The sequence below is a fragment of the Lepidothrix coronata genome, unplaced genomic scaffold, assembly GCF_001604755.1.
Source record: "Lepidothrix coronata isolate B3197 unplaced genomic scaffold, Lepidothrix_coronata-1.0 Scaffold17, whole genome shotgun sequence".
NCBI classification, from domain to species: domain Eukaryota; kingdom Metazoa; phylum Chordata; class Aves; order Passeriformes; family Pipridae; genus Lepidothrix; species Lepidothrix coronata.
The window spans coordinates 9,715,652-9,785,464 of record NW_016690197.1 but is presented as its reverse complement, the minus strand read 5'-3'; the positions used below and the strand labels follow the sequence as shown (position 1 = coordinate 9,785,464).

At 45.9% G+C, this 69,813-nt stretch overlaps 4 protein-coding genes across 8 annotated transcripts in view; 2 read left to right on the top strand and 2 right to left on the bottom strand.

Moving 5' to 3' along the window:
• Positions 1-13,364: 13,364 nt before the first annotated feature.
• On the top strand, positions 13,365-19,187 carry WNT8B (Wnt family member 8B). The gene is made up of 5 exons (XM_017806868.1): positions 13,365-13,415; positions 14,387-14,525; positions 15,897-16,022; positions 18,096-18,238; positions 18,630-19,187. The coding sequence occupies exons 1-5, from the start codon at positions 13,401-13,403 to the stop codon at positions 19,185-19,187; spliced, it is 981 nt and encodes a 326-aa protein (XP_017662357.1). The 5' UTR covers positions 13,365-13,400.
• Positions 19,188-24,163: 4,976 nt separating this feature from the next.
• On the bottom strand, positions 24,164-60,037 carry SEC31B (SEC31 homolog B, COPII coat complex component). 5 transcript variants are annotated; one of them, XM_017807075.1, is made up of 27 exons: positions 59,944-60,037; positions 55,384-55,472; positions 52,646-52,769; positions 51,681-51,876; positions 50,794-50,889; positions 49,587-49,727; positions 48,946-49,088; positions 48,593-48,692; positions 46,433-46,594; positions 44,150-44,302; positions 43,215-43,445; positions 41,852-41,926; positions 41,205-41,288; positions 40,163-40,271; positions 39,591-39,769; positions 38,796-38,922; positions 37,533-37,678; positions 36,352-36,525; positions 35,547-35,735; positions 34,640-34,853; positions 33,926-34,249; positions 32,834-32,872; positions 29,928-29,983; positions 28,542-28,688; positions 28,023-28,139; positions 26,568-26,639; positions 24,164-26,026 (listed from the first exon to the last, which is right to left on the bottom strand). In XM_017807075.1, the coding sequence occupies exons 2-27, from the start codon at positions 55,460-55,462 to the stop codon at positions 25,847-25,849; spliced, it is 3,657 nt and encodes a 1,218-aa protein (XP_017662564.1). In that variant the 5' UTR covers positions 55,463-55,472; positions 59,944-60,037; the 3' UTR covers positions 24,164-25,846. The 5 variants fall into 5 exon arrangements, with proteins under 5 accessions (XP_017662564.1, XP_017662566.1, XP_017662565.1 ...); XM_017807077.1 differs by lacking the exon at positions 59,944-60,037 and adding an exon at positions 58,795-58,878; XM_017807076.1 differs by lacking the exon at positions 59,944-60,037 and adding an exon at positions 57,256-57,522.
• A 1,973-nt stretch (positions 60,038-62,010) lies between these two features.
• Positions 62,011-65,726, bottom strand: NDUFB8 (NADH:ubiquinone oxidoreductase subunit B8). The gene is made up of 5 exons (XM_017807074.1): positions 65,615-65,726; positions 65,318-65,444; positions 64,658-64,757; positions 62,931-63,086; positions 62,011-62,239 (listed from the first exon to the last, which is right to left on the bottom strand). Exons 1-5 carry the CDS (start codon positions 65,712-65,714, stop codon positions 62,147-62,149), a joined length of 576 nt encoding a protein of 191 aa, XP_017662563.1. The 5' UTR covers positions 65,715-65,726; the 3' UTR covers positions 62,011-62,146.
• A 2,122-nt stretch (positions 65,727-67,848) lies between these two features.
• HIF1AN (hypoxia inducible factor 1 alpha subunit inhibitor) overlaps positions 67,849-69,813 on the top strand; it is a 9,345-nt gene continuing 7,380 nt past the window's right edge. Inside the window, exons 1-2 of the mRNA XM_017807073.1 lie at positions 67,849-68,136; positions 69,064-69,314. Of these exons, the coding sequence (XP_017662562.1) occupies positions 67,885-68,136; positions 69,064-69,314 (503 nt within the window). The 5' untranslated portion in view covers positions 67,849-67,884. The remainder of the gene's footprint in view (positions 68,137-69,063; positions 69,315-69,813) is intronic.

Genomic DNA, 69,813 nt, shown 5'->3' with positions numbered 1-69,813 from the left:
TTGTGGTGGACCTCATCAGTGATGAAACCTTGTCCTGACTGGCAGAATGAAAGGCAAGGGGCTTGTCCCCAACAGGCCAACAAAAGTGATGCTTTATTATTTATGCTTGTTTCTTGGGCACTTATAAAGAGGTCAGGGTTGGCCAACAACTGTGTGCCTGCAATATTTTTCCAACAGCCGTTGATAAAAGTGCTTCACACTTAAGATTTTGACAGAAAGCTGGGTAGTGGCCCTGACAACAATGGCATTTACATGATAGATTTTGTGATGCCAGTTTATCCTGACTATCTTGGAGCTTTCTTCATCTTGGCCATCATTCAGCCTCCAAGCTCATCATCACCACCATTTATTGGGACTATCTGACTATTCTGGCAAAAGAGATGGTCCGAGTCAGTGCACATGACACTGGGGAATGCTGGAGCTGGAGCCAGATCCTGCACCCTGGGTTTTATTGGGAAATTATTCAGCTTTCCTTACAGTTCGCTGGGGGCCACCACACCCCATGGGCTGATCTGGTGCTCACCACTAAAATGCAGCCACTCCCGAAGTGAGGAGTAGCAACAAGTATTACACTGAAGGCCAAGAGAAGTTCTTGGCCAAGGACAGAGCAAAAAAGATCCCATATTTTAATGTACAAACACTGAACATCTGAGTTCTCTCAGGCAAACAGCCAGGACTCACACTCAGCAAGTCTTGGTCAACACAGAGAGGTTCTACGTGCCTGCTCGGCCTCGCTACCTCCTGTAATTTCTGGCAAGCCTTTTGACAATTGGGTGTTCATTGGAAAGCCTAGTTGTTCAGAGCCCAAGACTGTCAGCTTGCCTTTTATGAGCGAGAACACCATGTTCCCAGCCCTGCCATTTCCAGAGGAAACAAGCCCCAAGAGTACCTTAAAGGCTTGGACACAAATAGCTCGCGCTGTGTATTATTTTCAAGCCAGTCTAATGATTTTGCAGGTCTGACTCATTGCAGGTAAATGCAGAAAGTTAGTCATGATAGTCATCTGTAGGCAAAGAGGAAGGACCTCACTGGACTCATCCCAGAGCAGTTTTTATTGCTGTTGTAGGGCAAAGAGCTGAGACAGATTTGTGCATCCCAGACCTTGGCGTTTGTCTGAGGACTTGCGAAAAAGTGTGGATACAGACTGTTCATACTGTTGATGGCTTTACATCCATCTTCCTGCTGAGAGTTGATGAGCATCTGATCCTTCCTGAGCTAAGGCCAGATATTGGTAGAGGACTCATCAGCTGCCATGGTGCTGGTCTGTGGGAAGTGTGCATACCAGTGTGGCTGCCCTGTGGCACTCTGCAGCAGAGAACTCACACCAGGGTGCTGCTGTCCTCCACCCATGGGCACAGCCACTAGCAGCTCCACACCACTACTGTGAACACAGCCAGTCAGAATAATTTTTGGACTTTACGCATGCTGAGGCCTCGAGATACTTGGTCTTGATAAGCAGAGAGGAGGAAAGGAGAACTTTTAAGCTTGGATCCCCTACAGATCCTGTTGTCTGCCCTGGACATGTTCATGTCCAGCACAGAAGTATTTCCCTGAACCCCTGCGATCCGAGGATGCTCTTCTGCAGCAGCACTGAGCCTCAGCCCGGCTGCAGGCCAAGCTGGGAGCACCATCTGCTGGCTTTGACGCGGCGGGCTGGCTCGTCAGAGGGACAATCACAGGGTAATTCAGGGCTCCGGGTGCCGCGGCACGGTCATTAGACTGCATAGCAAATTAGAGATGGAAAAGATCACAGGGTTGCGTAAATCCCTCGGTTAAACCTCCTCCTGTCAGCTTCACAAAAAGGACTCCAAACCAGTTAGTCTCTCTGCACTAGAGCTGGGCAAACTGACCTGGGTGAAGGAGATCCAGTTGTAAATCGGCTGGAGCTCTTTATGGCTTCTTCAGAGCTTGTGAAAGATTTCAACTGAAGAAGTTCAAAGCATGTCACGGGGAAGCCTTCTTAGTGTTTAATTCTTACAGTTTGAAATGCAGTTTTGTTTACAAATATTTCTGATAATAATAATAATAATATTGAGGGGAGTGCCGGGACCCTGAAAGGGAAACAAAATGTGTGTCTCGGGTGCAACAATGCAACATTTAAGCAGAGCTCCACATATCTCTTAAATCCATAGCCCTTCTCCCTTTTTTAAGGTTTTGCCATGCCCCAAATATTCACATGAAGGGGCTAAGGGCCAAGCACAATTCCCTCTTGAGAGGTAGAGCCCTTGTGGGTGCTGAAGGGAGGCTCGTTTTACAGATCCACCTACATTGATGCCTGTGACATGTATACCCCATGGCTCTGATCTTGTCTGTGGTGGCCTGAGCAAAGCTCTTTGAAGGATGTTGTCCATGTCCAGGATGAGCAGTAGCACATGGCCTGGGATACGGGTTCCCAAAGGGCCATGCTGGAGAGCTCTGTGGGTGCCACTCCACGTGGGAATCAGGCTTTTCTGCGGGGTGCATGGCGACAGGAGCGAGATGTGGCTGGAAAGTGGCCGGGGTATGTTGCTAGACCTGGGAGCTCAGTATGGTCCCTGTCACCTCCAGGGGTTATCTCACCAACTGCCAGCCAGCCAGGAATGTGCTTTGACTTGCTCAGTCCTGCTCATCCTAATTACACCTTCCTGGAGTGCTATACATAATTTCCCTCCCACCGTCACTGTCCTTTTTCTCCAAGCTGATCCTGCTTGTCTTTTAATGGCACACCACCTCCTCACTTTGATTTTCATCCCCAGACACCCACCTCTCAGTACTCCTGCCCCTTTCCCTCTCACAGCCCTCAATTGCCTGGTTTGTGAGTGCTGGACAAAGATGCCCTGGACCCATCTTTGCTTTCTGAACTCTCAAAAGGAACACCTTTTTTTGGTCAACACAGCATGAGCCTGTGCAAGTAATTTCCACAACAAGACCATTTCTCCAGTACTGTAACTGACAATATGTGACAAAGGAATCATTGTAGCCTACACTAAGGATCAACAAGAGCTTTTGAAGTGTTCTAAGTTTACTTGTTACAGGACACAGACAACTTCTACGTACCACGACTAAAGAGGGTGTTTCCCTAAAGATCCTTGCCTTTCCCTTGAAACTGGCTGCCTTAAACATCAGACTAGTCAGAGGGAGGCTGGGGCCAGCCTAGGACGCAGGATCTATCTCCAAACCACCGCCTGGCTCACTCCAAGCCTCAGTTTTACATGCTGTAAAATGAGAAAAGTGGGAGAGCTGTTTCACTGAGGCACTTAGAGAGCTAGAGGTGGAAAATGTTTTGTAGGTGTTCATGCCTTGAACCCTGAACCAAACCTCTATAGCCATTGCAACATTTCTGACCCTTTTGATGTGAAATAATTTTCTTGATTTCTTGTGCACAACTTAAGCTTTTCTCCAGCAACTGAAGAACAGCCTAAACGTTTGACCCTTCTGCCTTCTCCATAGCTGGGCAGAAGTCACTTTCTATCAGATGTGTGATGGATGTGTCCAGTCCCACACTTCACTGCAGTGGACAAGGATCCTTTGAGCTGTCCCTGCATGAACTGTAAGGAGAACCTTTGAATGGCAGGGTACATTCAATAATGGTAAAGTACAAGAAGACCTTGCAGGAGGCTGCTTAGTGTGCGTCACCCATGCAGAGAGCAGCATTAGGGAACATAAAGGTTACAAAATCAAGCCAACAGCAAAGAGGTCATGCAGCCATTTGCGTGTCCTGGTGTGTCAATACTGTCTTTAATGGCACAATCTCCGACTGATATAGCTAAGCACAAAAATAAACAGAGAGGCTTCTGGGCACACCAGCACCTTTCCTACACTTTCAGAGACAAAATGCTAAAACATCCCATGTTTGCTTTCATTGCATGTCAGTTGATCTCATGAAAGCCTTTATTTGGCTTTGTTTCTGGAGACACTTGACTATAGAAGCAGAATAGCACAGGGCATGTTCAGTGCAGGATTGCAAGCAACACACTTTCTTGGGGTGCTAGTGGATGTTTTGAAAGTCTTTAGGCACTTCTGAAGCTGTATTTAGCTGGTGCAAAAGGCAAAACTGCAATCAAGTCAGTTGAAATCTGCTTACTGCACTGGAAATTGGACCTTCCTAAGACTATTCCAGCTTTTTTGGGGTTGAATTCTGTGTGCTACCTAGACAAAATTCATTCCTTTTGATTTCATACCTTTTGCATATCTTTTAACATAGGCGACTGAATTCTTTCTTGGCCTTTTTAAGGGACATTTTGTTTTAAAAAACCTGTCCTTTGGGCACTTTGCATTGACACCAAGAATCTTCTGAGATATCTGTCAGCCAGACTTGGAATTATTACCTCCACTTCTTAACCTCTTTTTTATATCCATTAGTTGTATTGCTACCAGGGTGGAAGGTAGCAAGAACATTAAAGGCCTTATTTTTTTACTTTTTCTACGATTACTCACACAAGTTCTTTTAGGACAGTTCAGATTTTCTCTGTACTCTGGAAATTAAACATAGATATATTATATTAATATTGTGGTTTGTTATTTATAACAAGCTGGAAGCAATTATGACAGGTGGTGATTGGTTCTCTGTCTCTTGTTGTCCTCAAGCCCTGCCTGCTGTTCTGGGAGATGAGCAAATAGTCAAACACACATTACAGCACTTAGTGCAAAGGTCAGAAGAGATCTGTATTGGCCAGGGGGTCAGGTGGGGTAACCTACCAGTCCTCACCATAAAATATATTTTAATGCTCTTCTGGGTCCATTTTAGTAAATTTACAGAGCTTTTGTCAGAAACAATAACAAAATTTGAAGAACATTATAAAACAACATTGCATCCCGTTTCTTTAGAGAGCACTTCACAGAGTCTTTTAAACAGCTTTTGAGGGCTGTAATTAAACATTTTGAAACATGTTTGGGACAGTTTTGTTTCAGGCTTTGCCTCCAGCTTCTTTAGTTTGACAAACATGATTGTTTCCAGGAAAGTGACTGTTACACTTAATAGGAATTAGAAGTTGGCAGGGGAGGCTGCTGTTTCCAAAGCTGCTGATGCTTCTGTGAGCTTGGAAAAAGGTCTGGCTGTCTCTTGTAACAGTTAATAAAAAAATTAATTCCACCTTTTTTCTTGGATCACCTATGATTAATTTTTTCCTATTTTTTGCAATCTTCTTACTTCATTTGCCTTGGAGTAACAAAAACAGCACACCCCACTGAACTCAATGATGTCCTTCCTTTCCAGTTGGTCAAGATATGTCTAGAGTGTTGCACGATTCCAAAATGCTGATGCTGCCAGACCTGAGAAATGTGAAAACTTGGGTTCAAAGTCCTGAAACAGGCAGCTGGAGACTTACAAGAAACAACTGGAAATTCTTCCCCTTCCTATCACTGGAAATAGATGCCAAGTACAGAGTGGTGGCATCCCCTGCATCCCACCAGTGCTGTCCCGGTGGGACTGAGCCCCTCGGCAGCCCCTCAGCTCCCCTGGGGCAGCATCAGCTTCTGCAGCTGCTCCCTTCAGCAGGTCCAGGACAGCCACCCCTACTATTTGAATTAGACCACCAAAGCCATTATACTCTGCTAAACATCACAGCATCGAAATTTTCTTTCAATATAATTAATAATAAAAAATTAATTTTAAAATAAATAAAGGGCATATTTCCCTCACCTTTCACTTTCTGGGGTTTTATCTTCTACTAGACAAATTTTCAAGCTTTCTCTCAGCATACATAGCACCTTCGATTTTAAAATGCCCATGGCTCCAGGAGCTGGGGCTTTAATGAGTGCAAATACCATCAGCCTTGGTGTAATAGGACACAGCTGGGTGGCACAGCTGGCCCTGGGGTCAATTTTTAGCAGCTGCATTTTCTCCTTTCCTAGGTACCCACAAACTGTCCAGCCACTCCTGGGCTGGGGTGCTGCCCTGCCTGGGTGAGCAGCACTCCAGACAAAGGCAGTGTTTTGCCAGCAGTGTTCTACATGCAGTGCCCAGGTCATGCCTGGCCAGAGCTTCCTGACCTGGGCATATCTGAGCTCGTTGTGAAGTCCATCGGAGAGCAAATCTTAGCTGGGCACGTTTCCCTCCCTTAGGCTGTGTGACCTGGGAGGGACTTCCATCTGCCTGAGGTGTCCCCAAGCAAAGCTCAGCCTCCAGCCAGCCCTGCCTCATGGCTCAGCCACAGGGGCTCGGTCCTCTTCAAATCCTGCCCGAGTCCAACCCTTCTGCCTGGCAGCTGCACTCCAGATGAAATGAATTTGACTGGTCTCAGACCATGTTTTGGCTGATCATATCCACAGCATAAAATTTGGTTTAGCGTTGTGGAGAAGATCCTCCTATGGCTTTGGGACACAGTGGTGCAGCTGATCAGGTTGATCTGGGGCCAGTCAGGGTGTCTGTGGTGGGTGCTGTGACAGTACTGGGATGTCAAACATGGCCAGCAGGCACAGGCTGGATGCACTTCTAAGTAGTTCTAGCAGCTGTTGGCTGCTAGACTGAGGGATAAGCCCTCAGGGAGAGACCACTAACTCTCCTATGGAGTTTATAAGAAACCCCAAAAGCAAAAAATTAAGGGGCAATGGGAAGGTTTAGTCAGAGGCTTTTCTCCTGGGGTGAGAATGGCATGATGCAAACAGGAGGTGGGAAGAAAAAGCAGGTCACCAGGATGAAGGAGAAGCACATGGAGGTAAGAACTGGCCCTGATCTCCCTTTAACTCCTAGGGGAGACTGAGGCAGAGACAATGTTCACTTATCTCTGGCCCAAGCAGCAGACACAGACAGCCTGAACCCAAGCCCCCATCCCAGAGCACCCAGCACCCCAGCCTCGGCAGTGTCTCCAGGACAGGAGGAGGTGAGGGCACTCCAAAAGCAGCCCTTCCAGTTGCCTTTGCAGGGAATGGAGAGCCAGGACAGTGCTGGTGGAGGTTGAATCAAGTGATTACTTTAGGGGATTTGCTGTCTGTTTCTTTATCCCTCTCTCTCTCTCTTTTTTTTTTTTTTTTTTTTTGTTTTCCCTTTTCCCTCCCTCTTATCCCTTTCGTGGTGCATTTGTCTTCGAGGAACCTGGGGTGTTCTTTTCATCAGTTCAATCTCTCTCTGGCACTTGAGTCCTGATTGGCTGAAGGACTTAGGGGAAAAAAAATCTTTAATTAAGTAGATAATCTCTTCTTAGGAAGTTCTGCGGCTCCATTTCACCAACCCCCTTTAGCTCTTTAGGATTGGTTACCCTTTGCAGAAGTTGGGATTCAGGAGGCATACGCCTCTTCATCACACCAGGACTGCCGGGTGGAAAATAACTCCATCTCTTCCCTTATTTAGTTGTGCTTCTTTTTTTTTTTTTTCTTCTCTGGTGGTGGTACCCAAGCTGGTTTTTTTATAGGATCTCCTCTCTCCATCTTCATTTGGATTTTATATTTCACATGGAACCTTATCTGGCCATCTTCTTCCTCACTCCCTTCTTCCAATCCTGCTGTGCCTGGTGAGTATCGAGAGCACCTCAGTCTGTGTCACAGGCAGGTGCTTTTCCCAGATATCTGAAGGAAATTCCTCTTCACCTTCCTGAATGTCCCCTCCTTCCCATTTAGCTCGGTTCTGTCTTTAATGGAACCAGATATTTAACTAAGTCCCAACACACTCACTGGCAGAGGTTAGATCTGTGAAGTCCCCCTTTTTCCCTGTGCCTCCCAAAAATAACTATGGGCCAAATCCTGAGCTGGGGTAAAATAGAGGAGAGTGGATGCTGAGGACCTAGCCCCTTGCTTCCAACTGGGAAGATAACCCAACGGAAGAGCCAGGGACAAAGGCTCACAGTCAGCTTGTCTTTTGTCTTAATCAATCAAATGGGGCTTCTCTCACACTCCCCAAAGAAGAAAGCCCCTGATTAAGAGCTCAGAGCCAGCAGTGGTGAGTTAGATCCATAGGATTGTCACTCTGCGTGAGTAGCCTGAGATCCAGGCTCCTTGGCAGACACAGGGTCAGAATTACATGTCTGAAATTCATGTATTAGGAATTCCTGGGGAGAAGCTTTTGGTACGGAGATTGCTACAGCTTGGTTTCCAATCACCTGAGTCCCGTCAGACCAGTTTCACTGTGCACAAATCTGTGGCCATCTCCTGTGGACTTGCTCTGTCCTAACAGCAGTTTTATATTTATTTCCAGGGAAGTTCTATAAAGATTAATAGAAAGAGATTATACTTGCATCATCTCATATCATTCCTTGCAGAGTATATCAGTCCCATGCCCAACCAGAGCATGGCTCCGTAGGTATTTTTTCCTATGTGATTTTTATCCATTGTTGTGATGCCCTGGGGAATCTGCAAAGTGGGTTACAGACTTATCTCTAATGGCAAGGAAAGTCTTTTTCCATTGAATGACTAAAATCCCCTGCCTTCCCCAAAGCAGAACTTTAGCGTTATTACCATGGATGGACAAGTCAAAATTACAGAAGGAGAAATTACAAAATAAATGGGAACTCATTTCTGCTATCTGAGAGTGAAATTTATGTTCTTTCAGAGATTTTCTACTTCCTTCATTAAAAGAATGTGCAACAATTTGTATATGCCTAAATACTATAAAGCAGCAAACTCAAGATAAATCTCCCTTCTGGAACAAGGGGAATATATGTCTTCTGCAGAAAGGCTAGGCAAGAGCTCATGTTGATTTTACTGTTTTCTGCCCTTCCTATGTATGTGTCTTGCTTTCCTCAATAAAAACAGGTTTAAAATACATTAAAGAAAAAAAAATCAACATTTTGAAGAAATAGCTGCAAAGGAAAGAAATTTCAGTGCACAAAGTAGACTTAAATTTGGAAATCTGAAGCATTTTCAATCCAAAGTTGGATGTTTAAATTCTGTGTCTGCTTTTCAGAAGTTTTTATCTAAGAGAAAAGCTTATAGATCAAGATAACCCTGCTTCTCTCCACATGTTGCTCATAGGTCATGAGTTCCTGAGAGAAAGAGAAATTGAAACCTTTATTTGAAATTATCATTTTACAGACACCATCCCTTAACTCTTGAGGAGAAAAAAAAGCAAAGTTTGTGGGAATCATGAAATAATTCTGCTTGAAATTTGTGCTGGTTTTCTTTATCTGATCCGACAGCTTAAAACACAAGTTAATTTTCTCCTGTGATTTAATGACAAGAATTGGGAGTAGGTGGGGGGGCAATATAGAACAACAGAAATTATTTTTTATATATTTATATGGCCACTTCCCTTCTCTGAGCATGGATTACATTCTACCATTTAATTGACCATCCAACCACTGTATTTCTAGGTGATCAAAAGGTCAGGGTTGCACTGAGGAACTAAAAACTCCAAAATAAAGATAACAAAATAAAGAGAAATGAAGAAAAAAAAAAGTAAAGTTCCAAATGTTATTGAGTTTCTGCCCAGTCTCCTATCCTGTGGGAATAATGTAACAAAATCTAATGCAGCAATTTGTTTCTAAACAGCTTTTTTATACACTTCAGCTGTGGGACTGCCTTTAGTTTCCAGCCTCCCATGTTTTCTAATAACCTTGGGGAGTTCATATTTGAGAATGAAACTCAGATCCAAAGTGAAATTCTACCCATTTTCTGTATTTACAATAATGACAGTAAAGATCTAAATACAGCTTTATAATTTTCTAAAGAGCTGAACCAGCAGCACAGTAGTCTGAGTGGGTGATAAGATATCAAACAAATATTTTAATGGGAGATTAGATAAGGCTCTTAGGGCATATTAAACTGAGGAGAGGGGTGCTGTCATTGGTTAAAGTCATAACTGAGATGGAATTATCAGAGGCTTGTTAGTATTTGATATGTGTAAAATATAGTGGGACAGCTGCTTGGCAGGGTTCTTTGCTTTCAGATTCAATAGCCTGTGATAGAGAACTCCTGCTATAGATACTAATTAGCTTTGAGATAATTTCCTAATATCGGATACAATGAAAATCTCTTGCCCTAGATTTGCTTTTTACCTGGAGACATAGAGTTGCAGTGAGTGAAGCAGTGTACTCTGGTCAGGGCCCTGCACAGGCTGGGGAGGGGCATGAGGAACTTGGTGGGTCTCCTCTCTCTACCTGCTGAGGTTTGAGTCTGTGTAATACTGTCCTAGAGTTTGAAGGTGGAGGGAAAGGGGTTTACGTAGCTAGAAACCTTGTGAGCTTTCTCAGAGAAGAGGAATGACTTCAAGTATTTCTTTTTATGTGTGTGATTTTAAAAAGTCACCAAAGTCTTGGGAATTTGGCTGGTTAACATCCACTGTAGATGCAGCTAGCTAATTATTAAGAATTACATTGTGCTTTCCCTTACAATGCTATGAAAATTTAGTAGAAATAAATAAATATTTTTGTTAAAAAAATCACACTACACAGAAAACAAATGAAGAGAGATTCATTTTGTAGTGACTCCTGTTTGCAGCACAGAGATGATTCTAGTGGCATGGTCAATATTGCACTACATCTGTGAAACTTGTGGCTTAATTGCTCTCTGCCCTCACTGGAGACTATACAGAACGGAGACATATTTTTCTTAGCTAAATCATAGGAGCAAAAATAAAACACACAGATTCTGTCTCCATTATTATCTTTCCTTCCCTCTCAGCAATAAATAAGAAAAATTTCAGCTAGCCTCCAGCCACATGACAGTCCCAGCTCCCTTCTCCTGAATCCACTTGCAGCAGCAAGAGTTAAATATTAGGGTGTCAAATGCACCAAGTCCAAATGAATCCTTTAGTTGTCTAAGCCCTACAAACCCGCCCAGCAGCATGCCTGCCTGTTGATCCAAGAGCTCAGGGAAAATGCCTTCTGTCTCTACGACTGCTTAAAAATGTTTAGAATATCCTGCTGGGAAATTGCTACTGTATCATTTGTTCAGTTGCAGATGGTGAATTGGCGGATCCTGAACTTGGCCTTTTTGTGAACTTGAGATTTATCCTGGGAGGAACAGATCCTCTGCTTCAATGCAGTTATGTCAATTTGCTCCTGCTAACGGGCTGGTTTGCTGTAAACCCTGAATTTGTGGATTACTATCCTCCCCCTAAAGCCACCCTTGCAACTGCTCAGATGTTCCTAATCCAAGGTGATGCCAGTACGGGTTTGAAGCAAATCTGTCTTGTACACTGTGAATTTGGGTTTTCCTACACACATAGGAAGCAATGCCGATGGGATGTATCTCTTGTTTTGGCCACAAAAGCAAGATAAGAGAGGACTTGCAATTTTCTAGTTCTTGCCTACAAAGGGGCACTTTACCAGAGGTTTTTTCACAGCTGCTACCAGAGGCTCAGATTCACACTGACACCATCCTGAGTGTGGTCCCCATAGCAAAGCACTTAAGGTCAAGGCAAAGGACAGGAGGGAAACCAGATGGAAAAATGACTTGTTCATGCTGCTACCCAGTTGCATTAGGATGGGGACCCATGGAGCTTACACAGTCTGATTAGCTCCAGGTTCATGGCCCTGTGTGATTCAGGTCACCCGATGCTCTAATCACTCAGCTACAGATGCCGCCTCTCCAAGTCCCAGGAAATATTTAATTAGCTGTACAATGCAGAAGCAGCTTCCAAAGGAAAATTCCTCTGCAAAACAACCATCGACTTCGTGCTAAAGTACCCATGAGCTGGAGCACGGCCGGGTCTGATTCCCAAGCCTGGAACAAAGGGAAAGGATCTCCTTCTCTTGCACAGCCCACTCGCATTTTGAATCTTTCCCAAAGCAAGCTTTCATCAATATGGACACATTTTCACCAAAAACCCTGACAAAAAACCAAAACCAACCAACCAACCAAATTAAAAAAAAAAAAAAAATTAGGCTTGCCAGAGTGAAATGTTGCAAACTCATTCTCTCAACTCTTTCTAAACCGTAACAGCAAGGATCAAATTTCTTGTGATTTTGGGCAAAATAAAGTAACGAGACCTCCTTTTTGTCATGTACCTTGGAGAGGATCTCCATGAGGGCAGTTCTAGTGGAGATAAAACAGGTTCACTAACTCCAGGAGCAGTTTTCCAGGGGCAGGGCAACATCCTCTCTCAATCTGTCACGTCTGATGTCTGGGCACCAGTCCTGCCTCCCTGTCTGCCTCTGTGTCTATGGCAGGGCTGCACTTAGTCCCACAGCTTGGGACAGCAGTGCCTGCTTCTGCCTGTGGATGCTTCCACACTCTGCTGCACTTGTAGCATAAAAAGAAGGTACCTTTCTCTCCCTTACCAGGGAGATACCTGTGGCTCATTTGAAGCAAAACATCACCTCGAGGAGAAGCAGAGGGGCCCAGTTTCTATCAGTACATGCTCTATCATTTCCCCTGATCACTCACTCACCGCAAGCTCTCAATCCACTCATGACACCTCTCTGGCCTCAGTGTGCTCCCCAGGGGACAACAGCACTCACCCATTTCTCTGGGGTGCCAGCAGGGGAGGTGCTCCAGAGACAGTGATGAGAGTTATTTTGCAAAGCTAGAGAGGCTGGAATTAGGTGTTTGTAGGAGAGATTTCTCTTTTCTCACTTCCTTTCTGACTAGGGATATGTGGAGTTGGCTCTTGGGCCTTTTCAAAGTGTCAGTCCTTTCTGCCATGATGTGGCTAAGCACGATTCACTCAGACATCCTCCAGATTCCATATGGTGGTCACTGCACCATATGGAATCCTAATGCTGACTGACCATTTGCACTGAAAGTCTTTCCTGCTGAAGAAAGACTCAGACTGGACAGCATTGGTTCAGCAAGTTCCTGGGGACAGTGTTGGAGACCAGACACACTGCCAGACCCTTGGAGGTGATCCCTCCACACCTTCAGTGGGAACACTAGAAAGTTTAATTTTGGCTAGGCCTCCCTCCATCCCAAACCCCCAGGGCTCCCTGCAGTGTCCAACAGGATAGGGAGGACATGTGTACTTGTGTTCAGCCATCACTATAACTTGACCAAGAGGAGAGTGTGGGCAGCCAGAGCTGGCACTGCAGGAAACAAGGGACTGTGATCTGGAGGGATGCAGCTGGGACACACTGCAAAGGAGCAGCAGTGTGACCTCCTCCTTCCCTCAGCATGGTCCAACAGGGAGAATGGCACTGGCACACGGTCCAGCTCCCGGGGCTGGGGGAAATGCTACTCCAAGTTAAGTTGAGCAACAGTTTGGTAAAAAGCAAGGCTAGAGGAAGAGAATAATATTAAAATAATGGGGGGATTGCTATAAAGGGCAGCTGAGCAGAGGAAAGCAAAAGGAGGGAGCAGTGAGGGGGTTGCAGCCCAGTACAGCCTGGTTGAGGGGAGCAGGGTGGGGGGAAGGAGATGGCACCATCCTGTCTCTCAGGGAGCAGCAAGGGGAGATGAAGGAAAGACCAAAGGTGCCTGCAGCCAGGAGACAGGCAGACTTCAGGGGAGTGAGAGAAGGGCTCTGGGATGCCTGGCATTCCCCAGGCCCCTCCACCATCACCCCCTCCCTGCTGACACTGTCTCTGTCTTCCAGGTCAGTGAATAATTTCCTGATGACGGGCCCCAAGGTAAGAGAAATCCCTTTGATCTCTGTCCCTGATTCCACTAAACCCAGGGAGGGAGAGAGAGAGACAGGGGCTCCTCCTTACCCCTCCTCTCCACCCAGCCTTGGCCAGAGCTCCCCTCACACCCAGGTTTCCAGCAACAAGGCAGAGAGGGACCAGAAGGACCTGCTACAACTCCTTGAACTACATCAGGCCTAAGCAATACTGACCTGGGGTTCTTTTAAGCTAGTTGGGGCCAGATTCTGGAGATTTGTCTATTGATGCCAGCTGAAGCTCTTGGCTGTCATCTATTGCTTCCTGATGATCAGGTTGGCATTGGAACCCGCATTGATCCAGCTGGAAAGTACTTTCTGTAGGCCCTGTAAAACATACTTCCTCAAGGAGCACAATTAGAATTGCCAGGACTTTATTCAGTATTTTTGACCCCCCACATCCTTGCTCTCCTCTTTCAGAGGCTTTTTTTCCTAAACAGGACCAGTTGTAAAATTTACGCAGTTTTTGTTCTGGCTATTCCCCAGGAACACCTCCAGGCCCATCTAGCACTTTCTACAGCTCTCAATGCACTGGTGGAGCAACCCTGCCCCAAAGCACTGCTGTCTCCCCAGGGCTGTGGTGAAGAAGGAGGCAGGCTGAGGTACCTGCTGGCCTGGAGTTTCCTGATCTCTGAGCAGAAGGCTCTGCCTCCTCTCATGCTGGAGAGATAAGGGTTTTCCCATGGCAGAGGCTTGCTGGCACAACTCCCAGTGCGGTTAACAGCCAGGAGCTCAGCCTTCTTCCCCTGGGAGGCTCAGGCTCCAACCCAGCACAGCAGGAAATACCTTTGCTGATGCTGCTGGTGAGCTTCGCTTCCCAAGGAAGCCAAGCCTGGGAGACCTCCTCAGCTCTGTGTGTCTTGTCTCTGTAAGATGACATGCAGGTTATTTTCAGTTGAAAATACACATCATCCTTGTGCTGACCCACTGCTCTGCTCCCAGGCCTACCTCATCTACTCCAGCAGCGTGGCGGCCGGGGCGCAGAGTGGCATCGAGGAGTGCAAGTTCCAGTTTGCCTGGGACCGCTGGAACTGCCCTGAGAGGGCATTGCAGCTCTCCAGCCACGGTGGGCTGCGCAGCGGTAAGGAAAGCATTGGATACCACTACTGGGACCCCCTTACTACAGGTTAGAGCCCATGGCCCCCTCCTCTCTTCCCAAGTGCCTCCTTTACTTTCCCATTCCCATCTGGCACATGCCTCTCCCAGGAATCCCTCAGAGGGATCTTTCCAGAAGATCCCTTCACCCATCAGCTCCCACACACAGTGGGATCTAGCCTCAACACAAGGCAGCCTTTCAATGTCAGCATCACCTCCGGACCTGCCAAACCCCAGCTTGAGCAGGACAACTTGCACAAGGATGCCTTCCCACAAGGATGCACCGTCATGAGCTCCACATGGGCTGCTGGACACGCCATGCCTAGATGGTGTCCCAGGGTATCCCATGGAGGCTGAGAACTAGCACAGGCTAGTGGTGTGCCAAGCAGAGGGGTATGGCTAAAGAGAGTAGGAAAGAGTTCATCAGTGGTTGTGCTCTGGCCAAGAGACAAGAGAAAAGTCCTCTCACAGCTTCCAGATATCAGAATCCCCCTGGGCAGAATTCCAGCATCCTTGTCCTGGGCCACTGCAGGGCATGGGGCTGTGGTCATTGTCACTGTATCCCATTCCTTACCTGTTTGCAGGTCCCAGGAAATATTTCAGTGCATATCTGGCCCTCCAGACCTACATATGATGCTAGGCTGAGCTCATACCTGCCCTGTAGAGGCAAGACCTGGGTGTGGAAGGGAGCCTCAGGCCTCTGGAAAGACTGGTAGCAGATAAGGGACCAGGGCCCCAGGCAGAGGTGGACAGAGGTTTCAAAGTGGGGCCTTGAGGAGAGAATTGCAGGTCAAGTCCCACTCTGGGACCCAGAACAGGTCCCTGAATCATTCTTGTCAAGGCTATTTGCTCAGATCCACACCTTGCTGGTATTAAATGAAAGCCAAAGGCTCGGCGAAGTCAGCTGATGATCTCCACACTGATCCTGGTGGGTAGGTATGGTCACTGCTCAGAGCCCTTCCAGCAGAAGGTAAGGCTCGAGAAGGCTGTGGGGAAGGAGCTCTTTGACCCTTGGAGAGGGCCCATTCCCTCCAGTATTGGTGAAAACTGGGGGACATTTGGCCATCTGTGCTATATTGCCATTGCTGAGGTCCCAAAGGACAGCCACGTGCTATCTCATCCACACCCTTTGAAATGGCATGAGTCAGCCTGGATCAAATTTGAGACCTTCTGTCTTCATGCAGTTCAAGCCCAAACTAAGCTAATCTGACATGTAGGGCCTTCTTTCCACCCCACAAAGCCCTCCCCAAGCGGATCTCTTCCTACACAGACTCCTGCATGGCAGGAGTAATTTCTAACAGTGGTCTTGCTGTGAAATCCTTAGCACATCTGCTCTCTTTGTGTTCCCACTTGACAGCGAACAGAGAAACTGCCTTTGTCCATGCCATCAGCTCTGCAGGCGTCATGTACACACTGACCCGGAACTGCAGCCTCGGGGATTTTGACAACTGTGGCTGTGATGACTCCCGCAATGGACAACTGGGTAAGGAGAGACGAGCTGCTGCCCCTCACTCACGTACTAGGCAGCAGGAGAAGCTCTTCTCTCCACTGCTGAGGCATGCAGAAACACCTCCCCTTCCTGGTCCCCACACCTGGAAATAATGCCCAGAGCAGAGCTTTGCCTGGTTCAAACCAAAGTAACTCTGAGGAATTTGGAAGTAAGCAAACCAAAGTACCTCTGTGGAAGCTAACTGAGGCACCTCCAATTTACACCAGCTGAGGCCAAGCCCTTGATGCTTTCCATTACTTTCTAAATGACCAGGAAAGTAGAAGGGGTTGCAGTTTCCCTGGTTCAAATCAAGAACTCTATTCAAGCTGCTGGAGACAATGACAGTATCATATGGGCAGAGGAACGGATCCGATGCCATGCTTCTATGTGGCCGGTGTTGTTAGAGCAGTGCTGATCAGGGACCTCGAGGCTCCCAGACTCTGCAGGACCAGGGTGGCCCCAGAGCAGAATGACCAGGAGGGAAAGCAGGGTGGCACTCATAAACCTCTACAGTGTTTCTCAGCGTGGTAGGCACACAGGAGCACAACCAGGAGAACCACTGTGGCAGCACACAGCCTTCACACTGTTCATGTCACAGTGGTACCCAGGTCCTCGGCCACAAAGCACCCCTGAGTGTGGAACCCCAGGCTGCACCGCTCTAGCTCTCCACTCATCTTTCACAGAAAACACTGACATTTAGGTTTTTTGTTTTGAATGAAAAGAGGACAAATTCCAAATTATCAAAATCTTTTAAAAGCCATGCCCTGCCCAGCCAGTCAGTCAGTATATATTAGTTTATGACAACTCCTCTGGAGTGTCCAGTATTTAGTAATTTACTTTACTGGCTAATAGTTTTGAAAACAGCCACTGCTGCTTAGGTGTCCAAGGTTTGGGAATGCCTAACTCTAGCAGAGAAAGACTTTTGGGCAATGACGCACCAAATTTTATCTTCTCTGGAAAACCAAGTTAGCCATGCTGCATTTCCTTTCCCCCAAACATATCTGTTTTTCATGAAAATTTTCCATTGTGAATTAAAAGCTTGTAAGGCATAGGAAACTTTTCGGCTTGACCAAAACAGTGTGATTCAATTCAGCCGTTGCACTGAATCCAATTCGGTGAAAGGTTTCCATTCTCCCTTCAGTCCCAACTCTTGATTTGGACTTCGTCATCCACTGCAATTACCCGCCTCCCACGAAACACTCCTGCCTTTCCCTGGGAGAGGGGATGCCCTGGGGAAATCCGGGCAATGGCCAGGCCTTTCAAGAGAGGCACAAGGCCATTAAACCACAACTCCCAAGATGTACCGCTAAGGCATGTTAGGGTCAGAATGTTCCAGATTTCAAATCTTCATAAATAACTTGGCATTTTTCTCTAGGAGTAAAAGAAGCAAACCATGTGACGTTTTTCCAGTCAGCTGAGCTAAGTTATCAAGCTCCCACTCAGTTAGGAAAAGTACCCTCCACATATTTTTGTGCAGCTTTACAGTTCTGTACTGACTCCTTTGTTTCTTTATGATAACTGGAAAATCAGACCCTCCTAAGATGCCAAACATCATCCCAGAACTCTGGGTGTGCCAAAAAGAGTGCCTTCTCAATACATGTACGCCAGGCTTAGGCTGTTTCAGACAGAGGGGAATCTGTTCCCTCTGACCAGGATGCCTCTACCAGTTTGCTAATCCAAGTTAGCAAGGTGCTGTCCCTGCGAATCAGACTGAAGGAGCTCAAGTCAGGGTTTGAGAGAAGGTGATTAAAGACCCAAAGGCTTATCTGTATGGCTGCATGATAATTGACAGCTTCTGAATCCTGCTCTATAGAAAGCCTGGAGACCCCTGCATTTGTTGTACAGGACATAGCCCTTCCCTGCCTGCCTGCCTGAGCCACATACTATCCAGGCCTCAGTAGAAATGCTATGAGCTCAAGGGGAGGGAATCTGGGAGTATTGTGAGGTTAAAGACTGAATTTGCCCCACAGCCTCCATTCCCTCCCATCACTTCTGATATCACAGATCAAAAGCCAGGCAGGCAAGGGGCTGGTTCTCTGACAGCAAACATCTCATCTCCTCTCTTAGGGGGGCAAGGCTGGCTGTGGGGAGGCTGCAGCGATAACGTAGGCTTTGGGGAAGCCATTTCCAAGCAGTTTGTGGATGCCTTGGAGACCGGACAAGATGCTAGAGCTGCTATGAACCTGCATAACAATGAGGCGGGTAGAAAGGTGAGTTCTTCTCTCCCTCCAGACCTGACAGTGCATACCAGATTGGCTCTGGCCATCCACCTTGAAGAATTACAATTTGCTGTAGCTAAAAACACATGTCCAGAAGAAACAGCTTCTGGGAGGATGGCAGCAGTACAATGTGATGTGTGGTGTTTGCTCTAAGGTAGCAAAGCTTTGTGATTACAGCGATAATGGTTTCCCGCAGTCCTCTTTCTCCCAGTTCAAGGAGGAGAGTACTGTGAAGCAAATCTATGAGCTTCAGGGCTATGGCGCAGGGAGGGTTGATGGCAAACTCCTCCACAGGCCTGGAGCCATGTTTCTGCATGCATTGCAATATAGAAACAACCCTCTGGGCTTTTTCTTGAATTCCCTCTCTCTGCTCACTCCATAGGCAGTGAAAGGGACCATGAAGCGGACTTGCAAGTGCCACGGTGTGTCAGGGAGCTGCACCACCCAGACCTGCTGGCTGCAGTTGCCCGAGTTTCGGGAGGTGGGAACTTACCTCAAGGAGAGGTACCACAAAGCCCTGAAGGTAGACTTGCTGCAGGGGGCAGGGAACAGCGCTGCCAGCCGGGGTGCCATCGCTGAGACCTTCAGCTCCATCTCCAAGAAGGAACTAGTCCATTTAGAAGACTCTCCTGACTACTGTCTGGAGAACAAGACACTGGGGCTGCTGGGCACAGAGGGCAGGGAGTGCCTGAAGAGGGGCAAGGCACTCAGCAAGTGGGAGAAGCGGAGTTGCCGGCGGCTGTGTGGGGACTGCGGGCTGGCAGTGGAGGAGAGACGAGCTGAGATGGTGTCCAGCTGCAACTGCAAGTTCCACTGGTGCTGCGCTGTGCGGTGTGAGCAGTGCCGCAAACGGGTCACCAAGTACTTCTGTGTCCGCAAGGAGAAGCGGGAGCGGAGCGGAGGTGGCGGGGCCAGCCGCAAGCTCAAGAGAAAGCTCTGACTTGCTTCCACGGTCCTGTCTGCCCCTCTCCTCTCCTGCCCTCCCCATCAGCCCCCGGCACCACTTCTGTTTGGCATAGTTTTGTCTCATTCTCACTGCTGCCTCATGGGGGATTGGGCAAGGATAAAGAGCATTGTATGAATCCCCAGGTCTTGACCACACAGGGCATTAGTGCAGTGGGTGATGACTTCTGGGGATACCTTCAAGTGTTGAAAAAAACGAGGTGAGATTTGGTCTCTTCAACTCAGAGTCACTCTATCCAGTGTTTCTATCTGGTTTTATCTCTGAAAACACAGCGGGTGTCTTGGTGGTTCCTATGCTTTTGAGTTTGTTTGTTTGTTCCCCAAACAAGCACCAACTTTGGGCTTTTGAGTGAGATCAGCACTTAGGAAAGTACGAGGAAATTGACATGACACCAACGGAGTTGGGCAACTCGGAGCAGTTATCCCTAAATGAGAAGAGGCTTTTAGTACCCTAAAAAAATAAAGGTACTAAAATAAAGTTGTTATTGCCTAAGCCCTACACTATGAGGGAATAGAAAAGGCATGCAACTCCTTCTTGCAGAAAGCCAGCATCAAAGAGGCCCACAGCATCACTTCCCATCCTTTGACAGGTATCTCTCTAGTGCTTTACTTTGCATTTGAAATGGCAGCAGCAAGATTGAAGCTACTGCTTGGCCTGCCCATTAAACAGCTGTTCAAAAAAGGGGTCCCATCCCTCAGCTTTTACATGCCTTCTCTGTGTCTTCCAAGCCTTCAGATCTGGTCTCCCTTTTCACTCCAGCATTCCTGCCAAAGCCCCTGATTGATGCCACAAAGATGCCCTCACACTTATTTTTCCTGTCCCTTTTGCCTCCCAAATCTCTCCCAGAGGAGCTGCCAGCTGAGCCCGTTCCCCATCTCCTGGTGTACTTGCCAAGTACTCTTACCCTGTCAGCTAACTAACTAAATACTTCCTTGTAGTCTGAGAAAATAATGTCAGTTACTATTTAATGGTGGTGTAAATAGGAAAGTGAAGCACTTTGAAGTTTAATTTATTGCACAGTTACTGTGATGTACACATAACAGTTTTTCCTCTACTACTTATTGTATATATTCAATAGGCTAAGCAAGCAGCAGGAAGATTTGGTTGATGCGTCTCTGCTCCCTTGCTGTGGTTGGGATAGGGAGGTAAGAAGCTGCCAGCTGCAGCACCTGGGGAAGCTCACTGCACCATCACAGCGATCTTCCTGGGGCTGCGATGTTATGTCTTTGCTGTTTGAAGCATCCTTTAGCCATATGAGAAGCCAGCAGAGCTAAGTTACTGGCCGTTAGATCTGTCTTGTAGCCAATATTTGTAAACCAATAGCCAATGCAATAAATCAGTAGCCAAGTGCTTGCAAAATGCTTGTGTCTAAGTAGTTGGGTGTTCTTTCATCCCATTGCATCTGTGGGTGTTTGTAGTTTCAGTCCTGGAGACTAAAACCCATCTGCTTACCCATCTGTTGAGTCCAGGAAAACCTGATCAGTCCACTTCATGCAGCACAACCTTAGGTCCTACCAGGAGGGGAAAGGACATGCTCTCTTCTCGATCTTTCTTGAGGGTGCATCCAACTGTAATGCAGCTGCCAGAAGGAAATGGGATGGGAGGGGGCAGGCAGGAGCCCAGTTGCCCACTTCATAGCTCAGATATTAGAGACACTCAGTCTGTATGTGTCTCTTTGTTATCAAATAGCCCCTCCCTTCATTATCAAATACTTCATCGAGAGTGGGAATTTGGACCTAGGGCAAGCTGAGGTCTCACCAGAACAAGAGCATTCATGTCAACCAAGAATTTGGTCCTTCAAAAATTGCAAGAAACAATCTTGGCCCACTTTCAGGGAAAACCGAAACACTTCCACTTCACACACAAACCACCAGCTGCTTCTGCAGAGGTTTTTATTAATACAGCGACCCTGCCCTAGGTCTCTGTTGTATCTCCGTCAGCAGTTCCTCCATCTCCCCGTGGTAGAATTGCATCCTTGGGCAGGGGAGCAAAGAGAGGGCAAAAACCTCTTGCCCAGCAGGGAAAGCTCCAACACTGGCTGGCTCGAGGACTATGGTGAGGCAGAGAGAACAAAGGCAAGGCAGAGGAACAACTTCTACCCTCTTTTCCTTCTGTTCCTCCCTCCCATCCGTTCCACGGCCAGCTGGAAACACAGGAAAAGAAGACGTGGAAGCCGTTTCCCTTTTCCTCCCGCTCCTACCCTGTCTCTCCCCTGCTGACACTGCTGCCCCACACAGTTGCCCCGCGAGGGCCGTAGCACAGCCCGGGATGTGCCCGCTGGGCACAGTGAGGGCTGTTGGCGAGGGGGACATGCGGGGCACGGCCCGTGCCAGCCCCATCGCCACACGCTGCTTCCGCTGGGGGAAAACGGCGGCACCGCAGCTGCAAAATGTGCTGACCTCAGCAGCGGGTCCCCCCTCCCCGCGCAGGGAGCCCTCAGTGGTAAAGGCCCTGCTGCCATTGTGGGCAGGATTGGATGCTTCCATGTATTCATTTCGGTTTAATGAAGGCGCATTCCTCAGAGGAGAAATATTTACATTCAGCTTCCCAGGTGGTCACCTTCGCCCAGATGACACACAAACAGGCAGCCCCCCGCTCCCTTTTCCAATCCAAACCTCTTTAGAGGGCTCGGGAGGAGGGGAGAGAGGGGAGGGGGGCTGCTGGGGGAGCAGAATAGAGCAGGGAACAAAATGCTAATAAATCAGCCAGCCAGCCCTTTTCCCCTCCCCTCTGTGGAGTCAATGGAAAGTGTCATTTCACATGCTAATCCCCCTCCGATCTCTTTACAACACCTTTTCCGAAAAGTGTTTGGGAAAAGTCCTTGTGGCCCGTTTACAGCTCCCCGCCGCTTCAGATTCCTTCTTGTCTAAGGCCGCGGCCCCCGTGTGGGTCTCTCCCTCCAGCAGGGCTCCTTACAAAAAACATCTCAACAAAGACTTTGGAGTTCATCAGCCTCCCACTGAAATTCACAGCTGCTGAACAAACTAATCCCCTCTCTTGGCCTTTCTTCCTTTCAATGGGTTCTTGGCTTCAAAGACACTTTGGGAAAGGACTTTGTGGGGACTCACACTGCTCCCTCAATAGAAGTTAGTGCAAGCATTATCTTCAGAGCAAGTGGCTTTACAAACAAATACTGCCTAACAATCTCTGCCCCTCCAGCTCCCCCAAACACACACAAGCCTAGCCTGCAGACATGATGTTATCTGCGACAGGATTAGAGCTCTGTTCTCTGTGCCTAGGGATTCTTTCCTACTGCCTCCCACCGCCTGCCCCCCCAAATTCTTTGCCAACCCAAAAGCCTTCTCACCCAGCTGAAAATGGTTTCTCTAGTGCAGGGGTGCCCACATGGGAGGGGGCAAAGCAGAGGGGCCGCTGCCCATAGATCAAAAGCTGTTACCAGCCAGCAGAGATAGTGCTACAAATGGAGGAGCACTTTCCAGCAGGGTATGTGTAACATACCACACCAGGGCCACAGAAGCAGGGCTTCTCCCAGAAGCCTCTCCAACACTTTCAAGCCGGTCATCTCACTTCCCCTGCCTATTTCCCCTACCAAGAGCTTCAGGGATGGTGCTTGTAGTGGTAAACCTGAGCAAAAGTGAGCAACAGTGGGACAAAGGGGCAGGTGGGAAGGACTTGCAGCAAAGGCAGGATAAACAGCCAGTGTCTGCACAAGTCCTGGGTAGCAGGAGCCGTGCGTGCTGGAGGGAACTAAAATCAAATGCATCTGAGAAATACATGGAAAAATCTGTGCTTATTTCTCAGTGGTAGAAATGGCCTGAGTTAAAAAGAGCAAGGGGCTGGACTGCACAGGGTACTACAACTGGATCAAGAAAGGCAGAATTTAAGAAATGCCAGGCTTGTTAAATGATCTCAGAAGGCCAGGATTTTCCTTATATACTCATTAAGCAAATGTATGCCACCTGGGCTACCTGTGTTATGACCCCTTCTGATGCTGCACAAGTGTAGCCTTTGAAAAATCAGCTTGCATCTCCCTGGTGGGGGACAGTTCTTAGGCCAGGCTGCAAAAGCTCTTCAAGATTCCTTCACACCTCGTGTTTGCCTCTGCCAGCAGCAGAATTACAAAAGGCTGGTTGTCCTTGAATGCTGTGTCCCTGACTCTCATAAATCCCGGTCCCTTCCCAGCAACAAATCTTCGCCATCCAGTCTTTCTGAGCCTTTGCTTTCTCCTAAGTCGTCCAACCTCAGGCCAGGTAATATAGTCCTGCATATTTCAGAGTTTCATGTGTGCTGTCTGGCAGGCCTGTATATATACGAGCTAGCTGACAGCAAAAACAAAACAAAAAAATTGAGATTACATCAGAATTACTTTCTTTTATCAGAAGCTAGTTTGATTCCCCCTGACTTTATCTCAGTTCCAATGTTTCACTTCAGCCTTCTCACCTCCTTAAAAGCTTAAATGAAATCAGCTAATAGATTTGTAAGTTATTAACTAATGGTAAGAACTGACAATTCAATGGTATAAATTTCCTCACAGGTCCAATACTCATCCTTGTTTAAGCTGCATGGCTTCAGTGGTGTAACATTTATTTCCAGCAGGAGAGAATCTCATCAAGGGCTCTCTTTATTTACTGACATACTTCCAACTCTTGGTGTCAAGTGTGAAATCCCCAACGCTGCTGTGATTCCCCAAGAGAACATCAGCCAGTCTGGGGGCCTTCTTGTGTTTGATGCAGATGAACAGTCACGCTTGAGGCAGGGGATCTGGAGAAGATCAGTTCTCTGACCTTGCAGTCTTAGGGAGTAAGTAAGACCTGAGGTCTCACCACAACAGGATGGATGCTGCCCACATCAGCAGAGCCCAGAATCTGGTTTGCCCCCACACAGTTCTCAACTTCCCCTTCACCAAAGCTGAGAACTCAGCTCTCAGTGGGTGGCATGCAGACTGAGGAAGTCCCCTGCAGCCAGAGGTGACAAGTTTAAGAAAAAAAGCATCACAAAACACAGCTTTTATTTCACTGTTCTGTAATCTCTCAGTGCATCAAACCGCAGCAATAGAAACAACACAGCAGCAACAAGGAGGCACTTTGACCTGGGAAGGAGAGAATGAGACATGTCCTCTTCCTCCTTTCTCTGATTCTCCTCCTTCCTAAGTCTCATGGTAGAGTAGGTTGATTCGTGTACTGAACCACAGGCCCATGATAGCATTATCACTCAAGCAGCAAGAAGAGGAAGCAGGGGCTGGCTGCATCCCAATGTCGGGAAGAAGCCTTGCTCCCAGCTAGGGCTCAAGGATTATGCTGCCTGGTTAGTAAGGAGGAGGTTGAGACAGAGGAAGGCAAGGAAGGAGGAAGAGAGGGAAATATACACACACAGAGATGTGCCCTGAAATCCCATCTGCCTTCCCAGACTTCTTCCCCAGGACAGATATGCTTCATTCATCTATTTTACCCCAGAGGAAATGCCACAGTGATGAAAAGTCTCAGCACAATCCATATCTTCGAGTCCTCCCAGCATCATCTCCTGCAGCATATTCTTACTACCACAGTGCCAAGGGGTCTTTGAGAACCACCTTTGCATGTATCTATTACTGTAGACAGAATGAATGCACCACACCTGGAGCAATGAGCTGTCTCTCCCTGCTCAAGTCTGGGCTGGTCAGGGTAGCTCAAGGGAAATCTTTATGAGACTTAAACAATTCCTGCTGCTCTTAAAGTCCCTAGGCCATCTGAAAAGCCTCAAGTAGGAAGCGTTCAGATAACACCAGTGGGTAAAAGTCCAGCTGTGCTAACATAAAAGAAGTGAAAAAGGCCAGGAGCCAGAAAGGGCAGCTTTTAGCCCCAAAACAGGATGTGACTGGTTCTGGGGAGAAGTGCACAGAGCAGTCCAACCTGCACACATTCCTGAATGGGAGAGTCCCAGGAATTGAAAGCGGGAATCATCCCTGGACCTGAAACATAATGGGCTTGAGCCTGCAGCTTATGGGGGAAAAAATATAAAGGAGGGTGGACAGTGGGTGAACGGGAGGCTTGACTTAAAAAGAGAGGACTGGGCAAAGAAAAGAGAACCAAAGCTGGCCAGAGCAAACTAGTAGTTAGCCCTAGTTGTAGCAGGATATGGGTGCTGTGGAGTGAAAGAGTGAGTCAAGGATGAGAATGAAGAGAAAGAAGGAATGAGGAGAGATCTTTGCTGCAGCCCAGCAGAGTGGGGACACCCCACCTTAGGTCCCAAGGGAGCCCAGCTACCACTCAGGCAGGTTTACACTACAGCAGGGAATAGAGCCTGAGGCTCTTCTGTGGTGGTGCTGCAGGTGCCAGCCCTGTTTATCTCCTGAAAAAAAAAGCAATGTCGGCCTGGGAGGGAAGGAGGTTCCACTTTTGTGCCAGGGATAGGGAAGAAGGATCTATGTGCAACCTGGACAGCCTGAAACTGAGATTCCTGGGCTTGAAAGCAGCCTCAGACTAGTAAGAAAGAAGAGAGAGAAAGAACAGTCTCCAGGAGTTGCAGGCACCAGTCTGGAGAGTGGATGGGGCCAGGTGTGCTGGCCTAGAACCGTTCCAGGCACTGGCACCGACCTATTTCTCCAGAGTCAGAAGTAGAGTCCACAACCTGCACCACATCAACCAGTGAGGCAGTCCACCAGCTCTTGGTGTGTACTGTTCCTGCTGCTCCACTCTTTACACATTCAGCTTGCCTGCAATGGTCATGAGGACTTTCAGGATGGGCATAAAACCAGACACCTCACTGAAACTGCTGCTGCTCACTACTTGGGTGTGAACCAGGAGACCTTGTGGGTAGTTCTTAGCCTCAATGCATCGGGCAATTTCATGGAGACCCATAAGGATGGTTGGAGAAAGCTGTGGAGAGGGAGAAGAAACGAGTTTGCATGTTCAGCAGTGTAACACAGACCTCTCTCCCTCCATACCCTTCCCTACTGTTCTCCACTTCACCAAACAGCATCTACACAGTCAAGCACTGGCAGGAAGGATAGTCTGCTTCTTCCCTTGGTTTCCCAGACTACAATAACTGCCAGCTGGCATGAGCAATTGGCATCAGCAGCTTCAGTTTTCTAAGTCAGAGGTAACACTGTGTTCACATTTAACTACCCCCTATTGCTCCTTCCCATCTGGATTCTATGTGCCAGTACCCTTCTTGGGTGGTAAAAACACCCTGCAAATACCTCCCCAGCTTTTCCTTACACTATGTCTGGGCCAAAGTTAAGGAAGAAGATATATAAGGCTGGGTGGATCCATGGTCTTTACAAGGTTTGGCACTCCCCTAGTTTTCCCAAGAGAATACATGCTGGTTACACTGGTACAGACACCAAGACCCACAACCCAGAGCAAAGGTGGGATCAGGAACCCAGCTGGACCACAAGGACTGGTGGCATCTACTTACCGCCTGCTCGCGGAGTTTGTCGTACAAACACTCCAGCCGCTGCAGTGCATCCTCCAGCTTCCTTCGGGTTTTCTGAAGCGAAACAGGTATTGCTAGCTCTGCCAGAGCTTCCAAGCCACCTCTCCAGAACCAAGGTGCTCTCACTCAGTCCTTCCCCCCTGTTCTTTCCACAGCAACCTTACAATACAGCTGCCTCTCAGCCTCTGGCAGCCAGGGACTGTGATACAAGCCAGCCATGCCCTCTGTGCATGCGTACATGCGCGTATACGCACACATTTTCTGCCCAGGACAGGAAGCTGGATTGCCCTTTTTCCCATCTCCCAGCCTAGGCGTTCCTCCCTTCTGCCAGTGCTTGCAGACCACAGGAGAGAGTGAGTACTTCCAAAGTGTGAGAAATATCCACTACTTGGCCCATGGGACAATTAGACAGCCTCACCCTGACTGACCTAAGAAACAGTTTCTTCCTGGTCTTCTTGAGATAAAAAGGGAATATCCTTCCCAGTCTAGGTAATCACCAAGGAAAGGGCCTGAGTCCTGAAGGTGTGACTGACCTATTAACCCCATCTTGAATAATCTAGATAAATTATTCCATGGATAACTGGGCTCTGGGCACTGCTGGGACAGGCCTGGCAGCCATGGGAGTTCAGGTGCATTGCACTGCTGTACCAGTCCAGCCATTTAACTGACACTTAAGTCAAGTGCTTAAGCCCAAACCAACAGGCCTTTCTGTCCATAGAGGGAACCTTTAGGTCTCCAGAAATTGCTGTGTTGCACTCTCAGAAAGCACAGAGCAAACACGCTGAAGATGCTGCTCAAGTTGCCTGACTCTGGGACAGCAGTTTGGGCTCAGTGCTTATCCGAATACCTATCAAGCAGAAGTATTCTAAAAGGCTTCATAGTGCCCCCAAGCTCTGGGAAGACTTAGCAATGTAGCACAATGTGCAAACATGACAGTCTGGCCTGAAACATTCACGCAATGTGACATGTATGCCAACAGCCTTCCAGGAACCAGGGTGCAGAAATTACAGTGACTCGGGCACAAAAGATTGTTTGGCTTTCTCTTCCAGCCAGGATATCTCATCTTTTCCCTCTAAGCTCTGAGAATAGTTGGTAATACCAGCTCTGTAGGAACTATCTGAACTATCTGCAGATCAAGCCAGTGAAACAGTAAGCTGAATTAGCTGAGTAAATTCTTCTACTTTTCTTAAAAGAAAGACCCAGGAGGACAGAACCATTGCTTCAGAAAGGCAATAAGAAACAGTGGATAAATGCTGGAGAATTCATCTCAGTTCCCAAAGATGAACAAGCCTATACCCTAAAGGAAGGAGGCAGATGGAGATTAACTTGGCTATAGGGACAAGACTCTTCATCTCTTTACCCAAACAAAAGAAGGAAGCACCAGTCAAACATCTATGAGGGAAAAAAAGTCAAAAGATCAAGGAAGGCAGGACTTACTGGATCAGTGGCGACAGCAGAGCAGCGTTGCACCAACCCTTCAAATGTGGCCTTCAATGCTTGGTGCTCAGGGGGCAGCTCCTTCTTCTCAACACTCTCCACGGGTAGCTGGTGATACTGTCAGAGAGAAATGAACAAAACAGAAACATGAAAGGCTAGAGCAGGTAGATTCCCCTCCTGAAATTACACAACAGAAGGAATTTCACCCCTTCACAAACCCAGAGAATATATGGAAGCACAGCGTCTTCAGACTGTAATATACCTTCAAGTCTCTGTGGATTTCCAACTTCAAGCAGGCTGACAGCCTGCCTGGCCTCCCTCCCTCTCTCACAGCCATACCCAGGTGTCATTTTTCCAACCTGGCAACTCCTCTAACACTCAGGCAGAGATGTCTTGTAAGGGCTAGGGAGTAACATAAGCCCTTTGTAGCTGCCAAGTAATAAGAAGCTCAAAAGCTGAGTTGTTTTTCTACTTGACAAGGTGCTGGTGGCTGGGGAATGCCCCACTTCCCCTGGGTACCTGCAGGCTGCCTTCCCTGGGTGCTCCTGGGGGTGACTGGCCAGATTCTTGCAACCTGGATAGCTGAGGATGGATCGCCTGGGGCTCAGTAGGCAGGCCCATTACTGGAGCTGTGATGGGGGCTGGAGGAGTAAATTTCTCAGGCAACTGTCAGCAAGAAGAAAGGAAAGAAAGAAAAAAAAAATCAAGAAAACCAAGTCCAATGAAGAAAGGTTGGTTACACTTTCCACAGACAAATTCAACTTCCTTTCTAACTTGAACAGTGTCCAGTTCTCAAGATGATGTGTAACACATCCCTGTTCTTTCAGCCCCCTTAGAGAATGGGGCCCTTCCTCTTGCATCTGAGATGAACAGTCAAAGCGACAACAAGAAAACTCCTCTGGAATCGTTCAATCAAACAGATCCGTTACCCCTGAAAGCACTGGTCCTCAGAAAGCTGCCTTGGCTCTGCAACGGCACGAGTCCTGAATGTAGAGATTAGCAGCAGTAAAGTGTCCAACTGAGCAAGTGTTGGGGAAAATCCCACGGCATGGGGGGAGATTCCTCTTGCAAACACTTCATCCTGCCCCTGCTAAGCCTGAGAGTCATGACAGATTCACTCCAACAGGGCTAGATCAAAAGGAGATGGCTTTAACAAGAGGCTAATCCTGTTGTAGTGAGCACAGCCTGAAGCAGGTTCCCAGCTATGCTGCCAGAAAAAAGGGCGAGAAGTCTGTTCCAAGCTAAAGAAGAGGAGTGGGGGCTGGGAATGGTGCCAAAGAAGCTTCTCGCCACACCTGCCAACAGGCAGCAGTGATAGAAATGGGGTACTGAGAGCATTTGTTGCAAAAGAGCTCAGCTCACAGGTCCTCCAGGGCAATCATGACAAGGCAGAGAGCCGCAGGACCAACACAGCAGGCAGCTCTCAGCTACAGCTGTCTCAGCTTCATTCAGCAGAAGTGCCTTATCAGTTGGTAACAGCATCTGAGGAAAATCACTGTGGGTCTCACTGTGCTGAGGGGAAATGCTGCCCCCAGCTGTCAGGTGTGAAGGGAGCGTGACCTCAGCTGCTATCAAAATAGTTGAGTAGGCAAGGGCATAAGATTAAATCTGTATTTCTAATAACAAACAACTGTAGACAGCACGGGAAGTACTGACAGAAGATGCAACATCAGAGCTGATAACAATGTTACAAAACAGCCACCCTGGAGAACAGCATGTGACTTTGGATGGCAAAGAGTCAAGATGACTTAAGACTCCAGTCCTAGCTATGCATGAAGTGCAGAAGTAGGCAGACCAACACATATAGAGACCTGCTGAGTTTGTCAAGGAGCATTTATAGGAATGTATTTGCTACATGGAGCTCCCTGGCTAAAAGAGAACCAACACACGTAGCTGAAAGCTTACCTTTTTCTTTTGAAGGCCTCCTCTTCCAGTAGAGGGATCACTCCAAGATTCCTGAGCTGCCAGAACAGAGAACAAGACACAAAGCTCAGACTTTAAGAAGGTGGCCACAGCACAATTCATGGTTGCTTGCATGGTTTAGAACTTCCTTCAGGAAAAGGGTCCTTGGTTCCTATTCCTCCATTATTACACCTTTAGACTGTTTTAGTCAAGGAATTTCAGACCCAGCTCACAGGCCCATGAACTGTTCTTGCTTCCCTTTCTCTTTCTTAACTGCATTCTTAGCATCTGAGAACATGCACAGCCTTCATGAGGTGATGTCTGATCAGACTGAACTGGCACACACCCAGTCACACACAGGAAAATTTTTTGCAACTACATGAAGCCTTCCAGATTCTGCACAAGCTGCAGAAGTCAGCCTCAGTCAGGCCTGAACCTTGGTCAGGACCTGCATGTGTGTTCAGGGGGTTCCTGGGGTTCCCCAGAGAATCAGGCAGTGTGGTACCACAGTGAGAGCCATGCTACAGGTGACAGGGCTTCTCACCAGGACTCACAGGAATGCCTCACAGTGGCAGCCCACAGCAAGGCAGGCTGCTCTGATAAAGGGGGAAAGATTTGAAGTGAGTTGAAATTTTGCCCTTCTAAAATCCTGATCAGAACCAAAGCTTAGCAAAATTTGCTTAGCAAAATTTGCAAAATTCCCCAACTAGAAGGGAATAGACTTAACCAGTAAATGCCTTGGGAGCAGAGGAGTGTCTCAGCAGATTCTTCTGTGGTACCTTGCCTCTAACCTCACTTCAGGTAATTAAAAATCCATCAGACAACATGACATGAAAAGACTTCCACACTTCATTCTGCAAAGGTCAAATTGGAACTACCTTGTCTGTTGCTGTCCTGAAAAGGTATCTGCATCTTTAGACAAAACCCCAGTATTATTAACCTCAAGCCCATGAGATAGGAATAATTTGTGAGAAAACAGAATAATTCTAAGGGACAATATCAGAATTGCTGGAGCTCAGTGCCACACTTAATGAGCCACTGATCCTGAACTGAGCTTTAAAAATCACAGGGGAAAGATGCAAAAGGTGCTTCATTACTTTAATTACCTTTATTATTAAAATTCTGGCAGCCTCTTTTTGCCCTCCCTTTTCCCATGATTTCAAGACTCAGTCTCTGATGAGTTTGGATCAGTAGTTTAATTAAGTTGGCACTTCTTTTTATTTTGGGGATTCTGTGCCCTAGAACTCTGCTGGCCCCCACTGAGCCTGTGGCCTAGCAGTCCTTGGCACTATTCCAACCCAGTGGCACTCTGTATCCTCACAGGAAACAGCTATTCAAATTATAGTTTGTAAGCCAGGCACTTAATCATCAGCCATGAGACAACAGGACATTTTGCTGCAGTGAAATGCTATCTTGCCTATGCTACTTGTGAAATAGGATTTCTCACTATCCCTGAAAGACATGCCCCATGGCAGCAATTTCCAGCAATGTCTGTCCTAGAAAAAACAAGACCATTACAGGCTGGAGTCAGGGATTATCCTGGCCAGAAAGGAGATGAGCCAACATGTTGCTGTCCTTCACCCTGTCCCTGACACTCCCCAGGAGCATGGGATTTCTCTAAGTGGAGATCTCTCTTCACTGCACTAGTGATAATATTTACAGAAATTTCTGAAGTGAGAAATTTTGGCCAGTCAGACTGAGTGATTTTACAGTCCCTTTTCAGATTAAGAAAAGTACCAGTCAAAACCAGAACAAAAACAGCAAGCAAGAAAGCACTGTCAAGGAAGCCAATTTGCACTGCTAAACTGGGCACGCCCTACATTGCCATTAAAACTGGGAGCAAGTACTGCCAAGGAGAAGGGAATTTCACAGCAGTGAATTCCCAAAGTGTATCTTCAGCTTGAGGAAGTGCTTGAAATCTTTGCCATGGAATCATCTTTCCTTTGACAAAGAAAAATTGGGATATTTTGTTTCTCTGCCGAACAGACAACTCCCTTTCCAGAGTTTCACTCCACACAGATAGATTTGGTTGGTGGTGTTAGTGCCTATCAAGTACTTGGATTTCGTAAGTAAAGCTGAGAGTTTTGTGCCTGGCAGATGGTCTCTGCAATGAGCAGCAGTCACTGTGCAGTGACAGGCCACTAAGACATTAAGCCTTACCCCACTGACGATGTAGACTAGAAGATAACTACTCTCAACATCAGTGAATACCAAGGAGAGAAATAAGGACAAAGTATCAGTCAGAAAACCACTACAGTCCAAATTCTCCCCAACAGATGAACTAAGATTCAAAGCCAAACCTCCTCCTTTAACTAAAGCCAAAAGCTTTCCAGTTCCCCTCGGAACAGAGCCCCCAAATTCTGCTTGAGAAGCTCTATTCCACCACTGCTCCTGCTGGCACTCACCTCCTCCAAACCACACGGGGAAAGCACAAGTGCAAGTAAAGCCATGCACAAGGCTGAGAGCGTAATAGGGAGAAAATGAGAGATGAGTTACAACCACTGGCCTGTTCCTTGCCTAGAGAACCAAGAAAGGAAAACTGGTTGCTTCCCCATCCTGCTGGCCTGGGAACTACCTGAAAAGACAGAGACTGAGAATGGTCTAATTCCTCCAGAACTGGAGGAAAGTAAAGAAGGAAGAAGATGAAGATCCTGTTTTCTGTACCCAAACTCATGATTAAGAGCACAGAGCTTTCATTTCACTTCCAACATCCTCAGCTGTCACTTACTAGTCCTCAGAATAGGTATGTTCCCTACCCCCAGCTGTAGAGGTCCCCAGGCATGCAAGGAAACAATAGCAACGAGCATGCACGCATGCACACACATCAAAAAGTGCACACACCCCCCACAGTTCACTGTAAGCAGCAACATTGCCTCCCCCACAGGTCTGGAGGCTTCTCTGGGTACTACCTGCATGATCCATGTGGGGATCTAGCCAAGGGAAGAAACCTGAAAATCAAGGCAGGGTGGAAAAATCATCATCACCAACAGCTTTTACTCAGTGAGTAATGTCTCTGGACTACTGTCCTAAACAGCTTTTCAGGAAGGAATTTGTCCAGCTGTAGCTCTGTCTTAAAAATGTAGTCCCCACAGGCTTCACACAGTGGGATTTGCTATCCTTGGTTAAACACAGTTCAGCAAATGATTCCAGGTAGAGGCAAACCTCAGCCTCAGTTCCTTCACTGTCAGAATATGTGTGGCTTGGAGAAACATCTGCTCAAAAATTTGTGGATTGTCAGTGTTGTTGTTAGGGATCTCCACAGCCTGGCTAAACCCGTTCCCTGAGAGAGCAAAGAATTAACAAACACCAGATGTGGTGATACTGTGGGAAATAGAAAGAAGCAAGGCCCATCCACTGGGAGCTAGGTCCAACAACACATCTTTTCTTCATAATGCTAGCAAAGACTTCACAGCACTTGCATGCTGGGCTGGATTCAAACTATAGGTGCAGAGTGGTCTAAAGCACTGCACAGAGGAATCCAGAAGTGATTCTCAGACAAGCACTTTATGACAACAGGAAAAGAATGGAAGAACTAGAGCACAGCAGACAGAGGAATTTAATCCTGAAGCTAAGCAAGGCATATCTCATGGACAGACAAGCTGCTCTCCCGGCATTTCAAATGCACTTCTTGTGTAAGTTGCATAAGAAAGGGTGAGATCAGCCAAGCCTTCCACAGGCATTCCATGGGAACCATCACCCTTTCTGTCAGAGCAAATGCCTCTGGAGTGGATGACTACTCAGGGTGCACTGAGGATCTGAAGAGACATCTTGCAAACACAACCTGGGAGACACAACAGCTTAACAGGCTGAATGAGACTGACATTATTGTTGTGTTTCACCACCACAGCAAGACTCAAGACCATGTGCCTGTAAGGTTTGCCTCAGCACCGTATCCAGCCTTTACAGTGACAGACCAGATCTCAGAAGATCCATGTCCATTCTGTACTGTAAACCCCATCTGGGCTTGTCCTGGACACACCAGTCACACAAGCCATACTTACCTGTGGGAGGAGGAGGAATGGCTGCCGGCAGGGGTTTAGTAGATGGAGCTCCAGGACCTCCCTGAGGGTAACCCATGTTCAGGGGGCTGTTGAAAGGTGCTGAAGAGAAATCTAGAGGAGATTGACTTGCCACAGGGAGAGGACAAGCTGCAGGAAGCTGAGATGATGGGACTGAGGCTGGAGTGAAGAGGGCAGGCCTGGGTGGTGGAACACCAGGAGATGTCATGGGCATGGACTGTCCTGGCAGAGGAGGCTGGCTGGGGAAGGGAGCAGGACCAGCAGGTCTGACTCCCACTGGTCCAAATGGCTGAGACTGTGACACAGCTAGAGACAAGAAAGAGAGTGTATCAGCATCACTTGTTTCATGTGCAAACTACTCTTGATGCTCTCTTTCATACTAGTAAGTCTTCCCTTCTTCAAGCCATACCCTAGAATATCCATGCCAGGCATATCTTGCCACAACCCTAGCTGAAACAGTCAAACTGCCACTAAGTTAACTGTGGCTTCTCCACCCCTACATATGCTTAGTATCAGTGGATGTGTAGCAACAATTACTAGAACTAGATGTGTCAGAAGCTCTGAAAAGCCTCTCAGCTGACTTTCTCTTTGCCAGTACAATAGGTCTCTGAGGAAGAAAGTAGAGCAGCCATCCATGTTGAAGACTTTAGTCTCAGAAAACTTGGGAAATGGACACAACTATCAGACAATGCTTACCTGGCCCTGAGACAGTTGCTGGATTCAAGCCCAAGTTGTATTGTGGGTATGGGTGCCCTCTGGAATAAACACTTGTTTGTGGACCCGTGCTGGCCTGGGGAGTGGCAATGTGGTGAGGTGTCACAGACATGGCTGGCACCGGCTGAGGCGTGAAGAGGGAAGGCACTGAAGGCTGAGATGGTGCTGAAGGGGCAAATGATGACTGATAGTTGGGCTGCAATTAAAAAACAAGGAACTTGCAAATGGCCAACAGAGGCATGTGCATACACACACACGGAGATGCACTTTTATCCCTGTCACTTCTTAGGCAAGAGAAGGTGCTGCTGCTGCCAGTGCCCTGGATGAACAGGATCAAAGGCCTTTCCCACCACATAACTTGCTCAACAAGATGAGCATCCCAGTCTTCAGAGTATTCTCTGGCTCTCAAAAGGATTAGTCCTCAGGAGCCAGTTCCCATAGAGTGACCTCCTGGAAACACAACTAGAGGAAATAATGAAGGAACAATAATGAAGTAATAGAGGACAGAAGCAAAACTTCCTGAACAGTCTTCCTGTGCAGGAACTGAGATGAAACCCTACTACACTAATTTTACTAAGATATGAGGGTAAGATGGACATAGGAGAGTGAACCACAGCCCCTTTACCCTCAGATTTGAGATCTCAGTGGATCACTACACTTGTAACAGCCTTCTCCAGGGACTGCATGTAGGACAGGGCTTTCTGAAAAGATGACAAACAGCATGCTTTTGGATTATCACAGAGGTTGTGTTTGTTCCAGTGAAGGACATCACTGATGAGTTCCTCAGTGTCTGCAATCTGTGTCATCTCATATTACTTCATATGCCTTCCACAACCCAGTAGCCTTCCTCCCCCTCCCCAGGCCATAAACACCTGAGCTTAAGGCCTACCTTCTCTGGATGTCTGGGACCTGTTTTGTGGGCTGCTCCTTCAAGGGCAGAACCACCCTTGGCTGCTGGAGACGAGTGTTTAATGACCCCTACATTGACACGAGTGTAGGGAAAAGGGGGTGGCTGCTGATTGCCCACATTCTCCCCTTGAGCATGAAAAAGCCGGTCTCGGAGCTGTTCAATCAGGAGCTGAAACAAACTGTGCTTTAGAAGAAGCGCTTTGAGAGCGCCAGATGGAATATGCTGGGGAGGCATTTAAAGCAGACTCTGACCTAAAGCACTGTGAATCAATCTGCAAAACTAACCATTTCCCCAACAGCCACCAGGAAAAAAACCACAACAAATAGTAAATGACAATCTGGGACATCACCTGCCATATTCCCAGGCAGATGAAGTCTCACTGATCCCCCAGTCTTTATAGAGTATTCCCTCCCCAATCTCTCCCCACATTTGGGCACTAGAGAGATTTGTTTCAAACTGCAAGGTGACCACCCCTTCCTCTACCATCTAGTTTCAGGAACAAAGGCAGCTTCTCCAGACAGCTGCTTTCCAGTGTTGTTCTCCATCAACCATTTTACAGTTCTATAGCTCCTTTCCTTTTCCCCGAATAAAAGGCACTACAAAGACAAAGCAAATGAAGACAAAAGCCATATTCTGGAACCCTCTCACATACCTCTATTCTCAAATTACTATAATGAAAGTGAAACTTTAAGTCCTGATATATGCCAAAACCCAAGCTCTCTCTCATACAAAGTACCATTTTCCCCCATATAGTACTCTTTTCTACAACCTGCTTCTCACTCACCTCTTTAGAAGTGCTGGGTAGGTAATTCATTGCAGCTGCCAAGCATCCTTGTGATGCCAGGAGATTGGCATATTGGGTGATTCGTTCTGCCAAGACAGGGCCTGGTGCTGGTCCTGCTGTGCCTCGGAGCATCTCAATGGACCTGCTCAGCACCATCACCTTCTCTATGAGATCCTGAATAAGACAGGGGGAGGGAAGAAAGAGACCACTCAGAACGTGACTAGCTTTACTGATCCATCTCATGCTGAGACAATACCAGATGGCTCTCCCCACTTTCAGCTGACATCGGGTCCAATGTGGACAGAAGTTACTCCACCCTACCAAATACTGTCACTGATGACCATTTCCCCCCAGACTCCTTCAACTCCTAGAAATCAAAGTAATGTCTACAGCTGTAGAATGAAACATTCCCACTGGTAAGTGAGAGGAGGCCAGCTTCAAACATAACCAGGAGTGCTGAAGATGCCTTTTTTTGCTGTTACTCACTAGTGGGATTGCAAAACCAGGGTACTCTGTAGCAGAGGGCATTATCTGCAGATATCTGAGTGGAAGACTTGTCTAGCTCATTCTGGTGAGTGACAGACACAACAGGAGTTAGTGACTTAGCCAGGACTGGTTTAAGTGTAACAGGTAGGTAATAACATTGACTTAAAAGCCCTGATTCATCTGCAAGATGTGACTTCCCATACATGATCATTCTACTTGCAGTGGGAATAACACAGTCTAGACTTCATTTTATTTTGCCAGAGGCTGTTCTGAAGGTACAGCCAGATAACTGGTGCATTAAGTTATACATGATAAGCACAGCAGCAAATGTACTCCCAGGATACTACTGGTAAGAAAACAGGTAGACCTCAAACTTCCCTGACTAAAAGGAAGCTTTGTCATAGATGACTTCAGTATGTAAGAGAGGTAGGTAGGCCATGACTCCTGTCTTTGGCTGGATTTATGTGCAGTGTGGTCAGTACTCTCTAAACACACAAACCCTGAATGTTTCAGAGTGCAAGCCTCCTTTTGACTTAAGCCTGTAATCCAGGCTAGAAGGGGATACTTTCGTGAGCACAAACAGGTCTTCACTGTCTGCTGGAAGCCAGATACCCTATTTGATGGGATAATGCAAACCGTTCAGGGCTACCAGAATGGCCTAAAGAGGAGTCAAACCAACATTATAACACCTGTACCTGGAGGGCAAGTGGTGATGAAGTCTCATGGTTTTTTACCCAGCATTCCACCAATCTCTCCACATTGCCTGATGAGATATAGCAGAGGCAGGCATCATTGGACAAGGTTCCATCTCCCTCCAACTCTAGGCGGGCACCCAGCATGTCTAGAAAGGAAGAAATGCAGCCAACATTTAACACACTCCTTTTTTGAAGAGCTCATTAAACCCAATGCTCATCTCTCAGCATTCTTACTTTGGCTTGGCATGAAAAGCTGTTGACAGCTTTGGATCTGCACCTAATTAGAATCATTTAAATTGGAAAAGATCTTTAAGATCAAGTCTAACTGTAAACCTTACACTGCCAAGTCCCACTAAACCATGTCCCTAAGCCACATCTACATGTTTTTTAAATAACTTCAGGGATGGTGGCTCTACTGCTTCCCTGGGCAGCCTGTTCCAATGCTTGACAACTCTTTGAGTGTAGAAGGTTTTCCTAATACCCAATTTAAACCTCCCCTGGTGCAACTTGAGACTGGTTTATTCTTGTCCTATCACTTGCTACTTGAGAGAAGTACAGCTTCCTTTCAGGTAGTTGTAGAGAGCAGTAAGTATCCCCTGAGCCTCCTTTTCTCCAGGCTAAACAACCCTAGCTCCCTCAGCTGCTCCTCATAAGACTTGTGCTCCAGACCCTTCAACAGCTCCATTGCATAATTCTTGGATAACACAGAAAAATGGGCATCATGAAGGAATCCCAAAGCCAATTTGGTTGAAAAAAAAAAAAGTACTTCTATATCTGCCAATTTTTATATGTCTGCCCAGATGATGAATTCAGTGAAAAAATCCAACACTCTTTTTTTGTTTTGTTTGTTTTTTCAAAAGAGGTGTTGGAATTTCTAGGCAATAGTAGGGTGCTCGAAGAGTAAACCTGTTTTTGAGGGAATGAAGTCACCTGACCTTCTACTGTCAAGGAAATACCTTTCTCCACAGAATAAAAGAATAATTATCACCCTCTTCGTGTCTCAGCCTAGTGCCTGTCCTGTTTTTTTCCATGCTACTCCTAGAGGTGACAGGAAGTATCCGCATATATAACTTTACACCATGATTCTCAGCTGCAGTGTGCATCTATCATTCTTCTAACTCAACAGTCCACAGTTATTAAATAAGTTCCAGGTATCTGTAAATGAGTTGAACTTTCCTTCCTCAACTCTATTCACTTCTTTCTGTAAGCAGTCAGGAGGTGCCCTGGCAAGGGAAATGGTATCAAACATAGTACACTGCATACCACAGAGCTGGGTATAGTCCTCATGCTTTGAGTATGTTAACAAGATGGCCAGTGCCTCCTTCCAGCTCTGTAGATCACATGTGCAAACAATATCTTGCCAGTTCTGCTGCACAATGGAGGAAAGCAGCTGCAAGGGAAGCAGAAGGCCTGTCAATCACTGAAGCCAAAGATAAGCTGACAGCCTAAGCAAGGGCACCCACAGCGACAGCTCACTTTCAAGCACGCTTCCCGCTATGCAGCAACTACCTCACTGTACATTAAGGTCCACCAATCTCAGCATCCCTATGTTTACAGCAACTGGAACCTGATGCCTCTCAGGAAAGCAAAAAAGCCCAACAAACCACTTAAGAGAATATGGAAAGAGCCACACTAGACAGGACTAAAGATCTAACACCTATCTTATTTCAGAGTAGCTGGTATCAATGACTGGGAACACAGTGTTACGATATCCCAACCCCTGTTACACTTCCCTCTTTGTAAATTAATAAGCTAGGAACTCCCTAGTTGAGCTGTAAAGGGGCAGTATGCTCCACAAGTTACAAGCATGAGGAGCTGAGACAGAAACTATTAGGAAAAAACAAAAAGGAACAGAGAACACAGACATTCTATGTGGACAACATAAAATTGTCCTAAAACTACCAAGATATTAAAGTAAATGCCATATCAAGAGGAGATACACAGATTCTGCTGACATTCTACTTCCTGCCAAAGCATTTCCACATATATTCAGACAAACATTTGCCAAGACGGTGCACCCCTTCCCCTACTCAGTGTGCACACAAAACTGTCACTTACCAGGGAGAGATTTGTTTTCTGCTTAGCAAAGTAGCGCCTCTGGGTCTCCTTCAGGAGGTTCTCCCCACCAGCTATAGCTAAGATGATGGCATCAGCAAAGCGCTCTGCTCGCATGCACAGCTCCACTGCACCCTCAAAATTCCCCAACAAAAGGGCTTGGCTGATGAGTCCATCTGTATCTACAGAGATGAGAAGCCGAGTCAACCCAAAGGGGCATCACCCAGATGCATTGATAATGCTTGTTTTAAAGAGAAGGCAGTAAAAAGCATATGCAAGACCAGCTAAAAGAAAATTTAGAAACCCAAATCAGGTTTCACACTTAGAAAAAAACAACACTGACTTGACTCTAAGTCTTCCATCATCTGGAAGATTCTCCTAAATTTTTAACGGGTCTCTTATTTGGGAAAAGTATTTCTCTGCTTGATATGCTGCATGACACTTGGAGTGGTCACGTATTTTAAAAGTATCCATTTGTTGGAGTGGACTAGATTCTTTCTGTTCTCTCTACTTTTTTGTTTTTTCCTCCTCTCCCCTCTTCCTAAGAAGGCAGAAACACACTTCATGTAACATACCTTCTGTGACAGGAATCTCCAATGTGCTCATATTCTGTGGGATAAGGTTATCAAAAAAGGCTGAAGAGGAGGAAACAGCAGCTACATCATTGCTGGAATTCATCAATAGCTGTGCAGAGAGTGAAGAGGTTAATTAATTCACTGAACACACAGATCCTACCCAAAACAGTTTAGTGGATTATGGAATGGGATGGGGCTGCTCTCCATTTGGTTGCACATGCTTATATAAATCTGATTTCAACTTGGAAACCCATCATGCCTCCTGTCACTGCTCTATCAACCTGTCACCAGGGCAGCAACAAGAACAGTGCTGCTATTGACAAAGTTTAGGAGATTGGCAGTACAAGACATGCAACAGTGTTGCTGGCCAGCATTCATCAACTCAACTGTCAGCCCTTGAGTAAGCTGAACAATTTTGGATGGAACAGGAACAAGACCAACAAGAGAAGTCTGTAACTAACAGGTTGGATCACAGCCATGCCTCGTGCTCGACTGAAATGCGGGACACAATTTGTACCCCTAGAATATCTGAGCCAGTGTTTAAGGTTTGTGAAGAAGATTACTAATTTGAACATATAAAAGTTTTTAGAGGAGAAAAATTTACAGTGAACCAGGCCTTGGAAGGCATCAGAAGATGGACATACTAAAATTATGTGAAAAGATATTTTAAAGGAGAGAGATGAAAAGGAAAGAAACGCAAAAGAAATACCACAGCAGAAGCTTCATAGAGGAAATCCAGAATTGTAGCATGAAGTTAAGCTGGGGTGAGGCTAATTCTATCACTGAAGAAATCAGCACTGGTGGAGCAGGCCTTCTTGCAGTGTTAACAGCCAGGAGTCCTTCTTCATCATTCACCCATTTGTTTTGAAGGCAGAAGGGACAGTTATGATCATTTAGTCTGACCCTGTGAGGGTCTGACAGGCCTGTGAACTGCCCTTTGCAATGCCAGCATTGAGCCCAACAACTTGTGGTTGGAATTAAACCTTCCTGTTCATTCTGCCCTCCTCTGCTCTCCCAGGCTGGCAAGATGTACAGGACATACCTGATCTGGTTGTGCAGCGTTTCTATCATCTGCCTCAGGAAGGGGCTGTTTATCTGGGATCCCATTACTCAAACATGAGGCAATCTAAAAAAGTAACAGACATGCACACAGTGAAGCCCCTATCAAAGTAAACACGTGCGCAGCAAAGGTACCAAGGGACTGGCAAGCCCCAGATGCAATTCCCCCAGCTCTTCCACCTGTTTGAAAACTTCTACCTCACCCTGTTCCTGTCTGGCTGCCCATCAGAGGCTATTTATCCTTTTCAGTGCATTATCCTTCAGTGCTGAGCCAGACTGTCTCCACCTGTCACCTTCTTCCTGGCTGAGGAATTCTCTGAGATGCAGAGAGCAGAATGCTAAAAGAAGTTCTCACAACTGCACTGGTGTTACACACTTTCAGGAGCACCAGCAACTGAAAGTAGGATAACTGGGTTCAAGATCCCTTTGGTTTGGATTCAGTACAGCTACATTGTGCCCACATTTCCTTTTTAATGGGATATACTTCAGGTGACTCCCAGTTGAAATTTCACACAATTTGGTCTTTTGTGTGCTATAAGATCACTTGCTCGGTTCCAGTAGGGACCCTACAATTTTTCTGCAGTAGCTTTAGTCCTGTAAAGGTTTTTCTCTATTGAAGAGACCCTTTACCTTTTTTTGCAGATCCTCTTTACTGTAGCCCAGCAGCTTTAGGAGTTTAGTCCTGGAATCCTGCTCCAAATTCACCTGAGTCCCAAAGGATATTAAAAAGACAAAAAATATGTTACAACTGAGGTACAACTGTATATCAGGATTATGATTGTATGCATATCTAGTGTACTTGGTCATTAATTCCCTGGATGGTCTAGGAATTGCCAAGCTAATCTCTACATAGAGAGAATGGACTGATCTAAGACTGGATGAAACCGAGACGAGGTGGTTGCCTGAACTCCTAGCTGGAGTTCAGTTAACTCATTCACAGTTAACTAATTCACAAGAATTAGTTAACTAATTGTTACAGAAGCTCTCTGGGTGGGGATTTCAGACAGTCCCAAGGATTCCCACAGGCTGCACACAGTCTAGTTGACAGGTGCTATTTGTACATTTTAAGGCATGATTAACATTCTGCAAGGAGAACCTGTCTGTCTCAGTTAAGTCCCATGCTGTTCCTACTACAGAACTGATCAAACTGTAGATGGATAAGATACTTTTAAACAGTCCATTTCAGCAACTGTTCCTGCAGAGGCAGAAGTGGTCCTGCAGGACACTTCTGTACAGAAGCCTGGTTTGTAGTTCAAGACAATCAATCATAATAGATCTTATTTGTGTTGGAGCGGTCGCTCAGGACCACGGGCCAGCTGGATTATAAAAACTGACTAACGTGACAGGTTGATGTATCTCATCCAATGCAACTGAAGAAAACTGCAGCAATGGAGACCACTGTGACCACCTAGACTACACCTGGCTATCCTATTCAAGACTCCTCGTGCAAATATAATACTATGGAAAAGATACCAATATTTTGCCCTCCACACAATCTGCCTATGAGTGTCCATAAACCACTGCCAAGACTAAGCACTGTCTTTTCAGAAGAGTGGCCACTCCTTATTACTGAACTCTTTCATATTACCAAATTGTCAATGAAACCATTGTCCTGTATAGGGCTAGCCAGTCCTTATGCCACTGCAGCTCTCTCCCTTATTCTGGGGAATCTCACTGCCCATTTGGACTCTGCCTTGAGAAATAACAATGACAGAACTCCACAGGTAGCAGGCAGATACAGCTTGGAAGTGTGTTGAGATGAGAAAATCCTGTTTGAGGAAGCCCAAACGAGTCCACTGAAAAGACTATATCAACTGAAAAACACGACAACCTCCAAGATCTTAGCTGCAAAAACTTATCTAAAGAAAATTAACTACCCTACTCATTCAATTCTATTTTAGAGAAATATACAGGGCTAGAGCAGACCATAATTAGCACATTCGCCCCGTGACCATAAAGAACTGACCTCTGTATTTCACCACAGCCATCCTACCTTCAAGAAGTTCCAAAGGTTCTCATCAAATGGCAGCTTGGCTGTTTGGATCTTGCCCTGGCAGTAATCGAGGAGGTTCCCTGACTGCAAGGCCATCTGCAGTTCTTTGGATCGGAGTAGGAATTCAGTTTCAGTAGTGACTTGACTGATGAATACCTGATGTGGGTAAGCCTGCTGCATTTGCTGTCCAGGAGCTTTGGTAAGACCAAAGGTAATCAGTTTTCCTCCAAACTAACAAAGACAAGGGGAGACACAATAAGCATTTTTATAAACAGACGTAAAAGCAACTCATTTAGCTCTTCATTTAGCAAGGCAGACTCAAGCTCAGCTGTGAACACAAGGAACCCAAGAGTTTAAATGTGTACGGATGGCAGGGACATTGAGGGAGTTCACATCACTTGTGCATATCCTATCAGGCCTAGCCAATTGCAAGTGTCAGAGAAGTACAGAGGAAAAAGTACCATTTGGAACTGTTTGTTCTTTTGTGACATGGAGAGGCAGACTGCAATGATCGAAACTATCAGGTGAAGAGCAGGCACTAGACAGACAGAGAACAAGTCAAGCCACAGGCTAAAAGAACAATTCAGACCTCCAAATTAGGAGCAAAGATAAAAGAAAGTTAAATATATGGATAGGAAAAAGAGGAGAATGAGAATGCATGTCAGCCTACAAGGACAGCTTTTATGACTCTTCCTTAGATTTGTTAACTCCTACTTATAATCTCCCACTCTCTGCTACAAAACTCTTTCTTGTTGGAAATATATCTTAATGTTGAGTAGAAGATCTTCACTTCATGGGACACCACACTGCACCTTAAACAGGCATTAGAACAACCAGCAACAGAAAGATAAAGGTTTCTCCAGTGAAAGGAAAGGATTGTGCCACAAGACAACACATTTATTAAATTTTCAGCTAAAGATGCTTCAGTCACTTACTGCAAATGAAACCCCCACAGGTCTGCGAATCCACTTGGGTGGCTTTTTTAATGGTGGAATCAAGGTGGTCTGAGTTACTTGCTCTGGCACTTGCAGAGGAGGAAGGCTCTGTCCTGTGCCAAAGGGATCCAGGTTGTTGAAGGAGGAAGAGATCTAGAATCAGATGGTGATAGGAACAAGATATAATTCAATTCCTCTCTGTATGGACGAAAAGCTATTGCTTAAGAATTAGTTACTTTCCTCACTGATGAAGAACAAGGCTAGTACAGCATCTCTTCCTGGAATACCACCAAGCCCCTATGCAAGAGAAATTGTACTTCCAAACAGTTCCAGAAATCATTTCTCAAGAAAGTTTCACCTTGAGAGATTTTCAAGCAGTTTTTCCTTAGCAAGAGGCAAATTTCCTAACAAACACTGTTTGGCCCAGCACCCAGCTCAAACATAGGAGTTACAAAATTACTTGTTTTATGCAAGACAGTGACAACATATGGTCAAAAGTTATCCAACTTATTTCTTGTTTTGCTCACAAAGGAATTCTGACTCCCTTTCTGTTGCTGGAGTCTTTCAAATGGGTTAGTTTTAAGGAATGTCTCAAGGTTTTATAGCTTAGATGAGACTGATGAAATAAACTTTCTTGTCTAGACAAGAGAGTGTGTCAAAAGTGGCCCCTGATCCAGATTTCTGACATTGAGGGAGTCAGTAAGCATCCATACAATGCTGTTGACAAGCATTTTTCATTTTTAACATTGTTTGCATAGGTTTATCGGTTGCTAGAGATAATGCTGCTCAAGTTTGACTGGACCATAGGGAACAGCTCCAAAATTCAGCTAACCAGCACACCCGAAAGGCTGATCAAGGTAAGGTTGCTGAACAAAAAATCACTGGCAATGTTTTGTCTTTTTGAGGGGAAACCAATTCCAAAGAAAGAATATTTCACAGAATCACAGAACATGCTGAGTTGGAAGGGACCCACAAGGATCACTGAGTCCAACTCCTGGCCCTGCACAGGATCATCCCCAAGAGTCACACCATGTGTCTGAGAGTATCATCCAAACACTTCCTTGAGAAGCCTGTTCCAGCACCAAACCACCACCTAGGTGAAGAACCTTTTTTTAATATCCAACCTAAATCTCCCCTGACACAACTTCAGGCCACTCCCACAGGTCCTGTCACTGGTCATCACAGAGAAGAGATCAGTGCCTGTCCCTCCCCTCACAAGAGAGTTGTAGACTGCAATGAGATCTATTTCTTGAGGAACAGCTGATATCTAAGAGATCAAACACCCTACACCTTAAAAAAACAAATATACACAACCAGGGTATCAGTATCATCAACCATGAGGACTGTAACAGAGTTTCTGTCCTAATATCATTGAATTCATAAGAGAGCAACCTCTTGGTCACAAACGCCTTGCAACCATAACTGCCATTTTCTCCTTCTGCTTGTGTTCCTACTTGTTATTCTATTTATCTAGGAATTATTCTATACTACTGTTCTCCAGTTTTGAACAGTGGAAGTGTGGCACATGAACACGAAGAATGCACAGAAAGAAAATTCTCCATGGGTTAAATAAATCCTTAATCTCCCACAGCTGTTGCTTGATAAAGTATTTTCTGCCTCTTGCAAATCCTATGAAACTGAACTCAGTCAGCTGTAAATGACTATATAAATAACATTTAAGCCGGCTCATACGTATTCTCTTAAAACCTGTATTGTAAGGCATTTGTTGGCTGGGACAGAGGGAGGGAATTAAAAGACTAGACACCAGATTAAAACTAAAATTTTAGACAGTAGTGACATTTAATCTGTTCAGAGTTTGCTCATCTATTCATTGGCTAAGTAATGGGTTTCAGTATCAAAAATACTGAATCAATAGACTTGAGGAAAATTGCTAATAGTGGCTTATAAGCTACTTTATGAAATTATCTTCTAAACTAATGAAGAATAACATATCCTACTAACTAGTATAAATGTATTTAATTTTAACCTAATGACAAGACAAGCTTGTTAATCTAACATGTGTGCTGCTTTATTTTTAGTCTAGTAGTAATAACCATAAAATATATCTGACCCCAAAACTCCACTTGATCTTGGTTCTCTTCACACACTTTGTCAAGAGGCAGTAGCTTCTGATTCCTGCACCACACCGCCATATGTCCTGGTGCATGGGACAGACTGTGTTGCTTAAAAATCCTCTTGTTACACATGTGCACTTGTACCACTCTGAGCAGTCAGGTGAGAAACTGCCAATCTGTCAAGTGTAACACGTTCACAGGACTTTACCTTGTCAGCCTGAGTCTTCTGCTGAGCTTCCAAGTTCCCACCCATAACAGAATAAATGTTGATCCACCCATCAAAAGTGGCAGCAGAGAAGACTGAAGGATTCCTAGGACACCACTGGACGTCAAAGCACCACTGACTCCGAATGGGCAACTCATAAACCACCTATCACAGAAAAAGACAGAAGCACAACACAAATAGTCCCCTGCCTTCCCCAAATTACTTGCCCACAGCAAGTGTGTCACACTTAATTTACATATCACCATTGTAAATCTTATTTTTACTTCTTGAAGGATGCATTTGCAACGAAATTATAGCGCATTGAGTCCAAACAACAGAAAGCCACAAAAAGCTCCTATAAAATAGGATTCTGATTGTAGAACAAAATCCAAAAGCAACAAGTCACTTTTGCCCTACTTTTTAAGTACTACTGTATCAGAGTACTACGGCTTTGTCACATCTGCTGTTAACCAAGGGAGAGACACCAGAAAACAACACAAGAAAAACAGAAGTCAAGAGGGAAGAAGGTGTCATGAGCAAAAGCTTATAAACAGAAAGAATAGTCTGGAATAATAAATATGACAAGGAAAGTACAGAGCCTACAGAAAAAAACAAAGACAACAAGAAGAGGACTGTCATAGCTGCACATGAACTATGAAGGTCATGGCAGCCAACAAGTTTATGGTCCAGCACTCAAAAATGCAAAGTTCAATTCATGGCCCAGACACAGACTTCCTTCCTGCCTGATGTTGGGCAACTGACTAACACAACCTTGACTTTGAACCTCCAGCTTGTAAAATGAAGAGATTTCCTCTATGCTTTATAGGAACAAAGTACAGACAATCACAGCTTCATTTTCTGTGGGAACATGATCTGTGTTTTCTGTTCCCAGGTATAAGCAAACTAATATAACTTGCTTATACTAAAATTCAGATTGCCAAATTGAAAAACAAATAACGCCTCAAAAAACCTAAAACCCAAACCCAAATATCTCCCAAAACCAAAGAAACCAACCCCTCCCCCAAACTTACCAGATCAGTCATTCTGTATAACTGTACTATCCCTACTACTGCAAACCTTCCCAACTTTTGTATCACCTGGAAATTTTCTGTTAATTGGTACCAAGTCAAGAAGAGCCTAACAATATATATACATAAAAGTCTAACTTGAATTTGGACTGCAAATCTACAGCAGCATGCATAAACACAAGTCAGCTGCACTAAAATTGTTTGTATTTTTTTTTCTAATTTTTCTACTAAAAGACAGTGAAAATACTTCTGTAAAAATTAGACATCAGGAATGTTTCAGAGTCTGATTCTCTTCTAACCACTAGAGTTCTGCACAAAGTGAGCATCAAATCCCATGAAACTACAACAGCAACATTTCATGCACTTTAGGAAATTTGATTAATTTTTTTCCATGCCTCCCAGGCAAAAGCGGTCAGCTAAGAGAAATTGTCCCATGAAATTAATCTAGCCTGGGGCTCCCAGATGGACTTTGTTTAGTATTGTTAGAGCACTTTCCCTATGCTATCATCAAGATCAACTGCATGAATTTTGTTCAAAGTTCAAAATTCAGTTTTATCCAGAAATTCAGCATTGAACGAATAAATGTGCATAAAACATTTTTACACGGCTCTGTTTTAATTCAGTTGATACCTAAATATTCCAGAGATGGTAATTCTGAGCTACATGACTAGATAACCATATATGTGAAGCGTGAATAAAGTTTACACACATTATTTAACTACATTTATTCCCCTCTCAATGACCCTAAAAAATGCTCTTTGTTCTCTTTCAAATTTCCTCCTAAAAAAAACTTACTAAGAGAAGGAAGAAGAGGAAACACATAGAAACAGACAACACTAATGTGTGAGTATAGCAAGAGTAATCATAATTAGTTGAAATTAAGTTCCAGTTAAAGTTTTCTTCCCTTTATGATCTCTGGACACAGATGTATTACGGAAAATCTCTGCCCGTCTCCATTTTTTTTCAGTCTGGATATGGACAACACTCTCATTCACTCCAGACAGGAAGAGTGCCAAAGATGTACTTGAGAAAATTATATTGGCACTCCACAGGGATACAGGGAAGGGATACATACATGGCACAGCACACAACTCCATAAAGCAGACGCTGTGTCCTTATAGCTGTGGTTACGTACCTCCCCCACACTTGGGTTCCAGCACAAGATCCGGTTGTCTTTGGCACTACTCAGCAGCAGTTCAGGGTCAGCCTGGCACCAAGAGACAGACAGAACTCCCCTAAAATAGATCAGAAAGAAATGAGCCATATTTCCTATCCAGCCCACTCTGCCACCCAGTTACCAAGAAAGCACCATCCACCAGCACTTAGGCTCAGAAATGCTAGTTCTCACCTCTGCCTTCAACCAGATTCATCTGTGAAACAAAGCAGGCCCAGCAGAAAATCATAGTTCTCCTAAGCCCAGTCTCTCAGATGTCTCCTTTTAGAAGATGGAGATCCTTGAAAAAGGCAACACCACATGCAAGCCCTCACCTCGTGTGCCCTTCCAGCTGGCTCAGAGGAGAGGTAGCAAAACGCAAGTCCCATATTTGGATCACTGGCAAGCGGTCGTCCTCAGAGGAAAGGACTAGCTGGGTTGCAACTTCTGGATGCCAGGCCATTCCTGAGCAATGCATCTAGGGACAAAAATAGCACAGCTGAAAATTCAGCAAGGCAAGGTGGCAGAAGCACAAATGGCCCAGAGCCATGGCATCCTGTACTGAACTCGCTTAGAATGCTTGAAATAAAGCAAGTCTAGCAATGTCTTGCTCTGGGCAGTATTTCTACCTTCTATACACAGCAAAAAAAACCCCACTACCCTACAGAAGTTGAAATTCAAAGTTGACTTAGCAAGACAGCTGGGATTAAAACACAGGAGGCTCCTCATAAATGAGCTGTGAACACAGAAACTGAACACTAGAGTGCCCGAATTGTAGGAACAATAAGGGGTCTTTTTCTCTATTTCATTAAAGAAAAAAAAAAAAGAGAGGCGCTTTGATGCTACAACTCCAAGAGAACTAGTCCCAACGGCTCCTAGAATAAAAACACTTGTTCCCAAGAGCCTGTGATATTGCTTTGTAGTCACATGTGGCATGTTGTAAGCTAGTTAGAATCGCAGCCTTCTCTACACTCACTCTGTTGCTGTGGTCACTGACTTTGATGATAGGCTCATTCTTCCTGAGGTCCCAAACCACAGCCTTGCCGCTGGGGTGAGCAGAGGATAGGATATGCTGCACCTGCCGATTCCAGGACACCACACTGATGTCTTCGTGAGGCTGCCAAGACAGGAAAGGCCAGACATCCATTATTACCAAGCTGAGGGAACACCAATCACAGGATTCTGTCACTATCTTAACTAAGGGATTTGGGATTTGATGATACATAGATTCCTCTCTTCAGTCACTGATCAACTAGCTGGAAATACCAGCATCACTGACCAGAAAGCCTAGGGACAGTCCTTTACTCAGACAGTACAGTGGACAGCAAAATTCTATAGGGGAATGTCACCTGGAAAAGCACCTTTGCATTTTGGGAGCGGGTATTGGATTCTGCATTGGCTAAACGTGTTATAAATCACTCCAGAGAAAACTGCAGCTGAGGGAACATAGATGCTTCTACCCTGATTTCTCAGATGAACTTAAATGGAAAGATGACCTTGTGCAATGTTTCAGGAGTGCAGTGAGACAGAAAATGACAAAGTATTCAAGGTAATTGTTGTTATTGTATCTACTGCAATGCAGGAGATCAGCAAGGAAAGAACCGCGAGAGTTACTAGAGAAAAAACCTGGCCCCCTTTTAGGCAAGTTTACTATGATTTTTCTACTTTCAGGAGTTGATTGCCCTGAACAACATAATCAGCATCAGATCAGAAGCTTCTTCCTCTTCAAACTCAGGAAACATTATCTGGGAGCAATAGCCAAGATGCATTTAATGGTTCACTGGCTCTGCTAGGAATATGACTTTCATGAGATATGAAAAGCCTCAGCTGAAGCCTGAAATAAATTCATTCCTCAGAGAAGGTCCAATAAACCTTCTTAATCCATCACACATGCCCCAGCTGGATCACAAGATAAACTGGCCAGTTACTTGATTCAAATCCACAAAGAGTTTACCCATCCATGTAAAGTGCATCCTTCCAGAGCTTGTCAGCCTACCTCCCCTCCCTTTATAACACTTCTGCCCCCCAGAATGAAACCACTCACTTCTCATTCATCTTTTTCCTGACAGACATCAAAGTCATTCACAGACTGACCAGGCTAGGATGTCTCCACAAACATATTTTTGTCTTGCCTAGTGAGATATAAAACTGCAGGGGTATTGCCCAGAGGAAAACTCATTTACCTGTGATTTAGTCCCTGGAGTCATAGGCACACTGAAATTATTCAAGTCCCAGATGAAAATTTCAGAATCATTGGCTCCAGAAGCCAAGAGATTACTCTGTACAAAAAAAAGAGGAAAAGCTCAGTTGAGTTTCCTGATCACAGGGAAAGAGGACCGAGTCCTTAAAAATAAACAGAAGCAAAAATCCCGAGATCTTCCAAAGTCAGATGAGAGCTACATTTCACAGCCATTGGTAAACAGAAGGATAGTAACTGGATTATAAACCAAGCACATCTCTGGCCTCTGTGCTTTCTGCTGTGCCATGGTACAGACCCTTTAAAATTTTCTATTTCGTGCAGGTGGCTGCTCTTACTCCCGATGACACTCTGCCAGAGGCCTGGAAGCAACTCTCTCTGTCCAGCTGAGCCTTTGCCCTGCATCCTGGCACCAAGGACATTTCTTCTGAGAAGATGCACATTTCCATGACTGACTGCAGACAGTTTTCAACTTGCCTTTGTACTACCACGAGAACAGTGTTCTGTTCACTCCTCCTTTATGCTGCAGTCCTTTCAAGTGTGATCGAAGCCCCACTGAATTAAACACCAACCAAACAAATAAAATAAAGAAGTTCTAATTTCAAATGGACAACGGTTAACCATGTAACAATATTACAAGACATGTTTTTATAGAGAGTAAGAGACTTGATCAAAGTCACAGGGGAATTCAGTGGCAAGGCTGTGAACAGAACCCAAATATGAATCTCAAACAACGCTTGTGTCACAATTACTGTGCCTCTTAATTTAAAAATTGTTCCTTCACTTTATAAATCTCTATTCATAAAAGAAAAGCATATTTTCTAACATGACGGTTAGCTTTCCTCCAGTCACAGGTACCTTGATGTTACATACCTGAAAAGGGTTGAAGTCAAGAGCTCGAACAGGACCTGAATGCTTCTCTGTCTGCCCAATCACAGGCTCACTCTTCGAAGTCAAGATGCGGTGCACACTGTACATTGTCAGTACACCATTGTCCCCTCCACCAATGACCACTCCAGAGGAATCTGGAGATCCGTTTCCAAAGTTCCCCCAGATCAGCTTATGAAACCTAAAAAAAGAAGAAAACAAAGCTGGCAATGACCACAATGTTTGATGGAATTCAAGATACCCTCTGCATTACCAAAACCCACATCCATGTTTTGACCTATCAAACACATCCATCAGTCTGCACCTTAAACAATCCCCTTTTAAGAGGACTTGGGTCTTGCATGCAAAAAAAGGAATAAGCTTCCTTCCAAAGACTTTTAAAGGGAACTTAAAAAGGAAGAGTTTGTCGTTGTTTTGTTTTGTTTGTTTAAAACTTTTAGGACCTCACGTAGGATTCGGTGGGTGAAATCCTCTAGCCTACATTATATAGAAAAATAGATTAGATGACTATGTGCATTCATTCTCAGAGCTGTTATCTGGAAAATATGTTTACCCTCTTTAAAATCTGCTAGTTAGAACAAGGCTTTGTTTTACACTGGGTGCAAATGTTACCGACTGATCAGCCTAAGAAATCTTTTCTTAAAAAGCTAGAAGGTAAGTTTCACTCTGCCTCTAGGCTCTTCAGTGCAAATTGTTAGTCCCAGCAAATAATGTCTCTGCTCGCTGGCTGACTACCATGCAAGTAATTTCAAATTTCTCTAATGGTCCAACTGCTCTACTTTTATACCCAACACGATCTGTGTAAACAAATACGTTCAATTTTTGAAGACAGAGGTCAACTGATTTAAAAGATCACTTTATACACTAACATTATCTCCTCCTCTCCTTTCTTGTACCAGAAAACCCTTTTCAGTTTTATTGATTGATACATCAGTATGAGCCTCCAGTACCTGTTTGAGGCAGGAAGTGTTCCTTTCTGCTTCATATCCAGGGAGGGATCCCTGAAGTCAACCTCAAATATTTCCAAGGTGGCATTTGTACTGAAGGATGCATCCAGTTGCTGGGCAGATGTTCCTAGTAGAAGTACAAGGGCAACACAAGTGGGCACTTTTATCAAAAGCACAAGATACAAAAAGAACAAGGCACTGAAAATCTATTCTTCATAGTCAACACAACCTTGGTCTTGGTGCCTGTTCAAAGAGAGGACATGTCTGAACACCTCAGAAAAAAAGAAACGACAATTCTGACAAAGACCTTGAAAGAAATTAGAAAGAAGTTCTTTAAGAAATTCTGGGCACCAAGGTCACTGTTGCACAGATAACTTTCGCTCTTGGGATAAATATAACTCATGCACCCTCCTCCAAGCAACCATGGCTTCTAATATTAAGTTCTTCTCTAAATTACAAATGCAGTTGCATCATGAAATCCAGCTACAATTATGATCCCAAATACTTTTGTATCACTGCTCCTCAACTATGACCACGTGTCTTAATCAGACCTTCTGAGCCCACTCTATAGGTAAAGTTCTTCAACTCTAACCCAGCAAACATGCCTCAATGACCCACAGACAGTGGGTCACAGTCACACAAAGATTGACTACCTTCCTTCTCCCTAGCTTACAGAATAAAAGCTAAAAATTGATTTCACATTGCCTAGTGGGACACTGCCAGGCACACAGTCACCCCGTCCCCCAGTTATCACAGGGATGCCTGTGGCATGGAAAGTGCCCAAGAGACTATTAAAAAGCAGTACAAATTATGAAACTATGTAGTTTCTGATCTAAAACAGACTGAAGCTAAGACCTTTGGTTCAGCTAAAACTCTGGCCTTGTTATGGAGACACAATATAGACTATCTACCCCAAAAATGATAATGTTGTTTCTAAGGCAACAGTTGACATTTTGTCACTTTGTTCTGACAGTCATCCATGGGAAAAAAAGTCAAAACAATATAGCAGTGCTGCACAACCCAGGCAGGAAACAGAGCTGAGTAGCTGGGCAGACAACTGTGGTGGGGTGACCATGGCTATAAACCAGGTGCCCACCAAAGCTGCTCTATCACTCACCTACTCAGCTGGACAGGGGAGAAGAAATATAATGAAAGGTGCATGAGTGGAGATAAGGACAAAGAGAGATCACTCATCAGTTACTATCGTGGGCAAAACAGTCTCAACTCGGGAAAATGAGTTTAATTTTAACTACCAATCAAAATCAGAGTAGAATAATGAGAAAATGAAAACTAAATATTAAAACACCTTTCCCTCTACCCCTCCCTCTTCCAGGGCTTAACTCTACTCCTGAATTGTCTACCTCCTCCCTCCCCCAGCAGTGCAGGGAAACAAGGGTTACAGTCAGTTCATCATGCACTGTTTCAGCCGCTCCTCTTCCTCAGGGGGAAGACTCTTCACACTCCTCCTCTGCTCCAGTGTGGGAGACAGTTCTCTACAAACTTCTCCAATGCAAATCCTTCCCACAAGCTTAAGTTCTTCACAAACTGCTCCAGCATGGGTTCCTCCCATGGGGTGCAGTCCAGGAACAGACTGCTCCAGCCTTAGTTACTCATAAGGTCAGAAGTCCTGCCAGCAAACCGGTTCTAGTATGGGCTCCTCTCTCCATGGAGCCACAGGTCCTACCAGGAGCCTGCTCCAGCGTGGGCTTCCCACAGGGCCACAGCATCCTTTGGGCATCCACCTGATCCAGCACGGAGTCCTCTCTGGATCGCAGTGGATCTGTTCCACTGTGGATGTCCATGGGCTGTGGGGGATAGCCTGCCTCACCATGGTCTTCACCACAGGCTGCAGGGGAATCTCTGCTCTGACACCTGAAGCACGTCCTGCATGGACCTTGGTGACTGCAGAATTGTTTCTCTCGCATATTCTCACTCCTCTCTTTGGCTTCAGTTATGCAGGGCTTTTTTCCTCCCCAGCAGCGTTACCACTGCTGCTGATGGGCTCGGCCTTGAACGGTGGTGGGTCCATCTTGGACCTGGCTGGCATTGGCTCCAATGGACACAGTGGGAGCTTCCAGTGGCTTCGTACAGAAGCCACCCCTTCTACCAAAACCTTACCACACAAGCTGTCAGCTCCACACAGACAATAAACTCGCCTGCTGTCAACTCAGTGAACAGGCTGACTTTCTGCTTCAGGAAATAAAATTACTATAACAATTGTTAATAATTAATAAAACCAACAAAATGAAATGTAAGGTTTTGCAAAACTACTGAAAACTGAATGTTAACCAAAACAGGCAACTTTAGGGAGAAGAGGTTTCTATTATTTGATTTTCAAGTCACATGATAATGACTGAAGACAGACGAGTAAAACTGAGCTTACACAAACATTACTTGAATTAACTTTTTTTTCCCCCACAGACATAGCAAGTATGTAACCTTATTTTGTTTTTCAATAGCAAGCAGGTGTTGGAGTCCATACAGACTTAATTAGAAATTAGATCAAAAAAGTCATGTATTCAACCTTTAAAAAATCACTGGCCTTTAAAAATGTCAAAGTTGGGCATAAAAGTAATCCTCTACCAGTTACTTTAAAAAAACATAAAGCTGTAATTCTGTATATTGCTTGTAAGTTTTCCAGAGACTATTAAGGTGGAAACTATTGAAAGTTAAAATCAGTACAACTCTACATAAAATCTTTGAGTTATACTTTATTATTCATGAATTGTGAAGAACTTTACCTGTTGCTAGATAAATGGGGTGGTTGTTTGCTGGACTCCACGCCTGCACAGCTGTTCGCTCGATTTCTTTTAGCTTCATTTTCTAGGCTCTGAAAGAAATTTCACACAGTGATTAGAATAGACAGATAGAGTCGACATGAAAATAATCACATCAGAAACAAAATATTCCCCTTACCAAGATACCATGAGAACAAATTGGTCTCAATAGAGTGAAGTTACTTGCTACTTCCTGAGGTAGTGAATACAGTTTTACTGTCACGAATCAGGATATTTTAGACTTCATTACAGAAGACCCCCCACAATCCCAACTATGTGACCTCAGATTTTCTTTCACATATAGGTCTCTTTTTCATATGTCCCAATTACAGGAGAGAGATCTAAAGCAGATCTAAATTAAACAACATACTCAAGTCTTCAGTCCAAGTTGGTTTAAATCAGCTGCAGAAATTAATTTACACAAATGTATTTTGCTCTAGCACTAGTTGCTCTCTCTGAACAAGCAGATGTCACTATATACATAAGCAAAAAGGGAGCAGAAGGAATCTCAGGGCAGGCTAAATTCCAAGCAGAAAAGTGACGTGGCGACATAAAACAAAGTGCAATGCTATCACGTGCCAATTCAGTTAATGTACTTTGTTCTTGCTCCTATGAAAAGCAAAAGTTAAAAATCCCTTGACTTTCTCTTTGAGTCTCTTTGAGCAAATGGTAGAAGGTGAGAAGAAGTAATCCACAAGTAACTACTGGTTTCAATCTCAGCACTGACAATTCTTTTTATAGATCAACTGACACCTGTAAAATGGGAACAAAACTTCCCCATGTCATTGGAGAGAGATTAGTTGGGCAATAATGTAGCAGGGCAACTGAAAGTCAAACATCAGCAGCAGGCAGCCGGGAGGCTGCAAAACTGAATATAAATACAAATTATCGTCCTGTGCAGGATCCCATTCTTGCCAAGGAGAAAGCACCCAGCACCTCTCCATGGCTGATGGAGACAAACAGACCTTCTAAGCATCATAAATGATGTGTGGACATAGCATTCACAGACCAGCAAGGTCACTCCCATAAGCAGTTCCTTTCAGGCTTGGCTGCATTGCAGCCTTATAGCTTTAGCTAATCAGAACTGTTAACTATGCATTCAGACTGTATCATGACGAATAAAGTAAAACTATCAGCAGGCAGCACAGCAAAACCCTCTGCATCCTGTCAGCTTGCTGTAATTAACTTCTCCTGCTTCCTTGACACTGTTTGTGGAAACTGCAATCTATATCACATGGCCTTCTGTTCAGCTGCAGGGCTACAAGTCTCAGCGTTTCAGAGTTTGGCTTTACTCAGGCCAGAGTACAACCAAGTTCATAAATGTACCTTGCTGTGGGCTTGCCAGTCCACTGTCTGGCCGAAAAAGGAAAAACAAACAAACAAACAAAAAACCCAACAAAAACCAACTCAGTTTTGAAAAAGCTTTCCATCACCTTGTGGCTTATATGAAGCTATGGCCTCCTGAGGTCCACATAAGGGGAAATCTGGTCAGCATTATTTTGTAGGCTTGGACCTCTAGCTAATAACTCTACACCCTTTTTGGGGTTTCTTCTCCATCACCAGTTAGAAGTTAAGGACATCCTCTCTCTCCCCCATACACTTTCAGGATACGCTGTTTGACTAGAATCTATTTAATGTTTTTCATTATCCCCCAAAAGCTCAAACTGCCTACTGCTACTCTCACATTAACCTTATCCCAACTTAGCTGCTAAGGTCCAAAGGAATCTGAACAGAACTCTTGTACAATTAAAGAAGTGCAACTATTTCTTCATGCACCCTAGGAACAGAAGTGGAAAGGTCATCTCCTCATCATCATAACATATCTCCAAAACTTACTTTCCAATCTTCCAGTGCACATTTTGTGTGGTACTCCTTAGGGGTCCACCATATTCCCTATGCCAAGATGTTCCAGTGCCTACTCATTTGTGCAGGAACACTGTCCAGATCTCCTCCCTTCATTGGCAGAGGGGAATGAAAATATCCCCAGAAGTCAGGTGAATCTGCTATAAACAGCCTATTGCACAAGGCTCTACCTGATTCCACAGATGTGGGCAGGCAGGACAGCTGGTACATTCCTTACCAGTCCCTTTCTTGCCCCTTCCTCCTCCAGTTATAATCCATCAGTTGTAGGAGCTGACTACATCCAGGCCTCACTGTTTCTTGGCTTTTGAGAGGGCAACTTCCCTGTAAACATTAATAGACAATGGCCAAGAAACCTCTTCCCTCTAGGAAATTAACTGGTAAGGAAAGAATGAAGAGTGCAATTATCAGAAACTTAGGTGAATGGTAGGAGCTCCCACTCCTTACCTCTGTGCTGGACTGCATGGTTGGCATAATTTGCATTTAAGGTGGAAACAAAGATAAGGTGCCAAAATTGTGCAGAACAACATGGATCAATTGTTCAACTTTTCTTGTCAAGAGAATGTTTTACATAAGAAAGTCAACACTACTCTTTTCACCAATTTAAGTCAGGACAGAATGTGAAGGTAAAGTGTCTTGGCCATAGTAACACACCTAGATGCAGGAAAGCAAACAAGACACCATTTAGGGTGGCTCAATGTCAACAAAACAACCACAGAAGTTCTGAATCACAGGTATTGAACAGGTACACTGTGTCCATGGTCCTGAAGGCAAACCAGCAAAGGTTCCAACAGACTTGAGAAGGCTCGCAGAAGATATGTAAGAAGCCAAAAGATCACAGGATCACACCATCTCTTAAGAACCTCCTGTCAGTTCAGTTCCACTGCAGCTGAGGCTCTACAGAGATGCAGCAGCACATCCTCCTTAAGGGAGTGGGCTCTGAGTTTGGAAAGGAAAAAAATGCCTGATTTGAGTCTTACTCTTGGAGTAGTGATCCTTCTATACACTGCACATGTCTGTATCCAGGACAGGATTCATGATCCTTAAAGCAGGAAAAAGCCCTTCTTTAGCAAACTCTTGTGGCTGCCTGAGAAAAATTCAGCAGTATTGAACTCTTCCACAGTAGAATTTTTAGGGAGAGGTTGCCACCTGCTGTCATCTCCCAATATAGCCTCTAAGACTTCTGAGAAAGCTCATGCTTTTCTCAGGACGTCTAATTAATTAATCATGACAATTCCTCACACTCCTTCTACAGACATATATCTTATTACAGATCTAATATATTAAGGAATCTCAGCCCCAAAGGGAGTGGAAGGACAGAAGCATCATCTCCCCACAGCCTTCCCCAGCCATGGCTTTCCTGCACAGTGACCTTAAAGTGTCTGCAAAGCAAAACTCAACAGATCAGAGCACTTCCCACCAGAGAAACGGAGAGAAACAGTGAAAATTAAAAGTACATAATCTCAAATCACAAAAACCATGCAAACAATGCTGAGAGAGACAAAAATTCCTCACCTGTGTTAAAGTGAAATACTCATGGCTTTACAGTACATTGTAAAAGACCATGGTTGGTTTTTTTTATGAGCTAACTGACCCTCAAAGCTGTCATAATTATCCCTGGTGTCACTCTAGTGAGGCCTTCTCTCTCTTGCACCACCTAAATAAGATCAATCAGAAATCCCCTCCCACTGATTTTCCCTCTCCTCCTCCTGCCACTGGACACACAACCATTCCTCTCTGAACAATTCCTGCTGATACTGGACTTCCAGCACTGGACACAAAGGAGCTGATAAGCTGATCTCCCCCACTTAGTTAAAAGTGAAACTTGGGCAGAACAAAAAAGACTTGTCCAAGGTCACCGGGGGACAAGCAGACACTCTAAGACCTGAAAAAGGTACCTCAGCCATGACACAATCGTTAAGACACAAACTGCGCCTATAGTTTCCACATCCCAACATCAACTTAAAAATCTTTGTACTGCCCCTTCCCTTTGCACTGCTCTGATACTCTCCTTTCACAGCTCCCCAACACTCTGTGGCCAGGCTGTTTTCGTACGTGCTTATTATAAACCCCGATTACAGAGACACTAATCTCGGCTAATCACTGGTGTGTGCAAGGTGGAGTTGTTGCAGGGCAGGGCTCAGCACATTCCTCCATGACAGCTCCCATGGTATATAAAAAAACCTCTTATGCCCTGCGCACTTCCAGAAGCTGTTGCCCATTGCACGGCAGTGCGCGCACGTCCCAAGGCTGCTTGTCCGAACAACAGCCTTACACCGTGGGATGGTGAAGACGAGCGGTCTAGGAGGAAAGCATTGCCCTCGGACACCGGGTGACACACACAGGGTCTGGGCTACGCCGAAGGCCTTTCCGCGGCCCAGGTCACTCAGCGGAGCTCCCCGGCCGCTCCCTGCCGGCTGCCGGCCGGCCGAGGGGAAACGGGATCCGGGGCTCCCAGGGCAAGGACGGGGCCACGGGCCCTGGGGACGGAGTCGTGACAGCGACAGCGGGGAGGGGGCGGGCAGGGCAGAACAGCAGCCCCGAGCTGGGGGGGGCCGGGGGTGCGGAGGGGCAGGGCAGGGGCGGCCCCTGGCACCGGGTCGGTGTCTGAGGGCGCGGGGCCGGGCCGGGCCGGCCGGCGGGGAGGGGGCGGGCGGCCCTTACCGCTCGCTGCCGTCCCTCCGCGCCTCTCGCTCCCCAGCCCGGCGTCCGACGGTGGCCGCGGGGAGCCCGCCCGGCCCGCCCCGCCGCGCATGCGCCGCCCCGCCCCGGAACCCGGCCCCGCCCCGCTGTCCCCTCAGCAGCGCCCGGGGCTCCGTCTCCGTTCTCAGTGTACCTGAGTTGGCTCCATCCGCCCGTCCCGGACCGGTCACACCGCTCAAGGCCAAGGAGACCAGAGCTGCAGCCGGGCTCTACTGCCCCTGCAGTCACCCCCTCAGGGCTTTGCCTCAGCTACACATTTCATCCATCCTAGGAGAGTGTGCATAAGGGAAAGGAACATATTTTTCTAAAAGCGTTTTAATTGCCAGGAAAAAAATGCAGAAGGGCCCAGACCTCCTTCACTCACCTCTCTCCTGGTTTTCAGAAAATCTGCGTGTGTTACAAACCCCATTTTTGAGGATTTCTGAGCTGTACTATCTGCCCAACCCATTATGCCTTCCCCATGAAGAAAACCAGAAAACTGGTTAGAACGAACTAGGATTGGAAGTCCCCCAGTGGGGCAGACAGCACCGGTACACTGTGCAATGAGCTGGATGGGCCTCAATCTGCCTCGCTGCAAGTGCTACACACAGCAAGGCTCCTATTACTGCTCTGATCATCTTCATTTCACTTGAAGACTCCTTGCAACTCTCCTAACACTGTATAAAGTGCTGTCATGTAACTGCTGTGGAATGGTAATTCTTACTCGAGTATCCCTACAGAGTGTTTTACCCCACACAACAGACTTCACTTTTAAGGTGCCCATAGTTAAAAGAACACTTCAAAAACCCTTCTGGGGTAAAATATCATTGACCATAATTTAAAAGGAAGCATTTCTGTAACTAGAAGAGGTGAAAGCTTACAAAAGCCATGAGAAATGCTGATTATTCAGCACCTACGAAGGAGTTACGAATATTGAGGTGTAAATAAAACTATGTACTAGCATTCAATCCCATAACTCCCTTCAACATACATCCTTATAGAAACCTCTAAGCAAAGATCCCTTAGAATTTGGGGTTAAAAAAATCTTTAGATTGAAAAATCATAAATTGCTTTCCTTATATATCTGCTGCTCTTAAAGCACAAACCTGAGTCATGATAGGGTGTTGAGAGCAGAGCACAGCATCCAGTTTATAGGAAGCACTCAGAGCAGCCCAAGCCCTTGGCCTTTTTGATCACCCACTCCTGCAGCGGCATCTAAGGCATAGCACAAGGGAGTTGAGAGAACATTTACTGTAAATCACCACTGAAGGTACCATCTTCTCCTCCAGTAACAAGGAGGAAAAAAAGAACATGTTAAAGGAAGAGTGGAGCTGGACAAATCTATGAGCTTAATATAACCATATCCATACCTTTCCCAAGCAAACTGTCACTGAAGCCACAGGAGGCCCCAGACCCGTGGTTTGCACCAAGACAGGCAGACTTCATGGGACAGATATAACTCCACCCCAGGTGGATGAGCTCAGGCCATAAAGGAGCAACTTGGGCACCTATGTGCTTGGATGAAAGCCCAGGGGCAGCAGAACACGTGTGGACAGAGCTGGACTTGCTCATTAGCCCTTTCATACCACTGCCGTCCACACAGCTCTGCTATCGGCTTCAAGCTACTCACTTCAAGGCTCTGTGCCTTACAAGTCCTTCCTACTGGTCGTACAAACTTCACTTGAGAGGGCATCTAGACCAGGAAGAGATCAAAGTCAACTGCCAGGAAGGGCAGAGAGTTATTCACACAGTGTAAGACTCCCAAGGACTGGCAGTTGCCAGTCTGGTTCTGTCTGTCATTTCAGAGTATTTGGCGACACTCCAGTTCAACTCCAAGCAGCATCTACAGTAACCACTTGGCAACAGGAAGTATCTCATATATAAACAGGCAGAGCTGAGGAATGTTTGTGCACAAGGTACTTAAATGAGCAGCAGCCCTAGGACTGCACTCAGAACTTTGCCCCACAGATACTATCCCACTTAGAAAAATGACAAAATTTCATCAGCTGTAATTCAGCCTTCTCAAACCAACAGAAGACAACTAGCACAGTAGGTGTCATTGATGTATTTCACTGCAGTTAGTGGTTGAACATTGCAGAACAAGTGTTAACATATGCCACAGCGAACACTAGCGAAGATTCCATCCCTAGCAGAGCTGACAAGACTCATCGCACTTGAACAACTTTCAAATTTCATAGTGTACCACCACTGGTGGCTCTTTATTGGGGTCTCCTCCTTTCTCCAGATACAGGTCATTGAAGGGATATTGCTTCGGTCCCTACAAGGAGAGATAAAGAGTGGCAAATTCACCACATTCACCAAGCAAATTAAGAGGTACAAGGCAAATGTCTCATCCCATCCCACCCCCACCCAAATCAAGGCTTGCCATTTACAACATAAATTTCTATTTCCTAAGTGCTTCAGCCAGAATATTAGAGTATGAGGCAAGTAAATTCAGAAATGGGAGTTCTTTGTATAAACCTATGTCCTTGAGCAGAAACATCAAGGTGGTCTTGCACTTAATCAACAGTTCATCTCACAGCATGAGGGCAATATATTGCAGAAGCTGTTTGTGTATTCAGATGCATTTTTCAAGATTACATTTCCCAAATGATACAAATCATGAGATATAACTAAAAAAAAGGGCAAGAGAAGAGAGTATCTCTCTTAAGCAGATGCACACAGGGAAGGAGAATACCTAGACCAAAGAAAGGATACTGTAAGAAGCATAGCTTAAAATTAATACCCTGTGAACAGGACCTGCTCACTACAAAATAGCATCTCTGAGCTGAGCCAAACCAGCCAAGAGAACAACTTAGGTTAGATGAGGCCCTTGGCCCAGCCCCTGACAGGAGCAGGGTTTTGCATTCACATCCACCACTCAGCTTCAGCAAAACCACTTCTCTAGGCACTGGCAGTGACAAGAAACACAGCTACTCTTCCTCCCTTTACCCTTGGGTTTCACTCACCACAGGCCTGTAAGATGGATAGATCTCTCCAACAGCAAACATGATCAGCATGGTACTCAAAAAGATAAGGAAGTGTTTGCGCATGGTATGCCAGGGAACTACTGTGGGGGATGTATCAACCCGGTTCCGAATGTACATGTCAAAGTGCCAGTGCATCTGAAAAACAAAGGACCATTGCACATTTACCAAGAGTATCAAGCTGCTTTTCTCAAGGGAAGCAGTACATTACAGCATGCACAACAAAACTGCCAGAAGCAGCTGCTTCTTCTCCACCTCGAAAGCGGAGATAAAGCCACAGAGGAGGTACGTGATTTACCCACAGTCACAACAAACTGTTGTTTCCAGTAAAATTCAAAAGACTCCAAATTTCATCCCATGCTTATACCAGGCAACATGCTTAATTATAGGATAGCAGCAGCTTTTATTTCTATATGTAATCATCCACCTCAGCTTTGCTCCCCAGCACCACTAGAAAAACATGACATAAATCAGAACCCTCATTTATAGAAAACCAGTCACATATCCAAACAGAAGTAGCAGTGTTATTTCAAACAAAGAAGCAACTACATGACCCTTTGAAGCTGGTTCCTCTAAACAGGTAGAGCACTTGCTGCTGTTACTCCAGGAAAAGAGCAGGGCTGGTAACAAGCTAATGCCCTTCCCGATGGAAGCAGAAGGGCATTTAAGCTTCTGCTTTGAAGTATACCTAGGAAAGTGCCAAGCATGTTCTGCCTAGTCTCCTTTCACATTTGCAGCTCGAGTACTGCCACCAGATTCCCAGCTTTAGCTCCCACAGAGCCATTTGCTATCAAACCCAGAGAGCCAGACTGAGAAGAAATCAAAGTTGCCTAAACAGAGGCATCTGCTGACAGATGGAATGCACCAGTGTATTCCTCTTGGCTCCCCACTGCCAACCTCATGTGCAAGGGCTTGTATACAAGCCTTCCTGTGCCAAGCACTACAACACAGAATCAACAGGTTTGTTTTTTTTTTTCCATGTGCTTTTACAGTCATTACAACATGCACTTTGCTGTGGTACATGTGTTGAAACACTCTGGCATGTTCATACTATGATATATTACACACACATACTTACATAAACTCTGCTTTTAGTAAAGAGATCTCAAGTCAATTACCAAGCTCAGTAACCCCAGTCAGGTTGCAGTCATTCACAAAGGGAACATTCACTAAATGAAGAATTACTTCTGACAAGGAATTTGAGGAACTTAGATTCTGAAAGTTAACACAGGTGGTCTATTCATATTTGTCTTAAGGACATCTTAAGGACAACTTTCTTTAGAGAGAACATCCTTATTTGTATTCTACCTCAAAACATCCCTGGAGTAATAAAGCAGCAATAGCTACTTCCACTGATGATTGACATTCAAATGATGGATTCTTTGCTAAACAATTCTGAACCAGGCTCTTGTACTGAGTCAGATCAGACAAATAAAATGGATGAGAGTTTCTTATTCCTACAGGGAAAGTTAAGTTTGTAAAGTCTCCCTCCTCATAAGCTGTTAACTGTCCTCGCAGTTTCAAAATATTTACCCTGATGGCCACAGCCTAAGCTTCCCTCAAACTGACTGTCCCTGCCTGCACAGGCAACACACACCTGTACTGGTGATGCAATTACACAAAGAGTTCCACTGAAAACATTACCACCACATGTGTGTATTAACAGCTGCACTGGTGAGCGACTTGAGAAGCGCTACTAGCATTCCTACCGGCTCTCCCCAGTTATGCCTCACGTCTGGCTGGTCCCACTGGTACCAGGGGTCTCTCTCATGCTGAGACTTATTAGGGAGCATGGGATAGTCACCATACCTGTGAGAAACAAACAAAACACCAAACATAGAAGAAATCTGTACTAATTTAGATACATTTTGTAGGAAACACTATAGGATAGGCCTACAGAAATGGAATAATTAAATATTACTTTGTTTTTATAGCTTTTATGTATAAACATTTTTAAAATGCATTAAAGCAACCATCACTTTGATACCAGTCACTGGAACAAATGGTATTCCTCAAAGTGGCCTTTTTGGGCTATACTAGGTGAAATGCAAGCTTGACTGAAATATGAAATGCCAGTTGTCTTGGCACATGTCAAAGTATTCCTGACATCTTTATTCTAGAGATGGCTTACACTCTAGCCTTACACTACAAAAACATACGAAGTCTCTCGTATTTTATTCACACAACCTCCAACTCATTCCATTTGCTCCCATTTTAAAACACTGATGTATCTTCAAAGCTCTAAGCTCACAGCACGGCCAGGCATTCACCAGGGACTACCAGCCTGCAGCACCTCCGCATAAAGCCGGGAGGGCCGTGCTGGCCCCGGCCCGCTCCCGGCGGCGGGGGCACGGCACCACCCCGCTCACCCGAAGCCGTCGTCGGGGTAGGGCTGATAGTCCTCCACCCGCATGTTGTACTTCTTCGCGGCGGCTGCCCGCTCCTCCGGGGTGCGCGGGTACGGCCCGGGCAGCATGTCCTTGGACATCTCCGAGGCTGCGGGAGAGGAACGCGGCAGGGTGGGCGCGAGCCCCGCCGGCGGCCGCCGCCAGCCCGGGGAGGTCGCGCCGCCCTCTCGCCCCGGCCCCGCAGACACCAGCCCTGCCGCCCCAGAGGCACCCGCCCCGCCGCCGGCCGAGGCCCGTCGCTCCCGCCTCCCCGCTCACCCGCCCGCGCCCCCGGGGGCGCTGCCACAGCGACCCGGGCCGCCCTGAGCCCCGCGGCCGCCCTGGGACAGAGGACACCGCGCAGCGCGCCCGCCATCATCGCCTCAGCGCGCAGGCGCGGCTGCTGCGCCTGAGGGACGGAGAGGCGGGGCCAGCGGGGGCGGGGCCAGCGCCGAGGGGCGGGGTCCTTGGTGGGAGGGCTCTGAGGGAAGGGGCGGGGCCGCCCCGGGCCCGCCTTTGCCGCGGCTTTAAATACTCGTTCGGGGCATTAATTAATCAGCCGCTGTTATTATAATATTGACACAAGCGCTAATGGACGGAAAGGGCATCAGTGCGATATTTCGCCCTGTCTGCCGTCATCTGAAGCGGAGTAATGGGAATTTATGGCAGACATCGCATTTCAGACGCGGGGCAGCCTCCTGTGGAGCAGCCGGGTCGATGCTCGATGGGATCGATGCCATGGCTGGTGGCGTTATGTGAATTGCCTTTTTTGTATCGGTATCAGTGTTATTAAAGTTAATACCCAAATGTAATCGCCTTATCTCCGTGGAGCCTGGAAAAGGAGGACAGCTGAAATGGCACGTTAATTTAGCAATGAGATTCCTCAAACGTAAGCAATGTATTATTGTAAATAAAATCAATATGAACATTAAAGGATTTTGCAGTTTACTTCATTATGTAAACTCTTTGGTAGTTGAACTCATTTTCCTTCAGTTATTCACATCAGCCATAATGGGTAATGTCTCTATAACAATTTACATTATAAACCTTTGCAGCTCAAAAACTACCACAGGCAATTTGTCATAAAGCCATTCCTTCTAATAACAGCATTAATTGCAAACCTTCTAGCTGAATGAAGATAGTAATGAACCACAAAAATATATCTGAAATACAACATGCCTAAGGTGGGGCCTTTGTCGCAGACCAGAACAGGATCCTTTCACTTATCCCAAAGAAAGGCCTAGTCATGTCATTTTGGGAATGGTATCTTAATTCAGCCAACTCCCTTGCAACCAAGTATGCAATGAAGTTACTCGTTTATCTAATAAAGTTATTAACCCAGAGCCCAACCCTCCAGTGCAGATGCTGCTGATGTTTCCCATGGAGCAGCATTAGGTGCTGGTGCCAGTCCTGGTCCTGCAGCACTCAGTACTCTAGGGACAAGAGTGTGGGGACAGCACTGGAAGTAGGGACTTTCACTTCCCTTCGACATGAGCTCAGGCCTCCCTGCAGGCTTGGGTTGTGGTCTGCTGCTTCTCACATCAGCTCTTCACCGCTGAGTATTTATTTTCTGACTTATGTTTGTTTTCCACAGACATGGTTCAAGTTTCCTAAGCACCCTAATATGTTCGCAAATACATTGTAAAAAAATTTTGTTAATCTGTACAACAGAAGTGCTTTAGACTTAAAGGGTGAGGGGACATTCATTTTCCTAGAAACCAAGCATATTAATAAATTTTGGAAGGACAGAGGGAAATCAACTGCATTATTCTCTTGAAGGCAAAGTTCTAAGCAGCCAGAACAACAGCCAGCTACTGTAAGATGAAAAGCACCAACTGACATGGACCAAAACTTTCCCGAGAGCTGATGCCTAGTGTGGCACGCATTCTTGGGAAAGTGTAATCATCGTTCTTGCTGTTTGCAGATTAAAAACCAAATGTAGACTTTGTCTCACACAATAAACACAGAATAAGAAAATGACAACTCCAGCCCCAGTCACACAGCTCATGAAATCTTCCTAAAACAACGTAGTCACCATTGGAAGTTGGATGTTGGTTGCACTGGACAGTGTTACATATAGTTTTTGGCAGTAAGTGTTAATTAAACTTCTCGTTTCGAGGCGCAGAACTCCGCAGTACATTCCCGCAGATAGGCAGAGGAAGCGAGCAGCGCACTGTTTCTATCGGGGAAATCGAAATGCCTGAGGAGCTGCGCTCCTGCCCAGCCCGCCGCCTTTGAGGGGAAGGGGCTGCAGGCTGAAGGCATGCGGGGCCCGGCACCGAGGCTTCACAGACGATCCCCTCTGTTTTTCGCAGTGGGTCTTTTTCGCAGCCCCCACAGATGTCCCAAACCCTTGGGCAGGGCCAGGATGCGGAGAGCAGCAGAGCCGCCCCCGACTCCCCCCCGCCTGGGGGCGCTGCTGCCACGGCCTCCGCCGCTCCGTCCCGCGCTCTCTATGGTGCTCCACCGTTCCCCCGCATCCGGCGTTGCCATGGGCGCGCAGCTTCCGCTTCCGGCTCCTTGGTCCGGGCTCTCCGGCGGAGGCGGCGATGGCGGCGGCCTCGTCCTCCTCCTCCTCCTCCTCGTCTTCTTCCTCTTCTTCCTCTTCTTCCTCTTCTTCCCCCCCTTCTTCCTCCTCCTCCTCCTCGGCGGTGGCAGCTGCGGGCTGCCGGGAGGGCCCGGCGGTGGCGACAGGGCCTGGCTGGAGCGACTCCCAGTTCCGCCGCTACTCGTTCGAGACGCGGCCCATCCCGCGGTTGAGCCACAGCGACCCCCGCGCCGAGGAGCTCATCGAGAACGAGGTGCGGGGAGTCCTGGCCCTGTCCTCCCGGGATACCGCGCGATCTCGGTCGTTGCCGCTGTCCCATTCCGCTTTGCCGTAGTGGATGTTTTTCTTCGGTGCTGCAGCGCTGATTTGTGAAATTTGCAGGAAATGTTTGCTTTAAACGCTTTGTTGTCGGGATGGAGGCCGTGGGAACGTTGTGTAAAGCCACGGGCACGTGTTGGTTGTTTTCTAAATGCGCGTGAGCACAGGCGTGGAGTTGTTTTGCAGTGGTGGCTCTGGTATTGGTTCTGGACCAGCTCAGTCTCATGTTGGTGAGATCGCTGGCTGGGTGTTTAAGGGAAGTCTGCAAGAAGGGATGTTGTGCATGCACAGCTTGGGAACACGGCGCTGCCGTTCCGGGTTGGGTTGCTGATAGATGAGGAGATGGGTGATGTCCTTTGTCTTCCTTTTGTCATGGAGGGGTTTTTTTGCTAAAGAAGAGATGGGGTAGCATCAGTTTTTTGATGACTAAAGGTTGTGTCCGAGACAAGTGCTGTTGCTGTTTATGGATGCAAAGGTATCTTTTTGTAAACACCTTTTCACAGCTGAGGCTGGAACAGGCCAGACAGAATCTACTATGTCTCCTGGCTATGCGGCAGACCAAGCAGGCCTAAAAGTGTTCCCAGCTGATGTTTGTGTAACCTCTGTGTTAGAGATTAGCTCAGTAGGTAGTGGAAACTGTCCCATTGCTACCAGGAGCTCACTGTAACTCCAGGCCACCACTTTCTTAAAACTTCCTGTCATATCTTGTTTGTTTTTCTCCCCAGGACAGGGGATCTGATTACTCCACATCCTTTTTCCAATTCCCCATTTTCAAAGAGAGTTTGCATGGGTGCAGTAATGAATGTGATTGTTCTCAAGTTCAAGAGGTCCTTGAATCAATAAACTTCCTATTTCTCTCCAGGAGCCTGTGGTGCTGACAGATACGAATCTGGTTTATCCTGCTCTGAAATGGGACCTGGACTACCTCCAGGAAAACATTGGCAGTGGGGACTTCTCAGTGTATAGTGCCAGCACACATAAGTTTTTGTACTACGATGAGAAGAAGATGGCCAATTTTAAGAACTTCAAACCCAAGTCGAGCAGGGAAGAGATGAAGTTTGCTGAGTTTGTGGACAGACTCAAAGAAATACAACAAAAAGGGAGTTCTGAGAGGTAAGTGATACATGGAGTGTGGAGGTTTCTCCATTTTTTCAGGTCTAAGTAGGGGGTAAGGTTCTCTTGGGTGAGTGTTGATGATTAAATCCTCTCAAATTTTTTAAACTTTTTGTTTGTTTTTAATAGTCCTGTTTTACCTGCAGGGCTGTTAGTTGACAGCAACCTTGTTATCTGATTAAAAAAGTCATACCATTAGTTAAATAAACTGTTCTCACTGGCTGCAGGAGTTAATTTTTTTCTTCTCTGTCCAAGGCAGAATTTGAATAAAGAAGGAATTAAGCTGCAGTTTCTTTTGGCAGACTCTGGTATTGATAGAGGAGCTTAGTAATCTGATGAAAAGGTACAGGCTGCGGCACTCAGGCTTTTCCACAGAATCCCAAGGCACTTGGTGCTAACCCTCTTTGAGAAATATGAGGCAAAGTTGTGTCGTGCTGTGTATTTGGTGGTGATGCCCTGTACCATTAACAGAGTTGTAAGTTACTGAGAGGAGCTTCAT

What these genes read in the sequence shown, in the direction of transcription:
- WNT8B (XM_017806868.1), top strand. An exon ending in CTCCCGCAATGGACAACTGG is followed by an intron (nt 16,023 to 18,095) that starts GTAAGGAGAGAC and finishes CTCCTCTCTTAG; the next exon opens with GGGGGCAAGGCTGGCTGTGG. An exon ending in ACAATGAGGCGGGTAGAAAG is followed by an intron (nt 18,239 to 18,629) that starts GTGAGTTCTTCT and finishes CTCACTCCATAG; the next exon opens with GCAGTGAAAGGGACCATGAA.
- NDUFB8 (XM_017807074.1), bottom strand. Translation starts at nt 65,714, where the DNA reads ATGATGGCGGGCGCGCTGCGCGGTGTCCTCTGTCCCAGGGCGGCCGCG. An exon ending in TACCCCGACGACGGCTTCGG is followed by an intron (nt 64,758 to 65,317) that starts GTGAGCGGGGTG and finishes TGTTTCTCACAG; the next exon opens with GTATGGTGACTATCCCATGC. An exon ending in GGCATAACTGGGGAGAGCCG is followed by an intron (nt 63,087 to 64,657) that starts GTAGGAATGCTA and finishes TTTGTTTTTCAG; the next exon opens with ATGCACTGGCACTTTGACAT.
- SEC31B (XM_017807075.1), bottom strand. Translation starts at nt 55,462, where the DNA reads ATGAAGCTAAAAGAAATCGAGCGAACAGCTGTGCAGGCGTGGAGTCCA. An exon ending in GGACTATACCCAGCTCTGTG is followed by an intron (nt 37,679 to 38,795) that starts GTATGCAGTGTA and finishes CTTCCTTTCTAG; the next exon opens with ACATGCTGGGTGCCCGCCTA. An exon ending in CTGCTGTCGCCACTGATCCA is followed by an intron (nt 26,640 to 28,022) that starts GTAAGTCCTGCC and finishes GTTTCGCTTCAG; the next exon opens with AAAACCCGAAGGAAGCTGGA.